Source organism: Lagopus leucura, unplaced genomic scaffold (genome assembly GCF_019238085.1).
Source record: "Lagopus leucura isolate 7727_CA_CO unplaced genomic scaffold, USGS_WTPT01 Super-Scaffold_810, whole genome shotgun sequence".
NCBI lineage: Eukaryota > Metazoa > Chordata > Aves > Galliformes > Phasianidae > Lagopus > Lagopus leucura.
In genome coordinates, this window is record NW_024962261.1 from 4131483 (window position 1) to 4203571 (window position 72089).

Consider the following 72089-nt stretch of genomic DNA (forward strand, 5'->3'; position numbering starts at 1 on the left):
ATATGTTGATCTGCTTGAACTAGAAAAAAATTATCTGCTCAAAACCCATACTTACTCCTTCTCTTAAAAAAAAAAAAAAAAAAAAAAAAAGAAAATTAAACTCTCATCTGTGACTTACTTTCAAAAAATATATTGATTTTACTTCCAAAGTTAACTCATGTTCCACTCAAAACACTTTTAAGGTTGGAAAAGATTTTACATTATTGGGACAAATACAAACTCTTGGAAGCATAAAACTTTAAATCTGAAGTACTTTTGATGTTACAGAATCTTGAGATATTTATATCTATTGTGAAAACAAAATAAATTATCATAATCATCTTTGGGATCCTGGAAATATCACAGGGTAACTGATAGATAACACATAGCAAATAAGTAAACCTGGAAGTTTACTTTTGCATTACTACAAAATTATATATATTGCTGTTTTGGATCAGTAAGCCTAAGAAAAAAGAACATGAAGGCAACTTAAAATACATGACTGAACATCATGATCTTGTAAAAATCCATCTGCACGTAGAAATACAGATTCCAAATAAGAGGAAATCTGAACAGCTACACAAGGTTGTCATAGATCAATCTGAGACCAAATGAGTATGCTCAATGCCACAAAGACATAGCAATTTGCTTGGGGCTCACTAAAGAACTGCTGAAGATGCTTCATAACCACAAAATAACAAACTGTTGAAATGTTGTTTTCATGAGTAAAGATTTTAAGTAGCAAACTGTACTTCCAGTGAGCCAGCTGTGTTTGAGTTGTTCATATTTTCCATCTATTTGCTTTCCTGTCAAATAAATAGTGTTGAGTAGTGCTCAGTAGTCAGCTCCATTACTTCTCTGGAGGGAACACACACAAGCAAGTAAAGACGTAGTTACTCTAGTAAATACAGCAAACTCAAAAGGACAGGAGCTTTATATCTAGTCAGCAGGAAGAAAGAAATGTGCTATTACTCCATAAGTCACAGAATAATGGGAGACAGATGGATGGAGTTTTAGAGCCCTGTCCAGAGGCAAAACAATGCACATTCTTATATAAAATTTAGCTAACTTAAGCTTCCTACACTTGTCACAAGTGGAAGCCTGCAGTTAGATAACACCCAGGATGATCTCTTCTTAGCAATCTTGTCAATTCCAAAACTGTGACAAAACAGAGGATTATGAGAGAAAGGCTGCAAAAAACAATCTGCACGGGAACGTACTACAACTGGAGTACTGTATTCTGTTTTGAGATTTCCAGAACAAGAGAGATGTGGGTGTATTGGAAAGCATTTAATAAAACCCCCATGAATGATGAAGAGATTGGAGCAGCTCCCATTGAGGAGAGGCTGAGCTGTGACTGTTCAGTCTGGAGAAGATGCTCAGGGGGATCTCATCAATGTCCATAAATCCCTGAAGAGAATGTGCACAGAGGACAGAGTCATGCTCTTCTCAGTGATGCCCAGTGCTAGGACAAAAGGCTAAGGCTATGGGCACAAACTGGACCACAGAAGGTTCCCTTTGACTATGAGGAAGCACTTCTGTGCTGAGCAGGTGACGGAGCAACAGCACAGGCTACCCTGACAGGCCACAGTGTCTCCTTGGAGATCTGCAAAAGTTGCCTGGATGTGGTCCTGGCATCTTGCTCTGCAAAGCAGAAATTTGTTATGTTCAGTTTCCTTAAACTGCTGCTGCCCCGCATTCACCCTTGCTAGTGTGGCAGCTCCGCATAAAATCAATTTCATACTCTGGTTCTACTATGTCTGCCTCCATAGAATCACAGAATTGCTAGTGTTGGAAATGATCTTACAGATCATCTCATTCCAAATCCCTACCAGGGGCAAGACACTTTCCAATAGACCAGGATGCCAAGGGCCTCATTCAGTCTGGCCCTGAACCTTGAGGGACATCACTCATTATAGGTCTCCACCTGGTCACTGAGCCATTGACCACAACTCCTTGGATGAAGCCATCCAGCCTATTCCTTACCCACCAAATTGCCTTCATGCTATCTGCATCTCTCCAACACAAAGATGTTGTGCAGGATTGTATCAACGATTCTGAACATCAGGGTAGATGATATCACTTGCTCTTCCCCTGTCTAACAACAATGCCACTCTTCTGTATATCTCAAGGAGAAAAGGAGGAGAAACAAAACAAACACCAACAAAAGAAACACACCTGCATAGTGAAACAAAGGTATGTAGGTGCTCTGTGCACTTGGATGAAGAAGATAGAAAATGGATTATGACATTTAAGACAAGGATGGACCATCACTCTTACAGACAGACAAAGAATAAATTTTCAAAAAGAAACCACAGCCGTGAGTTGGGGAAGCAGATTTCTCTGCGTAATTGTAATTGCCCCCATTGCAGTATCTCCCCTCTCTGAGAAACACTACTGGTAACAAGCATTACTGTTTCAGTGTCTATGTTTATGCATTGGAAGTACTCTCAGTAAAACATTATTTTATTTATCAGCAACACAACACTCCATAAAATATGCATACATTCCTTGTTTTTTTTGGATGAGTGTGAGGAGGATAACTTCTAAATCCATTGCTTTTCCTCCTCTTTTTTTCTACACGTAGCTAACAAAATAATTTCTTCCAGAATCTCTCTCACTAAAACACTAAATAAAATCCGAAAGCAACCTACTCTTATCACAAAGCAAAATATATATTGCAGAGGTTTTTTACACTTAATATAACAAATGAGAATGTCCAGAAATGTTAGTATCATATACTCTTGACCGAGAAAAAAGATCCAAAATAATGTGATGAAATATTAGAACAATCCCTCAAGTCAGTTGCTTTTCTCTCATCTTTAAGAACAGATATTTGTGTCATGGAGCCATTAAACTGACATACAAATGGTTTTGATGTCTTCAATTTAGCCCAAGGAATCCTTCCCTCATTATTTCCTCATTTTTATGCATTATGCCTTCTTCAAGTAAGAAGCTTCTTACTTTTTCATGCTGTGTCTGATCTCATTTTCTATTCTTTTGTTTATTTTTTGAGTCATTCAAACTTCATTTCCAGAAGCAAAAAGCTAGTGGAATGCACATTATCAATGTCATACTATGACACTAAAGCTGCCTATAAAAATAAAGACTTAAACATAGCGCTGATGTTGAAAATATTTAAACCATAAATAACAGCTTTTAAAAGTGTGTAAAGAAAAAATGGAGCATCATTCTAATGAATTAGTGAAAAGAACACATTGCAGTTATAAAATTGCAAAGCATAATTTGAATAACACAAAATCAGCTGGAAACACAAGATGTTTAAGTGCTTTATATCTTTCTCTGAAATCTGGTTTTATTAAAGCTAAATCTAGGTGGAAAAAAAAAAAAAGATAAAATAAGAATAACTGTTTGATATCTTTTTCCTTTGGCCTTGTAGTTAATTCAATATCCTCTGGCTAAAGAAAACATGCTGCAAATATCAATTCAGTCACACTTAATTTTGTTGAGAACTGTGAAATGCAAATGCAAAACAAACATTAAAAAAAAATCAAGCTATGAAGAATTTGGATATTTAAAGATAATGCCTTCTCTGTTACCTTTAACATTCACTTCTCTCTTCCAATATTTTTATTTGTAATAACTCTCACACCATGACAGTAACAGTTCTCCACCTTCTCATCCTTCCTTCACATGTAAAAGCTGGGATCCACGGGGCAATTAAAATAGGTTAAAGATGTTTTAGAAGGAGAAAGTTTAACTATTTTGTAGCTGAACATTTCAAACCATGATTTTTTTTATTTTTTTTTTTTCCTGGATAGTTCTATTACTGCAGATTGTTCTCTTAGCTAATTTAGATATCTCATGGAATAGAATCATGGTACCCTTAGAATTGGAAAGGACCATTGAAGGTCATATAGTCCAGCTCCCCTGCAATGAACAGAGACACCTACTGCTCGATCAGGTGCTCTGAGATCCATCCAGCCTGGCCTTGAGTATCTCCATAGACAGGACTTCTACTACATCTTTGGGCAACCAGTTTCAGAGCCTCATCACCTTCACTGTTAAAGACCTTTTCCTTTCATTCAACCTTAAACTCTCCCCGTTTTAGTTCGGAACCATTCCCCCTTGCTGTACCACCCCAGACCCTACTAAAGACTCTTCTTTCCATAGCTCCCCTTTAGATACTTAAAGGTAGATTCTGCCTTTCTTTTAGTCTGATAGAAATCTGTTCTTAACTCTTCATTAATCCTCAACCAACTAAAGACCTAACACTGAGAGCATCTATCACTTCAAGGTCAAAAATTTTACTACATATGCCTGCAATATTTTAATTTTACATTAAACTAAAGATGGAAAAGCACATAAACATCTAAGAAACAAAACAGTTAAGGTACCTAAGGAGCACACATTCATAATTTTAAAGCAATGTTTTGGAATACTTTTATAATTAAATAAATTTTCATAATTTATGTACATCCATATCATTTTACTACTGGAGAAAATCTCACATTACTTCAAATTGACTTTAGAAACACAGTTTTACATTTCCTTCCTCTCAACTATTTTTCACGAAGTGAGAAATTCTTAAAACACTTATTTTCAGAAATAGTCCTAAAGAATAAACAATTTAGCAAATGACCTATCAAGGCCTTGTGTCTGTTCCCCCTGAGCAGAAATGATAACAACGCAGCGAACAGCCCTCTGCGGTATGTAGTTCTTCTCTTCTGGACAGGTGCCCGGAACTGGAGCATTAACACTTTAACTTCCAGAGCACTACATGATGTTATGATGTGGAATACTGATAATCAAAAATCATAAAACCATGACAACAGGATAGTCAAGAGTGACAAAAAAATTAACAGCCGACAACCACCCACATGGCAGAACGCATCCTGAGGCATACTGTTTTGCATGTAAGAGAGCACCCGCATATATATTCAGCTTCCCAGCACTTAACTCTCTTGAACAAAAAACTGGTGGTACTTTTCTTTGGTTTTTTGTTGTATTTTTTTTTCCACCTACCCTGTTTCAGCAGAGAGTAAAGGCAGTAACAGGATTAGAGCTGGCTCATATGGTTGCTGAGCCACTCTCTATCATATTTCAAAAGTCGTGGCTCTCAAGCAAAGTACCTGGGGACTGGATAAAGGGAAACATCATTCCCATTTACAAGAAAAGGAGGAAGGAGGACCTAGGGAACTACAGTTCCTAAGTCATCCCCTCGCGTGCACTATCTGTACTGATGCATGTGGTCATTCCTTTGATTTTAAACTGCCAACTTAAAAATTTCCATCAGTAAAGTTGTTTCCCTACTGAACTTTTAAATTTAAATTATGTATATACACAGAAATGTATATTGTAATTATATATAATATATATTATATTATATATAATATATATATTATATTATATATATATTATAATATATAATATATATAATATAATATATATACATTATATATATAATATATATATAATATATAATATATAATATATATAATAATATTGTAATGTATATATGTTAAATATATGTATATACACAGAATTCCAAGACACCAAATTTTATCCCGGTATTGAATATTTCTCTAAGACTCAATAGAAAATTGTAAAATACAGAATTATAGCTGGTGATAAACAGGAGCCATTATGAATTCAACTCTTAATATGGTCACTATTGAATGCCTAAATGAGATGAAAATCAAAGTACTGTATATTGTATATATTTAATTATACAGATAGATAAAGCTGAAAATGTAGTAAAACATCATTGTGAGGGAAGGATACACAAAAACTTTCTCTTTTAAACCATCAAAGGGAGGTTCTAGTGAAATATCAGTAACTGACAAATACTGTTCCATTAAACAATAGATTCTGTCACTCATTTCTCTACAATCAAGTTTTTAACTCTGAACTATACATTATATATTCACAACTATATAATGTTGTGAATTCTCATTTGCTCTCTGACTTTCGTTTAAATAAAAAAAATCCTCTATAAATGTTATGTTCCAAAATGGCCGCAGATGAGATGTCCTAACGAATATATGGAAATTAGCTTAAGATAGGAATGAGATTTGTGAATATGCTTTTTCTATAAAGTTCTAGCTATTAAAAAAATTAATCTTTTTGTTTTAGCATACATAAATTCACAGATGTCCCACTGTTCATACGGATGCACTCTTTTTCATGCACAGAGCAATCCCTTAATGCCACAGAAACAAGAGAATGAAAGCATGCAGTTTCTTTCAAACTGATCTGTATTCAGAAACAAGGAGAAGGAAACAATACATAATAATTTATTTTTATGAATGTCAGGAATGACAGTGCACTTCAATTTTGTAGCCAGCTCAAATTATATCTGAGGCAAATATTTCATTTTAAGAGTCCTGTTAAATCTTTTCAAAGACCTTGTTTTATGTGTTCATGAAATAACTCACTATTTTTTATCTTTCAGGAATAGTAATTGTGGTAAATCTTATAAATTAGCACAAATAGTACCAGAAAGACACTGTTAAAACTTGTCTACATTGCTGCTGGAGTATTTATTAGGTAGTAAAATATTTAAAGGAAACCTACAACTACCACAATTCAAATTATGCTTTGCCTAAGAAAGACTTTCTTATAGCACTTCGTATTATTGTTTTGTCACCATATAGAAAAAAAAAAAAAAAATCTAATCTTATTCCTAATCTTGAGCAGAAATATTTCTTTTCATTAGATGACTGAATAAAATTACTGCATCCACTAGATATTCACTGCAGTATTTTATCAGTTTGTACAAGGAAATGGCACTGCTTATTGTAGTAATTGACATTTTCAACATTGGCACATACAATAGAAATGTTAACACTACTTGCAAGCTAGTTAGCTCTTGATAAATTAGTGACCTTCAGAGGTCCTTCAAAGAAATTTTTTTCTCTAGCTACTGCTGTAGCAGCTGGAGACATAATATCCCCCATTTCCTCATTATGGTCGCATATCTTCTAGTGCCCCTTCATGTCAGCATCTCCTAAGTTGTTCCAGCCCAAATGAGTTAGCAGATTCCTATCATTTCAATTTTTAACACTCACCCACCCCATTTGTCCCCTCCCCCACTCTTTTGCCTCCCTTAAAATTCATTTGTACTCTCTGCTTTAGCTGACAGTCACAGGCGTCAAAGGTTTCTGTCTGTACAGCAGCACCAGCTCTGGCATAGCACGGTATTAATGCATCTGCTTCTGAGGCTCAATTCACATTTGGAATACGTTAGCCTGAGCTGCTTGGAACATTACATATCCCATCACACTTAGCATCCATTATAAGCTCCTCCCCTAAGTAATTCAGCATAGTAGCAATCTGACAGCTTATCATCTTGCAAGTTTCTTTGCAGAAGAGACCATATAGCAGGTACTTCTTATATTAAAAGATATTACTACATAAAAATTAAATTCATTTACTGGATTTTTCTTTCTCTATGAGAAAGTAACCAGAAAACAAGAACTCTATATATGGATTTGACCTCCTCTGTTTGTTTTCCAAATAAATGTACAGTCTATGAAAAAAAAAAAAAAAATCTGGCATGCTGCAAGTAACAATCATTAAGCTAATAAATTAACCTGTGGCTCTAACTATACTCTGTATGGGACCAGAGAAAATAATGATAACTCAAGTGACAACTGCTCATCTCTAGTATGGATACTGTTTCAAATTTACCTCCCAAGAGACAGATTAACGGAACTCCTGCACCTTTCTCCTGAGGCAGGAATGTAAGATGCAAGCACTTTAGAAAGCAAACAATCAACATTCTACTAACATTATATTCCTGGAAGAAAAAAAAATATATATATATATATATAAATATAAATATAATATATATATTTAATTTTAATTATATTATATATAATTTTATTATTATTATTATTTTTTATATATTATATTTATATTATTTATATTTAATTTTTAATATTTATTTATATTTATATATTTTTTATTAATATTATTATATTATATATATATAATTTTAATTTAATTATATATAATTTTATATTATATAATATATATATATATATAAATATAAATAAAATATAAAAATAAAAATATTATATATATATATAAAATACAAAAATAAAATATATAAAAATAAATATTATATATATATATATATAATTATTTTTTAATTTTTAAGAGATATCATATATACTTTGCTTTTGTTTCAGGTATTTTAACTCCAAGCCAAACATTAAAATAAAAAAATTGAATTATTGGAAGGTTCTGAGGTTTTGGGGTTTTTTTTCAGATTTCTCTTCAATTTGATATCACTGATATAGGAACTATGAAATAAATATTAATGGATTATCTCATCTATCAGCAACTTATGAAGGTCACTCTAAAAATAATGTATTTATTTCCATGGAAACTACATCAGATACAACAAACAAAGTAACACTAGTTAATGGAGCAAATTTTCATTTACAAAATACTTTTTCTATATAGCCACCACCATTAGTTATGCAGTGATGACCTACAGGCTATGTACTGAGCTTGTAAAAATCTTCATGGCTGTCAGGGACCACCCACATCTATTGGATGGTATCCATAAATGTTCAGCAAGCAACAATGCATGTCAGTGCATACCATTTTTTCCACGTGGAGGAATTCAGTGACACACATTTGCTTCATCCACACTTCCATGTCAGACACTGTTTTGTCAGACCACACCTCTGCTGCCATCTGTCACAAAGCAACAAAATATAATGGAATACTGTAGGGAAGGTTCAACCTTTACTGTCACACCAACATCTGACTCTGATGTCACGAGCCAATAGTAAAACAGCAGGCATTAGTTTCAGAGCAACCCTTAGTAACCTCCTAAGGTGAATGCAGTTCAGCCTCTTGTACCTTCTTTTCTTGGATAAAACTGTTTGAGATTAAGATGTAGGGCAGAAGAAAGGTTTTTCATTCTATGAACTCTAGAATCTCTCTATTTACAGGTATTATGTGAACTGTCACAGGTCAATGTTTTATATTATTTTTCCTATTCTGTACTAGGTGTCTGTCTTTTTATCTTTTATGAAATAACTCTTCTATTGAATTGAGGCCCCCAGTAATTTTTTCCTTACATTGATTACATGCTTGCTAGATACTTCCTCAATTTTAATCTAATATCCCTAGAAATACAAGAATAATCACTGTCCTTCTTTTAGAAGTTAGTAATTATGGGGTAGGAGTTCCTATACACATCTCTGTGGGAACTATGGGTCCAGATGAAAGTCTTTCTTCTTTTTCTTTTGCTTCACACTGACAAGTGTCAAGAGTTTTGGTTTTTTTTCACAAGCTTTTAATTAGCTTATTTTGAATTAAAACTCAGACCTGACTATCAGTGAGAAAGAAATTGGTTGGATTATCACACTCAGAGGGCTTGTTCAATGGAACTTGTCCAGCTCGAGTCCACTCACGAGTGGGACTCTTTTGACAAAGGCTCCATCTTGGGACCATCGTTCTTCAACATGTTTATTGAGAACAGCCCTGCAGAGGTCATAGGGGGTCTGGTGGATGAAAAGCTTGACATGAGCCAGCATTCACGTGCCTGAAGCCTGGAAAGCCAGCAGAATAATGGGCTTCATCAAAAGAAGGACAGCCAGCAGGATGAAGGAGGTGATTGTCCCTTTCTACTCTGCCCTCATGAGTCCCAGTCTGAAGTACTGCATCTGGGCTCAAGATTCCCAATACAAAAAACGACGTGTTGCTGTTGGGGTGAGACCAGAGGAGGCTATTGAGTATGAACAGAAGCCTGGATCACCTCTCCTACTATGAAATGTTGAAGGAGCTGGGCTTGTTTACTTTGCTTACCTCGGAGAAGACTTCAGGAAGATTTTATAGTAGCCTTCTGTTTGAAGAGAGATTATGAAAGGGAGAGAGACCGACTGTTTTCATGGGCTGATAGTGATTAGATAAGGGAGAATGGCTTTAAATAAAAGAAGGGAAAATTCATTTTAGATGTTAGGAGGAAATTCTTTAACCAGAGCGTGGTGAGGCACTGACAAAGGCTGCCCAGAGCAGCTGTGATGTCCCATCACTGGAGACATTCAAGGTCAAGCTGGATAGAGCTCTGGGCAGCCTGATCTGGTAAGCAGCCAGCCCACCGCAAGAATGCCTAACTAAATATATTCCTGCCATCAAACATTCATTTTCAGTTTTTTGTTTCTATTTTTGTTTTTGTTTTTTTGCCTGGAAATGTAAAGTACAAACAAAGGATTTCACTTTTTCACCTTGTAATCTGTCAGAAATTACACCCTCTCTTTTCAGTCCAAAGAGACTCTTAGGGCTGTGTTTGAACCCTTCTTTGTTTTTTGGCTCAAAGATTGCTTTCTGAGGCATTTCTTGTGATAAGACTCTGACAGATCGAGAAGATGAGAGGTGGGTGCTGCTGTGTGGCAGTCAGCATCACTTTGTGGACAGTTTTACATTTAAAAGCATTTCTTTGGAACTGTTTGCCTTCAGAAGTGAATGTTTACTGACAGAAGATCTGGCTGGTGCAAAAAGATCCAGCTTGGCATGGGAGACTGGGAGGATAATACCACTGTAACCTGTGAAGGCAAGATACAAGTTGGCACCTTCCAGCTCCCTCTTATCTTCTGGAAAGGCCAGAAAGATAGGAACAAACGAGTTCCTGCTGAGATTAAAAAAAAAAAAAAAAAAAAAAAAAAAAAAAAGTTGTCACTCCAAAAGAGAGCTGACTCGACCACTTTGGACTTATAAATATGTTCATACTGCCATTGTAAAGGTCATCACCATTGTAGTCATCAACCGAACAAGAACCTTTAATGACCCATCACTACTGAAGATCAACGTCTCAACTACCAATCACACTGGATCCATGGTGGTGATCTCTCTCTTGCTTTCTATAAAGACTCCTTGCTTCTATTTCCTATTTTTTCTATCGTCTACCTTCCCTTCCCCATCTCCCTTAGTTACTAGGATTTGTAACAAAATGGTCAGCTAAGATGACCAGCTGTGTCCTAATCTCGCCGTTGGATATACAGACATTAAAAGAACCTTCTCTCCCTCCTAGCAATTGGAGCGAGACAGACAGCTTTTAGGAAATCATATGCATTATGAATTGTTTTTCATTAGGATTAAGAAGAAATAAATACTTTTTCGTCTTGAGAACTTCCTGACAATTTTATGCCTTTACAATTAAAAAAATTCTGAATCGCTCATTTCTAAACAAGGGTAGCTAAAGATTTAAAATTGTTCACTTAGTCTAAGATTTGGCAAGACTATCATCAAAGACCACATAAGTACAGACACATAAACACACAAAAACCAATAAGCTCATTTTTATGCAGGTCAAAGAGCATAAATCCATACAGACAGCAGCCGCTGTCTGAATGTCAGCTGACTCCTTCAAATCTAAATCACAGATTAAGGAGAAAACCGAATCTGGACTTTGTGTAATCAGCTCAACTGTTTTTTTGCTAGCCATAAATTCCAGCATAAAGTGAAAAAATGTTCCATATTTACACTTTACTCACCAGTAGTAGAATGAAAATGCTTCAGAATGAGAGACCTCTCAAGTCTGAGGCCACTATGGGACTTGTAAGCAAAATACTTCATACGTAATTTGAAGTTAAGTTCTAAGTAACCTTCAGATGATTGCTGGCTATTATCCAAAGCTTAATTCTGTGAGAATAGTTGCAAAATCACAGCTAAACTGCTGAAAATTTTGATAATTGTCGGAAGAAGCTATGGGAAAGCTCATAAACTAAAGCCATGAAACATGAGAAAGCTGGGACTACAGATAAAGGCAAGGTTACTGTTAAAAGAACGTCAGCGTAAGATTCCAAGAGGAAAACACGCATGAATATTCCTAGAAGTATAACAACAGAAGCAGATTCGTAACAGCAAGCACAGAATGCTAAAATAATACAGTAAGATAAAAAGAGCAAGTAGTTATTTCATCTCTGCTTTACTCTTAGAAATCTACAGAAGGAGAAAATCCTACATACTCACAGTAATTTTTAAATCGAAATAAAAATAATAATTCCTTTTCAACTGAAAAATTACTGATCTGTTTCGAAATAGAAGCACCTATACAGCCCAAAATTATGAATAATCAGGGATTTTAATTTTTTTTTCATATCGATATATATCAATATTTTCAGGAGAAAAGCTTATCCATAAGCTTATCATATGTTAAAACCGTTCTTACACATAATGGAGATGCTATCCACAGTATTAATGTAACACAGAACCTTCTACACTGTCAAAATTAAAAACTATTCAGTATCATAAACATATTTTATCTTAATCATGTGTATCATCAACTGAGGTACGCCTCCACACATTATGAAGGACATTGGTTTACTGATGAAATACTTAATTGAAAGAGTAACAGATGTGAAAAAAATATTTACATTCTCAACAAATATACCGTTCTCAGTGGGAGGCAAAAAATATGCACCAAAGCACAATAAAAAAATTAAACAAACAAATAAATAAATAAATAAAACCTGGAAGTGTTTATTGTAGTGTCACTTTACATTTCCGGGGTTTTAACAGTGTTTCCATATTACATTCACATGTCCTTTGGAGACTACTTTACAGAACTATCTACTACTACAATCTTATTTTTATTTAGCAAGCAATTCAGATACACACATAAACATAGGTTTGCCTACAAAAGGCCATTCACAGTTTGGAAAGCAGTTCAGCACACATTTGAGTAATATCATTCATCTGTGCACCAAATAACTTTGTTGAATCCAAGCTTGAATGGTAACACAAAACACAAGCTAAAGCTGTTGATATCATAAATGTGCAATACTCAATCCACTATAATTTACATAGCTTGTCTCTTCTCATCTGTTGCTCCCCATGTACATTTCTCTGACATATTTGCCTCCAGCTCTGCCTTCAGAGTTACCTCTGATTTCATCCTCCTACCTCTCTGCAACTACTATCCATGGGTCAGATACTCTTGACCTAGAACTGAATACTGCAATTTAAGCCTCTGGAACTTCTCCAGTTTTGAGTTATTTTCTTACAGGATCAACTTCTAACTGATGTGGTACTTTTATAGATTAAAAAGTAATTGTTAGGAGTTAGACAAGAAGCAAGTCATACTGCTACACAGAAAACAGCGTATTTCTTATTTTGCCTAGTGTTTCAGTCTACCTGTCAACACAAACAGATTCTTAACATATTCAAACATACGTACAGTATATTTACTAATCAGGTTAATTTTAAAGAGAAATTGATTTAAGAAAGGAGCAGCTGTGTAATGTTCTTTGGTTGTCTAATTTTAATAGCAAAGAACATTAGTTAGGTTGCATGTATGTATGCATACATACATAGATACATGCATACAAAAACTGGCAAAGAATTTTTCTAGAAAACAAGTCTACTAAAAGGCTCTTCCTTGGAGCAAAAAGAAGACAAAGACTATCCTGTGGTATGCAGTGACCCAACAAGAGACAACCGACACAGACTAAAATGCAGAACATTTCACTTAAGTGTAAGGAAAATATTTCTTTATTGTGAAGAAGACCGAATATTGGAAAGGACTAAGCAAAGAGGCTGTGGTATCTCCACTGTCAACAGTTTACGGGCTTGTTCAGCCCGGTTCCATGATCAGTGGGGTGGAGGGATCCGCGCCTTTGGAAAAGGGAAACAGGGGACCCCAAAATAATTGAAAACAGCGGCAACGATCTGAGGTGGAACAAACTGATTTACTAAACATAGTATCAGCAAAATATAATGAGAGGAGAGAGTGTGTCTGAAAGGTGGATAGGCCTCACCGCAACACTGAGGTGAGAAGTGCAGTCCAGTTGAGCCGATGAGGAAAAGCAGACGGAGAAGCACAGGCAAAGAAGAGCAGGCGAAGAAGAGAGCATCAGGTGACCTTGCACAGAGTTATATCTCCTTGCTGACCGCAAAGCCTCCTGAGGAAATGTAGTTCTTCTCCTCTGGACAGGCACCTGGAACTTGAGCATCAGTAGTCAAACCCCCAGTGTATTAAATGATGTTATGGTGTGGAATACTGATAACCAAAATCATAAAACCATGACATCCACCCACTGAAATACTCAAAACTCAGAAAGGTGTGGCCCTTAGCACCCTCCTATAGAGAAGTGGAACTGGAATGTATTGTCTTCAGAAATACACTTCAACTTCAGCTAGCCTCCAGATCTATGAAAAGCAGGGGACAACCAGTGATAGAACTCTATTAAAATTATTAACGGTATTCTAAAAGATAATATCCATTTTCTTTCTTATTCATCTTCGTAAAATAGTTTTCCAATCTCGTATTTCTGTAAATCTTTAAAGAAATAAAAATCATGAGATCTACTACATACTGGTGGCAAACTAAGTCTTGTGATCCACAGAAGGAAAACATGAAGCTATCACTCAGACCAACACAGGTAGAAGTTTCTGCCACAGCGGAATGGCCAACCTAAGAGACATAAAGAGTGTCCTTTCTGTAACACTCTTACTGCAAACACTGGAATTGAAGAATCCCCACTGGAATGCAGCTCCACCTGGACTGCCACAAGTCCATGAGACTGCATGGGATCCACTTGAGACTGCTGAGGGAGCCAGCAGAGGTGATCACCAAGCCACTTTCTGTTATCTGTCAGTGTTCCTGGACAACCAGAGAGGTTCTAGACGACTGGAAGCTTGCCAGTGTGATTCCCATCCACAAGAAGAGCAGTAAGGAAGATCTGGGGAGCTGCAGGCTGGTCAGCCTGACCTTGGTGCCAGGAAAGCTTATGGAGCAGATCATCTTGAGAGAGATCACATGGCATGTGTGGGACAACTGGAGGATCAGGATCAATCAGCATGGGTTCATGAAAGAATGGTCCTTCTTGATTAACCTTGCCTCCTATGACAGATGAAGGATGAGGGAAAGGCTGTTGATGTAGCTTCCAGAGTATTCTCCTATAGAAGCTGGCAGCCTATGGCTTGGACAGGTACACCCTTTGCTGGATAAAGAACTGGCTGTACGTCCAGGCCCAGAAAGTAGGGATGGAGTTAAATCCAGCTGGTGACTGGTCACAAGTGGTGTTCCCAGGAGTCAGTACTGGGGCCTGTCCTGTTTAAAATCTTTACTGATGACCAGGATGAGGGCATTGAACATACCCTCGGTAAGTCTGCAGATGACATCAAGTTGGCAGAAAGTGTTGATCTGCCTTAGGGCAGGAAGGCCCTACAGAATGAACTGGACAGGCTGGACAGCTGGGCTGAGGCTAGGATGAAGTTCAAGAAGATCAAGCTCTGGGTCCTACCTTTTGCCATGCAAACCCAGGCAATGCTACATGTTTGGGGCAGAGTAGCTGGAAGACTGTATAGAGGAAACAGACCTGGGGGCATTAGTCACTGCTCAGATGAACATGAGCCAGCAGTGTGCCCAGGCACACAAGAAGGCAAATGGCATCCTGGCTTGTATCAGAAATAGTGTTGCTAGCAGGAGCAGGGAAGTTATCACAGCCCTCTGTACTCAGCCCTGATGAAGATGCACCTCAAGCACACAACAAGAAAAACATCAAAGCCCTGAAACATGTTCAGCAATGAAACATGTGAGGGGTCTGGAGAACTAGCTTTATGATGACTGGTTGACAGAACTGGCATTGTTTAGTCTAGAGAAGAGGAGATGCAGGGGAGACCTTATCATTCTCTACAGCTACCTGAAGGGAAGTGTAGTTAACTGAATGGGCTGGGGCAGTCACCAGGGTCGACAGGGGCCCCTTGGCCCCTGGGAAACCATGGCAACAAATGACCTGAAGATAAGAGAGAAGTACAGGTTAGACCAAATAAGGAGGAAACAAGACATGCCACATGTCCATTGGTCAGAGATAATGGTAGTAGCCCTAAGGCATGGGGAAAGTTTTAAGAAGGGTGTGCTCCTTGCAATTAAGGCCATTTTGCCGCTTACCATATTGGTGTCATGAAAAGCGCGCGAAACTGGCCGGGGCTGTCAGAACACTTTCACAAGGAGACTTCAGCCAGGGTCGCCAAAACAAAGGCGACAGGGAAGTTGTGGTGAGGGGCAGGCAAGCATCTTCTCCCATGTAACTAGTGATAGGACTAGAGAGAATGGCCTCATGTTGCACCAGGGGAGATACAGGTTGGACATTAGGACATATGTGTTCTCCAAAAGAGTGGGCAGGTGCTGGAACAGGCTGCCCAGAGAGGTGATGAAGTCATCGACTCTTGAAGGTGCTCAAGAAATGTTTAGATATTGTACTGACAGACATGGTTTAGAGGGAAATACTGGTGATAGGTGGACAGCTGGACTAGATGATCTTGGAAGTCTTTTCCAACCTTAGTGATTCTATCATTCTATTCTATGATTAAGCCTTTGCTTTGTTTCTTCAGCTGAGTATGTTCTGATGCGTACTATAGAAAGAGTCACTGAGTCACTGGTATGGAACAGCTGCTTATGGGCACAGATAAACACAGAGATAAAACAGCTCCAAGGCGCTCCCAAGACAGCATTAAAAACAGCCTCTGGATTTGGGGAAAAAGATAAAAAACAGAATACATTTTAACTGTAGTCATGTGACTTGCAAATAGTTTTCACAGGAGCTAGGAGAGGAAATGCAGTGTAGAGGCAAGAACAGTTTTTGGCATCCACTCTCAATCTCAAGAGAAGCTTCTATATCTTATACTTCACATATAATTTAAAAGAAAGAGGTTCTGGTGTCAAAGAAATTAGGCATGAGAACTTAAGGTGACAGGCGACATTATACACAAAAGGAAAAAGCAACTGCAGGGAAACTGAGCTGCTCACGTATATATCTTTGCCCACTTTAGTACAAGTGGACAAATCTGTCTTCGAATTCTGACACAGAAATGCAGCTTTAGGCATCCATGCATCATTCAACAATATCTACTGAGAAATATAATTGGCTTTCCCAAAGCAAAAGCCAGCAAAATTCCCACTCTTAAAATTCACAACTAAACTTTCCTGTTCCCCATTCTGAGGAATCAGTAAGACAATCTGTTTAGCTCAAATAACAAGGCTAAATGCTACAAGAATAGTAAGAAATAAGTAAGTTTATTGGACTATCAATCTGCTTTGGATTATATAGTTTTAGATAAGAACGACATGCAATTCATCTCATATTCTGATCAAGACAGGGACTAAATAACATTTTATTCAATCTGACAATCAACAGAGAAAGAAAATTAGATTTTTCTGCTTCAGGTTTCCAAGATTTCAAGTTAGGCTATTTTTGTAGATAAGAACTACCTGCTCTATAGCAATGTGACACTGTTGAACTGGATTAAACACACAGTATTTCTGCAAAATTAGCCATTCTTACACTTGAGCAGTCAAAGTAAAATTACAAGTATCATACAACTCTAGTCAGGAGTCAAGTTTCCAACTGTGAAATGAAATTTCATGAAGCAGCTGAGTACATGCATTCAAAAAATCTTCACCACTACCCCTACGTGTAGTTTAATAATTCCCTTATATTGAATTGTCATTTACATAAAGGACTGTTATAAAGAAGAGAGTGTGATGCCAGCAACAAGCTGCTGAAACTGTCAAATCGTTCAGAAAAGATTTGCATAAATCTCAAGACACAGAATAAGACAAGGAAGAGATATAAAAAGGATAACTTTTAAAGCAATAGAAACTTGTAATGATATTTGACAAATACATCAAGCATCTGATAAAATTTAGAGCCACAGAGGACTAAAAATGACAGAAAGTCCACCTTAGTTGAATTCTAGGGTCTATTCCTGCAGATACTTAAGAGGATTTTTCTTTACATCTTGGAAACAAATATTAAGTTGATTTTAAAAATTAGAAAACTTGAACAAGTGAAGTTCTGAATACAGATTTTGGAATTCCTAGTTCTACACAGACTTCATGCAAGGTACTGGACACAATCTCAGTGCCTAATTTGGACATTAGAATTTTCATACATTCATGAATGCTCAGGCTTCACTTTCCACTTACAGCCAAATCTGCAATCCACTGGTTCACAGACGTGAGGGAGAGCTGACTGGCTTCTCCAAACTGGGAAAAGGGAGACACTGACTAGAACCATAACACTACTCTTACGTACAATCATGCTATCACACAAACAAGAGAAGAGCTAGGGAGAATCTCCATCCCTTGTTGGACGCTGAGGGCAACACAGTGACCAGGATAAAGCTGAGGAATTAATGCCTTCCTTGCCACAGCCTTTAATAGTAAGACCAGTTACTCTTTGGGCACACAGCCCCTTGCGCTGGTAGAAAGGGATGGGAAACCAAATAGGCCCTGCATAATCTACAATCAGATGGTTTTGGACCTACTCCGAATGCTGGACAATCACAAGTCCGTGGAGTCAGATGGCTTGCATCCTGGAGTGCAGAGGGAGTTGGCGTATGTTGTTGCCAAGCCACTCTCCATCATTCTTCAACAGTCCTGGCTCATCAAGATTGTCCCAGTGGACTGGAAATTGGCAAATGTGATGCCCACCTTCAAAAAGGGCTGGAAAAATGATCCTGGTAGCTACAGCCTTGGTGCCAAGGAAGTTCATGAAACAGATAATCTCAGCAGCCATCATGGATCAAATAAAGGTCAACCAGAGGATCGGGCCCAATAAGCAATGGGTTTACGAATGGTAGATCCTGTCTGACAAACCAGATTGCATTCTATGAAAAGGTGACCCGCTTAGTGGATGAAGGTAAGGCTGTCGATGTGGACTACCTGGACTTCAGTAAAGCCTTTGACACTGTCCCCCACAACATTCTCGTGGAGAAGCTGGCTGCCCACAGTTTGGATGGGTGTATACTCCACTGGGTGAAACACTGGCTGGATGGCAGGCCCAAAGATTTGTGGTCGTGGAGTTAAATCCAGTTGACAATTGCTCACAAGCAGTGTCCCCCAGGGTTTGGTACCGCGACCTCTTCTATTTAACATCATTATAAACCAGGGACCATGAGTGTTATTTCACATCAAGCCGTTCCAAAGGAATTCAGGAATCTTACCTGCACCCAGTCCCTACAGGTGGGATGCAGCACTCAGAAAAAAAGATATTCCCAAACTGACAATGGAAGATAAACCTGGAAAGCATCAGGAGAGTGCAGAAGAAAAGCAATAAGGGAACATTTCAAATGGCATTTCTGAAGCAAGAAGAGGAGAATGCCAAACGTAATTTCTACGAAACACATTAGTGAAAAATCCACAATTTACTACTGACAAAACAGAGGAAACACATGAACAATTAGAGTTGGTTTAATCAGAGAAAAAGAAAGGCCTGTGCATTAATGTCAAATGTCGAGCATAAAAGGTGGATGGGAATGAAGGGGAGGGTACAGCAAATAAGGAACAGGAAAAGGAGGTAATATCTGAAACACGGGTGGGTGCTGCGGGGGCAGACAGTCCATGGTGATGTCCCCGAGCAACAGGCTGTGACATCACCGGGTGACGGACTGTGACAGCTCTGCCCTCACAGCTCACAGTGGGGTGCCGGCAGAGCCTGGCTCAGTCTGGCTCGTTCCTGGACCGTGCTGAGCAGCTCTGCGAGGCTTGCAGGTCGAGCAAGGTTTTGGCTGTGCTGTGCTGGGTCGTGCCTGGGGCTGCTCGCAGCATCTCAGTGCCTGACCCCACAGTATCGCTTCTGTTCCCCCGGCCCTGCCTAGTGCAGGCAGCCGGGACCCTTCTGAGCGCACCCGCAGCAGCAGAGGTGAGTGGTGCCTCAGGGCAGCCGTGGGGAGCCTGGCCCTGTGCCAGCGGGGAGCACGAGAAGGCCCAGTCATGGGCTTGGGAGGGCTTTGTGCTGAGGACTCGCACACCCTGGCACAGCGAGTGACTGTGGCCTCCCTTCTTTTGCAGGGCAGACAGCACCTCTGCGGCTGCGCTGAAGGAGAACAGCTCGTCATCCTGAGTTCTCCCAGCCCCTGCAGCGAGAAGACCATGGCTGCAGAAGAGGCATGGACGTGTCCTGTGTGCCGCGACATGCGGCAGGACACGGCCTGTGTGATTCCCTGCAATCACACCTTCTGCCTTGGCTGCATCCAGCGGTGGGCGAGGCTGAGGGACAGCTGCCCGCTGTGCAGGACGGCCATGCAGACCATCTGGGTCTCTGTGCGGGGAGACAATCAGTTCGTGGATTGCATCGTCTCCCCGCCCGCAGTGCCGGTGCCCGCCGGCTTCGGCGCCACCACTGCCCCTGACCCTGACAGCGAGGAGGACCTTCTTCCACCCCTTCCACCGCCGTCCCCTGTGCCCATGGCCGAGGAGCCGGAGCGAGTGGGCGGCCTGCTGCCGGAGCAGTGGGCGGCACTTTTCAGGGACCGACGAGACATCCTGGACCCGGTGCTGCCCTGGCTGGAGCAGGAATTGCGGCGCAACGGGGAGCTCTGTTGGTGGAAGATCAACTGGCTCAAGAGCATGATCCTGGCATTCCTGTGCCAGGTGGGGCCGGACCGGGACGTCCTGGTGGAGTGCACAGAGCACGCCCTGGGACCCAGCTCCGCACCGCTCATCGACGGCCTCGTCACAACCATCGAGAGCCGGTGCGGCCCGGGGGCCCGGAGGCTGCTGGGCCTCCAAGATCCCAGCGCTGCCCAGGAGCAGCAGGACGGCCCCGCGGCCCCGTCCGGTCCCGCCGCCTCCCCGCAAGACGCCGTCGCACCCAGCGCCGTGCCCTCCGGCAGCTCCTCCGGTCCCGACGCAGAGGAGCGCCCCGGCACGTCCAGCGGGGCCCTCGGCACAGGTCCTGGCGAGGAGCCGGCTCCCGAGGCAGCCGGTCCCGCCGAGCAGCGCCGCAGCCGCGGCCCCTCCGCTCGCGGCCGGGGCAGGAAGCGCTCGGCTGGGGGGGCCCCGGCGCCCCACCAAGAGGAGGGCCGGCAGCGCCCAGCGCGCTCCTCCGCCCTGCAAGAGGCGGCGCCCCCGGCGCCCCTAGCGGGGCTTACATTTGCGGGATAAAGAAGGTCGTTGTATTGTTAATGAGGGATAATACTCAACAATAACTTGCGCCACACTTGTACACCCACGAGGCGCCTAACCCTTACATGTCACCAGTCTTGACTGCGCGGAAAAACTGTTGTGTTGCGCCGTTATAAAATGTGGTAAACACCTACAATAAAGGCTTTTGCTCTGCACCACCAGACGAATCCGCACCTCATTTGTCTCACCAGCAAGGGAGCCCGGGCGCCCTGCCACATCCACTCATTTCCATGAAAGATGAAGGCGCAGAAGCACGCCTTGTTCCCACTGTCCATCTCTCCACACGGTTCGCCCTTCACGCCCACACGCAGCACTGTGCCACACCACAGCCAGTGCTCCCACCTCCTTACGTAAATGTTTCACCACTAAATCCTTCTCTTGGTCCCTGCGCAGGGTGTGAGCTGCAGAACCACTCACTGTGAGTGCGATCCTCCGAGAGGCGGGCGAAGGCAGACAAAACACCAGCAAGGAGAGCTATTTTCATTAGCAGCCTATCCGTGCACTCAGGCAGAACACCTGTTAGTTCCCAGTTCGTGCGGCTTGCTTAACTGCAGCCAGTGCTTCACACTTGCAAGCTCTTTTCTCTAGACGCGTATCTGCGATGGAGTCAGCAAGCCCACTGGCCCAACCACCCAAAAAGAAGGGGAAAGGCAGAGAGGAAATAAAAGGAAACTAGAGGAAAAAGAACAGTGGCAACAATCTGAGGAGGAAAACAGACACAGTTCACTAATTACAGTAGTGGAAATGTGAGTTACTTGGGATTGAAACTAAAACATCAAGTATATGAGAGAGTTTCTGAAGATGAGGTTCTTACTCTGATCCGCCAGGGAGCAAAGAGAACAACCTTCCTGACTTCCAGTCAGTTCCATCCTTCACTCCAACCAGAAAACTGGATCCATGGGCCAAAGTAAACTGTAAACTGCATGAGTTTCAATTGCGCCAAGTGTCGGGTCCTGCATTTTGGTCACAACAACCCCAGGCAACCCTACAGGCTTGGGGAGGAGTGGCTGGAAAGCTGCCTGACAAAAAGGAACCTTGGTGTTCTGATGGACACTCAACTGAACATGAGCCAGCAGTGTGCCCAGGTGGCCAAGAAGGCCAAAGGCATCCTGGCTTGTATCAGGAATGGTGTGGTGAGCAGGACTAGGGAAGTCATCCTGCCCCTGTACTCAGCACTGGTGAGGCCTCACCTCGAGTACTGTGTTCAGTTTTGGGAACTTCTGTACAGAAAGGACACTGAGGCACTGGAGGAGGTCCAAAGAAGGGCAAGAAGGCTTGTGAAGGGTGTGGAGAATATGCCCTATGAGGAGAGACTGAAGGAACTGGGGCTGTTCAGTCTGGGAGAAAGGAAGCTGAGTGGAGACCTTACTGCTCTCTTCCAACATCTGAAAGGTGCTTACAGCAAGAGCGGGTTGGTCTCGTCTCACTGGTGACAGGTGACAGGATGTATGGGAACTGCTGTGATTATAACATCTTAATATTCACTGATTATACACTTGGCGAGCCAGGCAGACCAAATATACTAAAATTTACATCATGTCTTTTCTATGGAATTTCTATAAATGGGTAAAGGGGGAGAACAATACTCCTCTAGAGAAAATGATTCCAGGGCAGATCCCAGGATTTGTGGGATCCCCCTATTATGAGTTAGCAGTTATCATTGAAAAATGGGGTCCCTTATGCGTTATGGGCAATCTCTCCTCATATCGCATGGCGAATTACTTCCAGGGACTTAGCAAGGATGTTCTGATCACTAAAGAAAGACAACTGGCTGCCTCCATGGTGGCATGGCCACTATTAAGTGCCTTAAATCATGCGGATATAAGAAATAATACTTTAGAAAATGAAAATCAACTTCTAAAAGACCGTATTGAAAAACTAGAGCAAGAACTCAGCGTATTAACAGGAAAGAAGCCAATTCTACATTTTCCCATAGGCCAAGTTTGTAACATTTCAATAAAGAATGACCAGACTCCTGAATCAACAGACTCTGTTGATCAGGAAAATAAAAAATCCAAATTAGATTTCGAATATCCAATTGTGACCGATCCACTAGAAGTCTGTCCTGTCATAACCCAGAAAACAAAAAAAGTGCAGGACAGACCGGCAGGGGTGCCGCCTGATCAGTGGTCCCCTGTCCAGACTCATTTACATGTAACGGCCTGGCCATACACGGCAACAGAATTGGTGGACTTAGTACAGCAATTTCGGCAGAAGCCTAGAGAAAGTGTGCCAGCTTGGTTATTAAGACTGTGGGATTCTGGGGCAGAAAGTGTTTTGGTGAATGGCCTGGAAACAGCCAAGTTGGCCACCATGACTGTCCATCCTGCTCTCAGACAGAGGTTATATGCAGGTAATCAATATCGTGATGAGAACCATTCTAATGGTGGCCTGCCGTATGGTATGGCCAAATAAATCCAACATACCTTTACATACAGGCATGTGGTCCTCCATGGAGGACCTTCAAAATTATATCCGCGAACTGGGTGTAAGAGAGGCTATCTTTGAAGACACATTTGATGGCCCTGATATGGTTAAAATTTCAGCAGGGATGAGAGATTTAATTGTACAGCAAGCTCCCTCCCATCTCTATGGTACCTTAGTCTCTATATTAAATCCCCTTGTGGCCTCAGAAGCTGTAGTCCAACAGGCTGCCCAGTTAGTGGCTGACCCAGGCAAAACAGAACACCTATGGACTAGGCATGACATTTGGACATTGGAAGAAGCAGAGGTCCTGCCGGTAGCTAAAACCAACATGCCGGCTACTCGAGCTCCTCAACTGGGACCCATAAGGGTCTCCTAAAAACAAATGTTTGATGATTTAATTTGGGCTGGGGTCCAATTTGCTAAGATTGACCGCCAGCCCAACCATGTCCTTCTCTAGCTCTGGAGACAACTAGAGGACAATCAAAAATTCTAAAACTACCCTAAGAAATCAAGGGTGAGGGTTATAAAGAGGGTACCAATAACAACACGGAACCTAGAAGACTTTATTGTTCCAAATAGAAAAAAAAAGCCACCTCATGTGTCTTGGGCCACAATGCCTGAGCCACCAGAAGCAAAAGAATTGGCCATAGCACAATTCATGGTGTGACAAGGGATGTTAGTACCCGTAGGGCCTCCAGATGGGACCAGAGGCCCTATGTAGAATTAACGATTTATTGGTCCCGAAAAAATATTCAGAGTTATGGCGTTAGTGGACACCAGAGCAGAGACATCAGTTATCTATGGAGATCCGAGGAAATTTGATGGGGACAGAGTGATGATTGGTGGTTTTGGGGGACAGACTATTCCTGTCACCAAACATGGTTAAAACTGGGGGTTGGACGTCTCCCACCCCGGGAGTATAAGGTGTCTATTGCCCCAGTCCAATAATACATCCTATGCATAGATATTCTATGAGGTCTGGCTCTCCAGACAACTGTGGGAGAGTTCAGACTTCGACAGAGCTGTATCAGTATCCGGGCAGTGCAGGCAATACTAAGAGGCCATGTGAAACATGAGCCTGTTTGCCTGCCGAAACCACGCCGGATTACTAATGTAAGACAGTATAGACTCCTGGGTGGGCAAGATGAAATATTGAGAACGGTGCAGGAATTTGAAAAAGTGGGCATAAGACCTGCAAACAGCCCCTATAACTCCCCCTTATGGCCAGTGTGAAAGTTGGATGGCACGTGGAGAATGACAGTGGGTTACAGAGAATTAAATAAGGTCATGCCACCTATTCATGCAGCCGTACCCAATATTGCCTCCCTAATGGACACATTGAGTCGGGAGATAAAAACCTATCATTGTGTCCTAGATCTAGCAAATGCATTCTTCAGTATCCCAATTGCTAAGGAATCGCAAGATCAGTTTGTGTTTATGTGGGGAGGCAGGCAGTGGACCTTTCAGGTCCTGCCACAGGGGTACGTGCATTCACCAACGTATTGTCATATCTAGTGGCACGTGACCTGGCTGATTGGAGAAAACCTGATGATGTTAACCTATATCATTATATTGATGACCTCCTGCTGACATCTGACTCACTGGAGGCAGTAGGACAGGCGGCAAATTCATTAACCACCTATTTACAACAGAGGGGATGGGCTATAAATCCCCAAAAGGTGCAAGGTCCGGGCCTGTCCGTAAAATTCCTGGGGGTGGTTTGGTCAGGAAAGACCAAAGTGCTGCCCAGTGCTGTTACAGATAAAGTTCAGGTGTTCCCAGTCCCTACAGCATCAAAGCAGCTGCAAGAGTTTCTAGGTATATTGGGTTATTGGCGTTCCTTTATACCTCACCTAGCGCAGCTGCTAAGGTCACTATATAGACTCACAAAAAAGGGGCAGCTATAGGACTGGGGGAAAACCGAACAGGATGCTTTCCAACAAGCAAAACTGGCAGTTAAACAAGCTCAGGCATTGGGTATATTCGATCCTACCCTCCCAGCCGAGTTGGACGTTCATGTTACTCAAGACGGCTTCGGTTGGGGCCTGTGGCAACGCCAGAGCTCTGTTCGGACCCCCATTGGTTTCTGGTCTCAGGTTTGGCACGGAGCAGAAGAAAGATACAGTATGATTGAAAAACAGTTATTGGCTGCCTATTCGGCATTACAGGCAGCAGAGCCAATAACTCAAACAGCTGAAGTTATAGTCAAGACCACTCTGCCAATTCAGGGGTGGGTGAAAGATATGACCCACATTCCTAAGACAGGGGTGGCCCAAGCACAAACAGTGGCACGGTGGGTCGCCTATGTCAGCCAAAGGAGTAGTCTGTCTTCATCACCCTTGAAAGAAGAACTGCAGAAGATCCTAAGCCCAGTTACATATCACAGTGATGCACCAAAAGAAATACTGGTCGCTCCACCAGAGAAGAGTCCCGTTCAGGAGGGAAAATATCCTGTCCCTGAAGATGCCTGGTACACAGATGGGTCCAGCAAGGGCAACCTGAGCAAGTGGAGAGCAATAGCGTACCATCCTTCCACCGAGACAACCTGGTTTGATGAGGGGGATGGTCAGAGCAGCCAATGGGCAGAACTGCGAGCCGTGTGGATGGTTATAACCAAGGAACCTGGTGATGGTATCCTGAACATCTGCACAGATAGTTGGGCTGTGTACCAGGGGCTCACTCTCTGGATTGCACAGTGGGCCACTCAGGAATGGACTATCCACGCCCGACCGATCTGGGGCAAAGACATGGTTAGACATATGGAATACGGTCAAACACAGGACTGTACATGTCTACCATGTTTCTGGTCATCAGCCCCTACAGTCACTGGGAAACGATGAAGCCGACACACTGGCCCGAGTTCGATGGATTGAGAATTCACCATCTGAGAACATCGCCGGCTGGTTACATCAGAAGCTATGGCATGCTGGACAAAAGACAATGTGGGCAGCTGCTAAAGCATGGGGACTGCCCATACAACTATCTGATATCGTCCAGGCATGCCAGGATTGCGACGCTTGCTCCAAGATGAAACCGAGATCATTGCCCGAAACAACAGCCCATCTTGCTAGGGGACACAATCCTCTCCAGTGATGGCAGGTCAATTACGTCAGGCCCCTTCCTCGCTCCGAGGGAGCAAGATACACTCTGACCTGTGTCAACACTGCAAGTGGGCTACTGCAGGCCTATCCAGTACCGAAAGCAAACCAGGCATATACCATCAAGGCACTCACTAAACTGATATCTGCCTACGGCACACCTCAAGTCACAGAGAGTGACCAAGGGACTCATTTTACTGGTGCAACGATACAGCGCTGGGCAGAAGAAAATAACATCAAATAGTGATTCCACCTGCCATATAATCCAATGGGGGCAGGCCTCATCAAATGTTGTAACGGTATTCTTAAGGCTGCCCTGAAGACAGACTCCCAGTCCCTGCAGGGGTGGACGAAAAGACTGTATGAAACCCTGTGGGACCTGAATGAAAGACCTCAAGATGGCAGACCCAGTGCCCTGAGAATGTTGCAGACAACATGGGCCACCCCGCTTAGGATCCAAATTACGGGCACTGATCATCAGGTAAGACCCCAGATTGGTAACAAAAATAATCTTCTGCTCCCTGCCCCTGAGAATTTAGATCCGGGTACCCATAAAATAAAATGGCCATGGAAGGTGCCGGTAGGACCCAAGTGGTGTGGCCTACTTGCACTTTGGGGGAGATCATTGGTGGTGGGAGGCTCAGTAGTCCCTCCAGTAATAGGTACATGGCCTACTGATATTGTGGTCAACACTCCAATCTTTATTGCTAAAGGGACCCCCATCATGTCCCTATGGCAGATCAGGACACCTCCTTTGGTGCCTGATATCATTATGCAGCCGCAGATTCTGGCCAGAAGGTGTGGTACAGGCGGCCAGGACGTGCCTCCGTACAAGCAGGAGTGCTGACCCAGGATAGAAATATGGCCTGTATCTTGCCCTGGAGAGCAGACCTTCCCCTCTTGGTACCTCTGAAACATCAGTACTAGTCCCCGTGAGTCTGTGAGCCTTCAGGATCACCAGAAGGAACAAAATGCCATCATGCATTCCAGTGTTGCTGTCAGATCACATACAACACCCGCTGATGGTCTGCATGGGACTGATGGAACATAGAACGGACCTGCACCTCAGGATCTCATGCCTCCAGTTACATCATCAAGCACTGGCCCATAGAAGAATATGGACATTCACTGATCATCACTCGAATTGTACCAACATGCGTCGCAATAAAATTGTACAAGCGTCACGATATAGCGGATCTCTGTATTAGGGAAAGCTTACCCTTTTGCTAACCTGATCATTGGTTCACGCCGTGAAGGGGTGGAGTGTATGGGAACTGCTGAGTCAGGGCCTGAACCTCTGATTGATCACCTGAGGCGAGCCACGAGTCAACCACAGGAGCACAGGTGAAGGCAATTCTCCTGTGCTCCTAGACCTATTTAAGAGCTGGCTACCAGTAGGGAAGGATCTCTTCTGTAGATCTCCTCTTCTGGTGTTTCTTGTGGGTGAGCCTAGCATAAGGGTAAGCCTTCCATTTATTCTCTCTTGTTATTGTAGTCTACTTTGCCTAGCTCTCTTGTTCTTTTTTGTGATTATAGCATCTTAATATTCATTGACTATACACAGGACGAGGGGAAATGGCCTCAAGTTGTGCCAGAGGTTTGGGTTGGATTAGAAAAATCTTCTTTACAGAAGGGTTTGGTAAGCACTGGAGTAGGCTCCCCAAGGAGGTGGCTGAGTTTAAAATCCATTCGGATGTGGTACTCAGGGACATGATTTAGCGGAGGGTTGTTAGAGTTAGGGTAGTATGGTTAGATTGTGGTTGGACTCAATGATCTTCAAGGTCTTTTCCAACCTGAGCAATTCTATGATTTTATGATTCAGAATAAACAAATACATATTGTGTCATCATTCCCTTTTCTTGCTGGATTCACACTCTGTTTCACGTTCAAACTGTCCCAATCTCTCCTACAGTTAGTATTCTAACACTAAATCCATACTCTGGGAGATGCAAAATGCCTCTTGACAGTGGGAGAACCTTTACAGGCACTCTGTTAGGTGACTGATGATGAGCCAAGTGGATTTTACAGAGTGTTCAGTTTAAGTATTCCAAGAAAAGCAAATGCGCATTCTCGTAATACAGTGTGGCAATTTTAGGACCCAAGGTAGTGCAATCTCTAATAAGGACCACATTAAGTTAAATCAGAGAAACTGTCACAAACTTTTAACAATACGTAACTTCCTTAGAAGGAAAGTACTTCAGCAGAAGAGTCTTAAACCCTAAAGCCTTCTGAAAAACAATGTCTTTCAGACACTTGCAACATTAAAACATTTACTGACATCTAGACAACCAAACCAGTCTTGCAGCACAGGATACATGTTCAAGAGCCTGTTTTACAGAAGCCCCAAAGGACAACTCTTCTGATTGTTTTGCCTTCTACAACTTGACAAAGTTTGTGCAAAACTGCAAACATAGCTCAAGAGGTAAGTAACTGTTTTTTGTTTTCTTTTGTCTTTTTCCTAATGAGAATCTTAAGCACATTATTTGCCACAACTTGCAGCTGCAGATATGTTTCTGGTGCATTCAGAAGATTGCCTGGAAGGTAAGCTGGAATTTTATTCTAGATTGACCCTTACTATGGAATACACTGTGCACATTTTCCCCTCCACAGAAATAAGAAGTGTTTCTACTACAATGCAGTGTTTGCTTTGTTCAGCCTAAGGCACAAGGGGAAAAATACATCTTGTGTTGAGTTTACAAGGCAAGTTTTCAGTAGCGGGGAGCAGAAGAAGCTTCTGAGAAGCAAGGTACCAGTTCCAGCTGACTACTGCGGGGCTCTACAGACTGTTTGTAGCTTTGCACAAAGTTTACTGTGGAAACTGATGAAGCTACAGTTAGGCAGCAGTTGAAAACATATTGAAAACACTATTGTACTAAATAAATTAAGTGCAGCATTTTCTGTATTCCCACTATGAAACAAGATCACTGAAATACATCCTCCTTCCTCTGACCAACAACTGACTGCAGACCTTCTAGCAAACTGAACCCATTAGTTCTACTAATGAAGATGATGTGAATCATCTTCTTCATAGCTTCATTTGAAGTTAATATTCACTACTGCCTGAATTACACAGCAAATTCATAAGCAAGTCCAAAATTCAATTTGTCCCTTTACAATGCTGAGCAATCATAGCCAGTTCTTAATAAATAAGTTTAAAAAAAAAAAAAAAAACTGTTCTCTGGCAAATATCTCTTTGCTTGCTTCATAGTGATCTATAATTGGTGACACGTAGCATTAAGTAGAGGGCACCAGTGTACTTTGCATTCAATGTTTTAAGAAGTTAAGATTTCATGATAATGATTAAATATAGATGATGTATTCAATTTAGCCAGTATATTTAGTCTTAAAAATTTAAGTGTAGGAGAGAGATTAGAAGTGAACATGTCAGTGGAGGGACAGAATAGCTTACCAGTAAATAGGGCAGCTTGTCTGAACTGAGATGCTAGTAACTGAGTCAGAGTAAGATAAGAAATACACATAGTTTAAGGAGTGATATTTACAGGAGGAAGAAATAATGCCTCCAGAAAATAAAAAGAAAACTTCTGGGACTTCATGTTAAATGGTGACTTACTAGTAAGAGTCACATCAGCTTTGTCTTCTAAAGGACTTCCTCTAAAGTACACAGTAACAATAAGCGTGGAGCCCAAACAACATCATCACTACCCCAGGATCAGAATATTTCAACAAGTTGTCTGAAGAGCTCCACTTCCCCTATGAAAAGCTGACTGGTTCACTACTTCATCTTAAGACTGACAGTAGACAGACTAAACGTTACCCTCAAAAAATGCTGCAGATCCAAGAGAACATCTTTTACAAGTAAGTTTTGATGGAAGCTCCAGCTCTGAGCCTTGAGAACAAAGATATTAAAGACTTTTCAAGTCCTCAGTGTCAAAATTGAAATAACATAATTTTACCTTCTCTCAACAGTGACATATCTGCTTAAATTATCTCAAAATGCTTTTTAGAAACACCATCTACTATTCTTATATCAAAGTCCTGTTGTAAAACACAGTTAAAAGCTGTGTGAACAAACTGTCATGAGTGAATTTATAGTCTGACAACACATGAACAAGAAAAATGAGAGCAATATTTGCTTAACAGCTGAGCAACCTACTGCCATTAAAGAACATTAATAATACAAAGAGCTATTGGTTATGAGTATTTACAAGTTTCTGAACATGTCAGTTCAGAGAGTGTATGCTGAAAGTTCTTAAAACAGTAAATAGTGATGTAAGTGCTTTGGTCCAATGAAGTTTATCCCTTAAAGACATATATTTTTATAAAGAGTATAAAAAAGTTATTTCTTCCTCCACCATCACTTCCTTTTTTTTTTTTTTTTTTTTTTTAACCAGGTCTTTTCCCAAAATACTGACATTTAATCAACTTAAACACGAAGGGATAATGTGCCTGTGATCTGTGATCAACCAAGGTTTTCAGACTTCCCATTCAAATTAACAACCATCTGCCTTAATCTCTCCTCTCTAAGATATAACTTCATTCATGTCTAACAAAATCAGAGCTTTGCCTGCCTGCCAAGACTCAGCAACAGCAGAAGTAGTACTTAAAATACTATTATGAAGACTATCATATGTCAGATTCCTGAGTATTAGTGCTAGTTCAGCCTCCCAGGTTCAGTCTTTCCTGTGTCATCAGCACCAATACAGTACATGAGTGCTGAGTTCCCCCTCCATACATAAGCTACTTAGACATCTCATTAAGTGTACTTCCTTTGCAGCAGGCAAGCTTCCAAGCAGCCCTCACAGCTATCTGCCTAACATAGTTTCCAACTGCAACCACCTGCCCCCTCAAACCTTAAACAGTCCCAACTTATTCTCAGTGCAAGGGTATACTGGCATCTGCTGGAAGCTGAATAGTATCTAAAGGATTTGATCACTTCTCAGCAGGCCATGCTCTTTCCATAGGGCTTACATTCTCTTCACACTGTAAGGGTATTCACAATGAGGGCAGATATTGTAACATCCTTGCCAACCTTACCCATGAGTTTCTCCAATTCTTCACACAGTTCTAAATTCAGTTAGTTTCACTCCAGATCAATAAACATACTGCCTATTGCCAAAAGCACCTTTGATGATGTACACATAAAAAGCTGTGGCAGATGATTATTCCCGTCTCATACTCTGGAAAAAGCTCTGCAGCCAGCAAGATTTTGAGTAACAGTAATAATACTACACGTATTTTCAGAATTTTTAACAGCTTAGTCTCCTGCCTTTTCCTTCTCTGCTAGACAAAGTAAAAATCACAGAATCACTACTGTTGGAAATTACATCCAACTTCAGCAGGTCGCGTATGGCCCAGCACACCTGGCAATACTGACTCAAGTGATGGCACATAACTGTGTGCTTCTTGATATACTGCTAAACACAAGGCTCTAAAAAGCAATGAAAATGCAACTAATTCCATCCTTTGGATCATTTTTTGTGGCCCTCCTGAGGACAGGCTCCAACAGATCTATGTCCCTCATGTACTAAGGACTCCACATCTGAATGCAGTACTCCAGGTGAGGTCTCACCAGCACAGAGGAGCAGGATCACCTTCCTCAACCTGCTGGCCAGACTGTTTTGGATGCAGCCCAAGATGCAGCTTGTTTTCTGAGCTGCAAGGGTACACTCCTGGTTCATGTCCAGCATGCCATCCACTAGTACTTCAAAACTTCAAAAAAGTCCTTTTCAGCAGGGCTGTGCTTAATTCTTCCATCCCCCAGCTTGTACTGATAGGTTTGCCTCCACCCAGGTGCAAGTACCTCATACTTGGCTTTGTTGAACCTCATGAGATTCTCCTGGGACCACTCTTCAGCCTCTCTCTCTAATGGCATCCCATTCCTTGGGTGTGTCAACCACACTACACAGCTTAGAGTTTGAAGAGTGCCAATAAAAAAACTATCAATTTACATTTGCAAGACCATTTTCACTTGATATGAATACAAGACCTATAATTTTTTAAATGGAATGTATAGAGTTGCAATCAGACATTCAACTCAAAAATCTACTCTCATCTATTTACCAAACTTCCATATCCCTTTATTAGCAGAGAAAAATGCCTTTTGCTTCCCATTCACGCCTTATTCGCATCATTTTATGGCAGTAAACACATTTTGAACAACTTTTGTCAAGGATGAAGTAAAGGAGGAAGAGTAAAATTTCATCAGAAATCTCTGATAAACCTTCAGACTTCACTAAGAATTGCAATCTCTGCTATCAAACCAGACTGGTGTGTTAGTTTCATAAAAACAAAGTCAAATATCCCACTAGTTCTATGGCTGTGTTCCTCTCTCTCTCTCTATTTTTTAATGTTCTAAGAAAAATATTTAAAATGTTTTGTTACTTACATATTAACGATATTGTATATTTTGACAGGGCTGCTCTGAAAGTAAAGCCTCTTAGTTTATGATGTTGGACCACAATGTCAGAGGTGGATGTTGGTGGTACGGCAGCAGAGGCAACAATACTCCCTTACATTTTGTTGTCATGCAACAGATGGCAGTAAAGGAGCAGTTTGACAGACAGCATCTGACGTGGAAGTGTGCATGGAGAAGCGTGTCACTGAATTTCTCCATGTGGAAAAAATGGCACACATTGACATTCACCAACACTTGCTGAATGTCTTATGGAAACCAAACAGCAAATGTGAGCATAGTGAGGTGGCCCGTGGTGTATTTCAACACTGGTAATAGCGGGTCATGCAGGCTCTTGCTCATCATTGACAAAAATACATAGGTAACGGTGACTGATGGTAGTTGAAGAATAGTGTTTTGCAGCTGAGAATTTGCTCTATGAAATAGCATTACTGCAGTCTCGGTATCTATTATAGTTTCCATGGAAATAAAATAGGAAGCATTACTTTTGGAGCAACTTACATCTATTCAGCCCAAGACAATTTCTATTCACTAAACGTGACCCAGGCAAGCCAAAAGGTTGGACACCCATGATCTAGTGCAAACATTCAGCTACCACCAATATTTCCCCACTAAACCATGTCCCATAATACAACAACTAAACATTTCTTGAACAACTCCAGTTACAGTGACACCACGGCCACCCCGGGCAGCCCAAACCAGCACCTAACCACTCTTTTCAAGGAAAAAGAAAATCCTAATATCTAAACTGAACCTTCCCTGATTCAACTTGAGGCCACTCTTTTCTCCTCCTATTGCTACTTACACATAAGAAGAGGCTGACTTCCACCTCATCATATTCTCCTTTCAAGGAGTTATAGGGAGCAATGAGGTCTCCCCTGAGCCTCTCTTCTTTAGACTGAACAATCCCAGTTCCCTCAGCCACTCCTCATAATACCTGTGCTCCTTAACAAAATAAATAAACAGCACAGAATGAAGAGGTTACACTAATGATACTCTTCGTTCCTCCACAAACTCTCACTGTAAATTACTCCAATTTTCCCATTATTCCCAGAAGCCTGAGCGCAGCCAGTTCCCCTTGTTAGACTCAAAAGGATCACCTCATGTTCAAGGACAGCCTCATACACCCAATTAACTCCCCAGGTAATCACACAGAATACACAGTTACCACAACTTCAAACAACAACAGAAACCCTCATCAAAGTAGGCAAATGTTTCCAGTTTTTTTCTTTCTATGCATTGTCACCTCTTTTCTGGCAAATTACATGAATTTTGTAGCATCCCTTGTCAAGTATCTTTGAAAGTGGACAGAGGGTTCCAATTTCATCAAAGGCACACAAACATATATAATATTTAGTCTCACATAGGTGTTAAGCCAAGACAAAAGCCTGAATAAAGTGAAAAACTCAATAAGCTAGGTAAAATTATGGAAGTTGTTCTTAGGACCCACTCCCTTTTGGTACCAATATTTCACCGTCAAGTACTGAAGTAGCTACTTACAAGCTGGTGCATTTTTTTTAATTAAAGAATACGTATTGGAACAAGCTGTAATTTGCACACAAGTATATAAGCGTGGAAGTGAAATAGCTGAAATTATTCAGTGTGCTCAAAAGGAATATCTGCATTGATGCAGGACACCTCTTTCTGCCAGTAAGATCTGTATTCATACCACATATGTGGTATCATTTTAACACTTATAAAACAGTTTACTTTTCGTACACAGATGAGTTCTTTCTAATTCACCGACAATGCAGTAATTTAGTCTTCTAACTGCCCACAGAAAATAAAATAAAATAAAATAACCAGATAGGTTGAAGACCAGCTTCAAAACTCAACAGCATTTATGGATTCCAGCAGACTTTTCAATCAGCCCAGTGTATCAAAAATTTAAACTACTGTAATGAATATATACTGCCCTGTTACAATACTAGAGAAGCAAAGTAAGATTGCTTCAAATTAATCTGATGAAAAAAAGGAATTTCATCCAGAAATGCTCTGATACACTATGTAAAAAACGAGCACTAATAAGGCAGAAAAAGTAAAGACAATTTTGGTTATTACCAGCTATGTAAATTGACAATTACACCTGCAAGTAAGTTTAGGGTAAATATGCCAGGATTCCCAAAAATTCCTATCTCCAGAAACAGTTCTTCATTCACAGGTTTTATCTACAATGACGCTGTTCAAAGATAGTTCAAAATGCAAGCAATTACAATGGTTCTCAACTAATCATAAATTAATTTTGTGTTGTGGTATCTATGATAGCAAATAGGGAGTTTTACATTCTTAATTCTACAGATGCTACTGTCACTCATTTTTGCTTATGAAACACATTGCTGTGCATACTGGCACTTCAGCATGATTTAAGAATATGAATTATATTTTAACTGGGCTAATTCTCCCTACAATCCTAATAGTACATCAGAGCAAACAGATCAAATTTAGATGCAGATTCCCTCTCAGGTTTCAAACAAACAGAGAAACAGAATTATTTCAACTCACATTGAAAACAGTAATCTTAACTGCATATGTTAATTGTAAGATGTTGTTAACGTGCAGTTCTAAAGGAAAAAGTGAGCTGCATCTGTGAAGTAATGACTAATAAAAAAGAAAAAAAAGGCACATCATAGTGGAGAGTCAGGGAAACTTTTGCCTGTAGAGATATTGCAGTACAGAAAGAAATCCCTGTGATTTTATCCTCTTGCTTACAAGACCATAGAATCATAAGATACTACAATAAACTCAAATATACGAAATCACAAAATATTTTAACAACTACCACAGTAACATCTTCAGTGTCATCAAGGAAATGGAAAACTAAAATTTATAACTGCACTGGACATTAAAAATCTGGAACTCAATTAAAATAAAAAATTTGTGTACGTAATAGTTTTCATATGTCCTAATCCCAAATTACAGAATCACAGGATTGTAGGAGCTGGAAAGGACCTCCAGAGATAATCGTATTCAGCACCAAAACTAAAGTTTTTGCCAATTTAAACTCAAACATGCACAAATAAATGCACGAATTCCATCACCATCATTTCCAGTTTCTAATTTTTACAGATGTTCCACACCTTTCTGTAGGCCAACGTAAGATTCACTGGTACATAGTGAACTGATTCTGTGAAATTATTTACTCAAAAAACACCTGACAAAAAAAAAGGTTTTCTTTGAACTTTGTCTTACAAAAATTGTTTTGTCTGTGTGTGTCTTCAGAAGTTACTCCATCAGTTTCAGACCTGAAAGAGAACTTGTATTTCTGAAAGCTTAGCTACTTTTAAGAACTACGCCCATAACAAAACAATGGAAGATGCTACTCCTCCCAGTGACCTTCTCCCACAAAGATCCTTATATCACCAGTACCTACAACAGAATTGTAACCATTTCCACAAAATTCCAGTCACTACTCTACCTCGCTATCCAATGACCTATGTGTACTTTTAAGAAGAATAACTTCATAAAGAAATAATTTTTTAAAATATTCTCTCCTTTCACTCCTAGGTTTTCAAACTTTGATTGTGTAAAATTCAGGTGTTTCTGACACTTTGCATACTGTCACTTCAGCTTTCAGTTGACGATTCCCATGTTATTTTAATAGTACTATTCATTTTATATTTGATATATATTTTTCAATTTCAGAATATTCACTTTGCTAAGAAATAGGCCTGTTGCACATACATAAAACAAATTACTATAATCTACTAATTACTATATAAACTATACTCATACATGCCTTACACAACAGTTCATTTGTAATCTGAGATCTCCATCAGCGATACTGCTAAAAATTTGGGAATACATACTAACATGTTACAATGAAGGGCATACAGTTTAACCACATACAATTCCAGTACTGAACAAAATCTGTTTCCTTAACTCTTAAAACAAGACTGAAGAAAACATTACAACCTGTACCTTAGTGCTATCTCTATATCTGAATGCCATGATAAGCTTCTGTGCCTCGTTCTTCAAGATCACAAAAGCCAAGCACTCAAAATTATCTACTTCGGTTACCTGCTGTTTTTTTCTTACTTACATTTTTCCTTACAGTTCAAGAAAATAAATTTTTTTCAGTTGAAAAGTGAATAGCAGTAAGAAAGAATTACCTGAAATAATCTATCAGCAAATCATATTCAAAAGCAGAAATATGCAATACATTATTAAAGATAAAGATAACCCTAGAAATCTAAGCAATTATATTAATAGATTTCTTAAAAGAAGAAAAGAACTGTAGATATAGAAAGCTGGATAGGCATTGAAAGACTAGGTTTGGAGATTTGTAGATTTAAAAACCATCTGTAATCGTCTGTTCTGACTCTCACTCACAGTCCAGGAAATTTCACCCTGTAATTCCTTTTACAAGCCCTACCATTGTATGTGAGTTAGACAGTGTTTTTACAAAGACACCCAGTGGAGCATTAGCTACCTAGATAGTAATAATCCATTCTGCCACCTGATTATCCTCACTATAATTACTATCCATCATACTTCTAATAGTTTGAGAGGCAGATTCTTTCTTTCCTGTGCCAAAAAGGCAATTGAGTCTATTTCTCTAAACTCTACGTGCATGGTTTTCTCAAATCCTGGACTGAATAGCATGACTGTAGCCTTTTAGTGGGCTGAGGTACTTCATTTCTTAGTACGCATTTTGAAAGCATAGCGAGAGTTGTACAAATTTCTTCACCAGTTGTGAAATTCCTCTTGAAAATTCACATTGATTTATGCGTGCACAGAGAAGATCTGCAAGATACCAGCTCGAGGATTAAAGTAGTATTTCTAATAAAAGCCTATTAACTGTATCATTGTAGAAGTCATGTAGAAAATATCTGGAATATCTGAAAGTCAAGAAACTGAATCTTTTGTCCTTTCTAAAACAAATCTGTGTGGATATATCCAATATAAACCTTAAAGTAAACGACACCTAACTCTATCACAAACTTCTCAGAATTAAGTCAATCAAGAAAACATTGTAGTATCATAACTCAGTATACATACGAAAGATAGTGGCTAAACTCTGACAGTGATTAATATCTTCTACTGCAGACTGCTTAGTATCTATCCTTGAAACTAATAGCCTTACTGAGCAACACAAAACGCGTATGCTTGGGAGGTCAAAATACATTAACTGCGAAGTATCACTGAGTCACCCTACCAGCAGGACAACATTGTCTGCCCTATGCCAAAGAAAATAAATACATAAATAAATAAATAATTACAATAGCATTAGGACAAGAACTGCAACTGAACTGACTAAAATTATCCCTGAGTAGACTTGTGATGTTAAGCAGAGAATACATTTTCAAACAGTGCTAATGATGGCTTTCGTACATTTGCTGCCTAGGAAACAACAAGAAAAAAAGGAACTGTTTACCTGGTCCTGAGAGATATGAAGGATCTTGGCTCAGCTCAAAATCACATTGCTGAGGATCTGCTGTGCTATGCTGATCTTCACACCTTTACTCAGCAGCAACTCAGCAACAACAAACACTACGCATTGCCAGAAGAGAGCTGCCTAAAAAGAACAACATGTTAAAAAGGGAAAATACCAGGAATTGTATCCTCCTGTGGCGTGGTGACCACCGAGGGCAAGCAGACTACCATAAAAGAATTAAAGTACCATTGCAGAATTAATTACAATTAGGAATGTGTAAAAAGAGATTTGGTTGAGCTAAGCAGCAACGTAAGTTAGCAAAAAGAGGAAAGCATCTTCCAAAACACTTCAGAGTTAGCAAATGAAGAAAACAAAAAGAATTGCAACCTATTATACATAAAATTAAAAAAAAAACTAGACAGTGGGAAAAAAAAATCTGAAACATACCTAACTAAATAACAACTAAATCCACTACTAAATGGGAAAAATGTGCGCAAGAGATCTGTATTGCTAATTAATGGTCAAGGAGTAATGAAGCACTCAAAAAAGAAGAGGCCAGATTTAAATGAATCATTTGTGTTGTTACTCACAACCTCCTTAGGTTGAATGTCACTGTTGTTGATGCATGCAGCACAAGGGCTGTGTGGTCTTGTGACGAAAAGAACAGCCACAACCTGATAATACTCACAATCTATAAGAGAAATCAATGACCAAAAAAAAAAAAAAAAAAAATAACTATTAATTGGGCACACGACCCACTTAAGATTTCTTTGTATGTTTATTTTGTAGTGCCAGAATTCAAGTGTCACTTTCAAAGTAAAATATAGCAAAATATGCCAAAATATACCGGTAGCAGCCGGAAATACTAAACGTGCGTGCAACTGCCCCCAACTCAACCAACGGCGGGGCTCGCTCGCTCGCACCGCTCCGCCCACACCTAAGAGAACCACTTCATACCCTCCACCCTCCCCCATCCCACCCCACAGCGATAAAAATGGCGGTGGGGGAGGACGCGGGCGGCACAACCCCGCCTCCGAGGCCCGGAGCGCGTCCAATCGCAGGCTGCCGCTCAGGACCACGTGATTTTGTTGCGAATAACTACAGCTCCCATCATGCCCCTGAGTGCGCGGTAGCTTCTTCCGTGTCGTCACTTCCGCCAGTCCCAGAGGGCGCCGGGCGTGCTGCGGGAAGGTCGTACAGGGGAGAGGCCGCTGTGTTCCGTGTCGGTATCATGCTGGCTGCTGGCGTCCGTAGATTCACCACCTCCGTCCTCCGTAGGACCCACTACGAGGATGGGCCTGGGAAGGTACTGTGCGGGAAGGAGGTCTTAGTGCTGCGGGACGGTCTGATGATTGCGGGCAGGAATGGGCCTGGAGGGGAAGGAGAAAGCGGGGGGAAGGGAAGGAGGGAGATCGGGCAGATGTCGGTTGTAGTCTGAGGGAGAACAGGTAGGGAAGGAAGGCAGGAGACGGGAAAGACGCGGCGCTGGTGGCCCGCGGGCAGGCTTAGCAGGGTGTCTTGGCCTCGTCAATCAGGTGCCCTCAGTGCAGCATAGGGCGCGGTCCAGGCCTGGTATGGCCAGAAGCACAAGTGGGGTCAGGTGCAGGCCCGACCTGTGGCAGGTTTGCTGAAGGTGAGCGTGTCCCATCATCTACAGAGTTTTGTATGTAATTGGGCTTGCAGGCCTTGAATAGCCAAGTCGTAGTTATCCCATTGCCTGTTCTCTAGTGCAGTTGCTGTGCAGTTTCATTGTACTGCTGTTAATGAATGCAGCAAAGCAAGCTGCAGTGACTTCAGTGTCCTTCTTTGTAGCCTTCTATGGTACAGATGATGAGCTCTGCAGTATGAGTAGAAACGCTGATGCTGTAAACGCTTTCTGATGTGCCATTATGCTCCAAGGGTTCTCTTGAATTCTGTATCTAAAAACTAGATTTATACTTACCTTGAGAAATACAGTCTTTCTTACAAAGATGTTTAACTATTAAAGCAGGTTGCATGGAGATGCTGTGGGGCCTGTATAGTAAGCAATGGACTCTAGGACATTTACAGTTGATTGGACAAGGTTTTGAGCAGGCCAGTTTCCTTTGGCCTATGTATGATTGGAAGGGTGTTGGGCAAAACAACTTCCAGAGGTCATATCCATGCCACTGTAATGACTGACTGGGTCTTTAGACATGAAAAGAAGGGGGTAATGGTTGGGGGATTCATTTTTATTATCAGTTGTAGTTCTTGTGTTAGTGCTCTGGGCTTCTTACTATTGTCATGCAACTGAAGAAGTGATTAAGGTGTGTTATACTGATTGCAGAACAAACATTTATGTTTCTTTTCTAGAACCTTCCATTTTCTGTGGACAACAAATGGCGGTTGCTGGCAATGATGTGTGCATTCTTTGGAAGTGGATTTGCTGCTCCTTTCTTTATTGTCAGACATCAGCTTCTTAAGAAATGAAGGGGAAAAATTGTATGTACACTTAGTGGGTAAATGATTTTGGTGTTCTAGCACAGTAGAAACTGAACTAATCTGAGGAGTCTAATCTCATTTACAGCATCTCACAGTCTTCTTACTTATATCAGTTTGTGGTTTGCACTTCCATTTAAACTGAAATGATGCATGGGCTTCAGTTAGCTTTACTGGAATACTGAAGTCATTGATATGTGAATCTTAAATCCCCAAGTGTCAGCCTCCTTGATTATAGCCTTTATAGCCTGCAACTGGTCTAACTGGTAGTGAGCTTCACTGGTAGTGAAGTCCAGCTGATTTGGACAGTAACTGTAAAATAGCCATCTTTGACAAAACAAAGCTGTACATCACATAATATATAAAGATATCTGGCATATATGATGTGAATGAAGCAGTATGAGAATCTGTGATACTGTAAACGCTTTCTGATGTGCCAGATAAAACTCAGCAGAAAGCAAAATCTTCAGCTTCAGTTCAGCCATTTCAGAACAATCACAACATTGACATGGTGCAGAGTGCACTTAAAATAAGGAAATTAACATCAGGTGCTATGGTAACTGGTGCTTGCTAATGATACTGATAGACCAAACATGCTTCAGCCATTGTTTCTGTTCTGAAAGCATGCCACAGTGGAGGGCTGTTTTAGTTTATTTTAAATTTATTCCACTTTACAGAATTAATAGCACCAGTTATTTCTAATCTGAGAAATGTGGGTTTTTTGAGGAGCTGGGTTGGCTGAGCTAGTTTTTGGAAGGAAATAATTATCAGTGAAATCTCAATTGGAATAAGTTGCAAAGTCATTCATATCACCTGTGTAATTCTTTTGCCAGTCTTACGGTTTTATCAAAGTTAAATTATACTTTTATAAGTTTTACTAGATGCACATGTAATACAAAGTTCTTAAATTTGTTAATTCTTGTGTGTTTTCTTGCAGAGTTGAAGTCTTACAGCAGCTTAAGTGGAAAAAATATCTGCGGTTGTGTACCATGCTGGATATGTCTAAATAAAATTTAAATCTGAAATTCCTGGATGGTGTATTTTGTGAAACTGCTGAAGTGCTTTTTAAAACCAGTGTGTACTGAGAAACCCTTCAACTTGCAGTATGTTAACATTAAGCTAAATGCTAATTTTTTTAGTTCTTAAACTAGGGAGAAGAAAAAATCCAGTCTCAAAATTGAATTTGGGCTTAAAAATTTTAGTTGGCTGGATACAGAGCCAACACAGCCAAAGCTGTGTGGTCTTTGATAGTGTTCAAACTACACTTAAAATAATGACCTGTGTAGATCATAGCCATTAAGTGCGTCATCAAGTTTGATCATTACTATCACTGTAAATACATGTTGCAGAATTTCTATTTTCAGTATTTCAGACTGACAAGAATATTTGTTTCTATACTCACTCATTCTGGGGAGCTTGTGTTACTGTATTTCATTAGTATGTGGCACTGTCTTGAGCAGGAACACAAGCGTTGCCCTGCACATTTCATTTGTCTTTAGGCTCAGGTTGGGACGTAGCTATGACACAGTTAGCAGCAGTAATTACAACACCAACTAGAAAATGCATCGATAATAAAAATTGCATAACTTATCAAAACTTTAATAGGATAGTACTTCAAATTGGTAGGTGTTGGAAAGAATTGATAACTGCAAGACTGCATTTGTATTCTCAGCATGCAAGATCCTTCCTAACATCGGGCTTCTGTAACCAAAAGCAATGTTAAGTGCTGATTAGCAAGATTAAGAAACTTCTTGCAACAGGAAGGAGTACAATGTATAAACTACCAGTTTTGTCAGCATGGGAAGGAAGTCATTCTCCTGCATGCTTTTTTTGTGACTACTTCGTTGGCTAAATACAATGTCTGAAAGGCACTAGCATTACCCAGTAATGGTTACCTGACTTTTGCAAATAATGTTTTTAACTGGTAAGTATTATGAGTTGCTTTCCTTGAGTGATGTTTATTTTCCTCTATAAAACCCTTCTACTTGTAGTACAGTATACAATTTAGGTTGTAATATCTGTCAGTCACTGAACTGAGAGGTTGCTTTGCTCAAATTGTACTAATATTAATTTCATCAAATACCATAAGCAGAAAAGTATATGTGAACAATAAAACATTAGTTGTAACTGTAATATTTGGGTACTACATTCTTGTTCCTACTGATGCCAGTCAACAGCATTTTAAAGGCACTTGAAGAGACTAAGCTGGGAAGAGTAGAAAATAGTCTGTTTTACCAAATCTGTCAGTAAAGTTAAAAGGAACCTTTCTGCAACATGGTAATTTAAATAAATGTTGGAGAGAAGTGACTGAAGAAAAGATTCTGAGGAAAGATGCTAAGCTGTGAAGGATTCAGTTGGCAAAAATTTATCATGGTGATATACATATATGCACAATTTGTTCCTTGCTAAGTGTGCCATTGCATTTCAAAGAGTGTGTGTTTGTGGTGGGAATGTAGTGATGTGACTAGGAATGTAAAAAGGTGGCCATGTCTTGGTCATGGTGTTGGGACTTCTTTCAGGAGATGTTGAAGGAAACCTGGATGAACCTTATTAAGCAAAAGTCAAAATGAAGCTTCTAGATTCCAAAGTGTTGCCTCCTATTGCAGATCAGCAAGCTGAATGTGCTTATAGCAGCAGTTTCCATAGTGAAACTGTTCTTGCACAAGGCAAGCCTAATAGAAGCCAGTTACAGAATCATGTGTCTCTTAGCAATACAAATACAACTTAAAGAGTATGTTTACATACAGCTGTCTCATCAAGTCTGCTTGAAAGTAACTTGCTTTGTCTTTTTCCTCTTAACTCCCAAGTCCTTGATGTATTAGAGTAAGCATATTCTGTGAAGTTTTATCTCATGAGCTGGGCAAGCCAGTGCATTTAATCTGTTTAATTTTAGGTCTTCTTTTTTTCACCTTCTCTGTACTTTTTTACATTTTTGATCAGGGTGGTTAAACAGTTATTTTAGATGAAACTTTAGAGTCTCCTTTCATTATGGATTCTAAAACTGATGATATTTCTTTCACAGTGGTATTACATTGATGGATCATAATCATTTAGAAAAAAAAAAGGTCCTGGGGCTACTAGTTAATGAGTTGGAAATTATGATTCTGCTTCCATCCCTGCTACCAGCTTATAAAAATTACCACTATGAATCACAGTAGCCATAAACTTACATTTTCTTCCATTTTACTTAATTTATGTAAGGAATACTCTGAGGTAACAGTCCGAGCTTCTACTGTGCTGGTGGCTGTCGCCTACTTTTACCTGTTTCTAGCCTTCTGTACTGATATAAACTACATCTTCCTTTTTTCAAATAAGCTAGCTTACTAAATGTAGCATATTAGCAATATGCTCTCATCCAATAAATTATCATTTGATAAAATCCTACATCCCTTTATTAAGAAAATTTAGTAGAACCTTGTAAATTTTTAAATCTTCCCACTTGTGTAGGAGGTACTGGTGGCCATCCAGAGATACATGGCTCCTGTTAATATCAGTATGTGGCTCAATTTAGAGCTAGATTTACTGATTGCATTTGCTTTTCTGCTGTTACTGGAATGCATTTGCTTATAATGTAAATTCATTCACCTTCCCTCTAGAATTTTTTTTTTCCCATACTGTATTTTTCAGTGATTCTGGCCTTAGTCTTTTTTGCTTTACCTATTCTGCTTTTTCCTGAATCTTTCTATTCTTGCTAATTGATTACTGAATGGTTGAGCCAGACAAACTTGTTTGGACTTTTAAATGTATGTACCACTAACCATTTTTTGTTGCATGCTCCCTTCTATTCCTATCTTCTCAGGGTGGGAAACTCCATCACAGCAAAAAGCTGGAGCCCTGCTCTGGAGACAAATCTTGGCAAAAACATTGCTTAATTTGAAGTAGTAATGCCTGGCTTGAACAGGTGTTTGCTGAATGGTTAGGTCTTGTCTTTATGTCATGTAGAAGAGAGTAGGCCAGTTCCACAGCCTGGCAGCATTTACCTTGTACCATAGCAGAAGTTCGGGGATATTTGAAGTAAAGTTGTGAATCAATAATTTTTGCTGACTTCAGAGGAGCCAGAATCTCATCCAGGAATGACTACTCTATACAAATTCACATCACAGATAGTTACCTAACCCTGAGTGATTCCAGAGATGGAAGTGACAGTCATTATACATATGTATGAACAAACTAATACTTAGTAGCAATAATTGTTATCAGATTCATTAAACAAGAGCTCTAGAAATAAGTTTTGAAAAACATAGGGTAGATTTCATCATAATTATACAGTAGTTTGAGTATACATAAGATGAAGTACTTATTTTTAAAATAATCCTTTGTGTTCCTTTTAGGACATCTTCAATTGATAGAAGGTAAATCAGTTGAGAAAGTGGAGTAGAAAGGTAAAGCTTGTACAGGCTTCATGCAGCAGGCAAAAAGCAGTACGTAAATGGTGCTTCAGTATCATTAGAATTATTCACAAGAAGCAAGGCAGCAGTAAAAGTCATCTTTGTGAATGATAAAATAGTTTGCTTGCTGGATGTCAATCAAAAGGATAACTTTTCATGGTCCCTGATCCCAGATTACTTTTTTTTTTTTTTTTTCTTTTTATAATTTCTCTTTACAAAGTCTGTTCTGGCTCAAACCTAAGGCTTTCACTTTGTTTCCATAGGGGCTCATACTTCAATATGTTTCAGCTAGATATCAGGAAGAAGTTCTTTTCTGTGAGAGAAGTGAGACACTGGAACAGGTTGTCCAGTGAGGTTGTGGATGCCCCCTCCCTTGGACACTGAGTGAATCAGGATGGGGCTGTGAGCAACCTGGTCTAGAGGGAGGTGTTCCTGCCTATAGCAGGGGCTTGGAACTAGATGATCTTAAAGGTCTGTTCCAACCCAAACCATTCTGTGATTCCATGTTAATGATGTTAGTTAATGATCCTCTTCCAGCACTTTTTAACCTAAGTCTATGAAGGCACAATTTAGAAGGCATTCTTCTGTTTAATATCTGAACTTTTTTTTCCAATTTGAGGATCTCTCTGGCCTACTCTGGAACATTAATTTTTCTCTTTCCCATTGAGAAGCTAGATGTTCACAATGTTTTATTAAGAGTGTTCCGAATCAGCTAAATAAAATATTTGGATGGAGAGAGGAAGAACGAATCAAGAGGCTGGGATAGGATGGCAAAGCAGCACTCCAAATACATTTGCCTGATGAGTTTATATATCTGTCAGGTGTACAGGGTAGCCAATTCTTAAGCAATGTGATAGCAGATGAGATTCAGTTTTGATGACTAAAAGGTGATAACGGGGTGGTTTAAAGTTCCTGTGGAGGTGATGCCTTCTGAATGAATTGTGATTACACTGGCATGAAAACAGCTGCTGTGTGCAGCAGCAATCAAAAAGGCAGGGAGAGTGTTAGCCTCTTATAAAGAAAGGAATGGAAAAAATAATTGCAAATATCACAAAGACATCGTGCACGTAAGTCGCATGCCATTCTTTGAACACTGTATGCAACTGTCTAATTCCATTCAGGTAGCATATTGATGGATGCAAAATAAAAAGAAATATCTTAATTTCAGACACGGAAAGTTTTAGCATGAAGAAAAAGAAAATTATTGAAACTCATTAAGAAAAGGAGAGGAAAAATATATTCTCTCATACCTGTTTGCATTTGAAAAATATTACTACTTCCAATAACAGTAATTCACTATTCACACTTCCAATCTGTGACTCCTGAAGTGTGACAGGGATATAAAAATATTTTCTTTATTTTTAAAGAGCAAAGGGGGAAGATGGAGCTTTTTGACTTTGAGCTACAGTATCAATAAGCTATACACTCCCCTGCAATAATGGAACCTAGTTTTGAGTGGGAGGGAGGATAAAAGACTTGTGTTCTGTTACATAAAATGGGATAAATACGATTTAATGGGGGAAAAAAAAAAAGAAGAAAAACATATTGGATTTCCAGAAATCATGCTGGATTTCTGGTTCAGCAACTACCTTTGTTATAATGTGCCCTTTTCAGATCCAATTTCCTAAGAATGAGTATTAGATGGAGAACAGAAGTGCCAGGTTTTGTCCAATTGTGAAGCACCTGGTGTTAGCCCACACTGAAGGCAGGATAATGGATTTGATGAACCACATCTTTGAACTGTTGTGAGCAGTCCTTATATACAGAGCTGTACAATAGTACAAGGGAAACCTACACTAAGGCTACTTTCTTCTGCTTTAAAACTTAGAATTTGAAAAGTTATTGATAGTCATTCGAAGTGATACATTGTCCCATACAATAATTGCAGTATGAATTATAAAACATAAAAAATATATATTTTTATTTCTAATTAGGTAGTTTAGTAAAGATTCAGAATGTTTTCTATTGTAAGTTGCTGCTCTTTTACTTAATTTGTTTCTTCTTTGGCTGGCCAGAAATTTGTGTTTCTTTTGTGAGGTTAACATAGCGACATGAAACAACTTTGAGCTTTATAAACAAATTGAGCTTGAGGGAGAAAATAGGGTAGCAAGAGTTGTGGTTGCTGTGACAACCAAATTAGCAGCCATTCTTGTAGAATGTAAGCAATGGATGATGCTTGAACAGCGCTGCCAACTCCTGAGAATCATTTTTATTCTTCAAAGACAAAGGTCGTGTATACGGTGTATTTCACTACCTTGGCTGAATTCCAGAGTTTTGGTGCAGTGATATAATATTATTTAAAAAGAAAGAAAGAATGAGGTCACTGATTTTGTTGCCACCACCTGAAAGAAAGTGATCTTTGACAATTTGATGACCAAGAAGATTCAGGCATAGAGGGGTCAGATGATTCACCTACTGGGTCACAGCAGGGCTGGGGTATGACACAGCCCATCCAGTGCAGTTCCAACCTGCTCCCACCTCACTGGGTTATGTTAAATAGCTGCAAGTATCACATACAAGCATGATATTTGTGCATCAGAATATTTAAGATTAAGTGAAAACGCTTAATTCTCTTCCTTGCTTAACCTGAAATTGCAGTAGGTATCAGAAGAACATGATTATGCATTAGTTTATTATTTCTAAATTGGATTTATGTCTCCAATTATCACAGAAAAAGAAAAGAGAAGAAAAGAAAAAAACATAGGTAGCAAAACACAAATCTGCAGCTTCAGGGGGTATATGAATTTGGAAATATCCCTTAGGGCAGCACTGACTCATTCTTGGGAGATCCAGAATATACTTATGAAGGAACCCTAAGACCTTTTGTGAAGATGGAAATGCATGCAATTAAACACTTTTCCAATTAAATACAGCACCAAGATAGAACTGCTCCTCCTCTGGGGTATGCATAGGCTTCATCAGAGGCAGCTGATGTTAATGGCCTGGTCCTGCAAACTGGAAATGCCGCCCTCTGACTGACTGCATACCTGAGCCTGTTTGCTCTGATTATAGCAAGAAGATAAATGTTAGTTACTCTCTAGCATGATGTGCTCAGTAAGTTTGACTTGCATTTAAATGAGTTTAAAAATAATAGTATTTGCTGAAATTAATGTGATCCACTGCTTCGTTTTCTCTTTCAGCATCCCATGAATAATATTAAGTTCTTTTCTGCTGTTGTGCCACCTTTTTCATTAGCTATGTAGAGCATGCAGCTCTTTGAAAAATGTCAGTGTATAAATAGTGCTGCTGAGTGCCTAATTAAACCTCTAAGAGCCAGCAACAAAATGTGGAAATGTACCTTGTCAGTGAAAATAAAATGTGTGTAAAAATTGCGACAGGTGGCGGAGGGAGGTGAAAGTGTGATCTGAGGTTCTGGTTGTTTTTTTTTTTCCCTGCAATTTTGTGTGCATGATTAGAATTCAGAATCGTTCAAAAGTTCCTTAGACTAAGCATCACAGCAAAACTGCTCCATAATTCTAGGCTAAATGTACTTTCACAACAACAAAAGGGAAGATCTCATCCTTGGGGAAGGAAAACCTGGTAACTGTTAGTCTGCTGCATCAGTCATTGTTGATATTTGCCTAAATTGAGCTTTGCAGCCAAAAAAAACTATTATATCTTGCCCGAAGCAGCTGCACGATAGGAAGAAAAATAAGCAAACATCTATATACAGGTCATTAATATGAATGAGCAATTCTCTTTGCATGTGTTCATGAACCATCCACATAATTGAAAGTGAAAGCTAAAGATCTGTCTCACGGAAGAAGATCCATCTCACTTAGCCCCTGCCTGATGAAGCTTCCTCATGGCAGCCTGCGGCACCGCTGCCTTAGGAGGAGGGCAGCCAACCGGGAGCTCCCGGGGGCACATATGTCCCCACATCATACTGCTCCCCTCTTCCCATATCTTTCCCTGTCTCTGCTTTACTCTGACATTGTAAAGAACTCTTTACAGCCAAGCAGCAACAGTTTTGCTATTAACTCGCTACATTCAGGAGGTGTATACACCTCTCAGAGCTGGGCCCCTTTTCAAAAGGCAGCACAAACAGGAAGGATATAGGCAAGCATCATTTAGCTCGTCATTGGCGTCACCCCCTGTATTGGTTCAGTGTAAATACACTTCTGAAGTCAATGGACGTAAACCAGTTTGCCAGTTACACTTAATTCTATCAGAAAACATAGCAAATAAGCAAAAAAAAAAAAAAAAAAAAAAGTATATACATATATGAGTCTCATTTCATCTAGTTCATATATTAAAGAGTTAATTCAAATTATTTTTCCAGTTATTTGCAAAGAAGGCAACAGGAAGAGCGGGATTTTTTCACAGTAAGAGTGGTAGGGCGCTGGCACAGGTTTCCCAGAGAGGTGGTGGAAGCCCGGAGGTGATGTCCCTGGAGACATTCAAGGTCAGGTTGGACAGGGCTCTGAGCAACATAAACTAAACATAATCTGAAAACTGAATTTGGGCTCTTATACTCTGCACAGTAGCTGCCCTGTGTGGGGAGGTGATTTCATACTGCTGCTTTCTCCTGGTAATTGTGGACTTCAACAGCCATGCAAACACCCTCTAAGTCACATCATGCAGGTAAGAAAATAGCTGCAGATTCTACTTCAAAAATGACAATACTTTCAAATACAAATTCTAGAAGGATTTGTGAAATTGTAGAAGAAAAATATGTTACTAGAGACTGAAAACATTCATTTATTAAACTTCTTCAGAAGTTTTCAGTTCAGATTATTACATAAAACCTTTGCTCTTCCTTAGAAATCGATGACTTTGAAAAATTATTGACCGAACTAGTGTAAAACAGCTCAAGGTGAGTTTATTAACTACAGATGGAAAAGAAAAACTAAAAGAACCGAAACCATCACACTAAAGATGAGAAAGTGGAGGGCACTGCTGGATGAGAGGTACTAAGTTAAGACTGGAAAGGCTGACACTAGTGAAAAAATCAGCTACCAGGTGAAGAAAAGGTAAAAATAAATAAATAAATAAATAAATAAATAAATAAATAAATAAATAAAAGGGAAAGATTTGGGTCTAATTTGGTCCCAGGTGTTTCTATTCAATGCCCCATTCCTTAGCACCAGAACATGAATCTCTGTTGTGCTGTTTGTTTGATCTGAAGCACTGTAAGGCACACTGGTATTTGTGGGAAAGAGGAGCAGTGCTACAGGCTCTCTGCTTGGATTTCAGTGGCATGAAGGAACTGCTGTGAAGAAGACTGGAGCAGGGGAAATGTTGCTGGAATTCCTCCCAGCTTTGCTATCTGGGTCATGAAGGTTTTTGTACCTGGAATAGTTTTTATTTTTCCTGAAGAAACAGAACTTGATTCCTATCTACAGTTCAGCTGCTACTACTTTAACTGGTACTGAATTAGGTCACCTATAATTATGTGAGAAATGCAAAAACAAAGCAGCTGCAGTGCATCTCCTTGTTTCTGGCTTGTATTTTCTAAAATACTGGTGATGCAAAGTATTCATTTTGAATTGTCTATGTAAAGTTGTTCAGACAGGCCCATCTTTCAGAAAAAGCTGACCAACCCACTTCAGGAACACCAATCTAAGCAGAGATGTCTCCTCAAAACTGGAAGCAATGATACTGAAAATCATTTAGGGGCAAAGAAAAAAAGAAGAAAAAAAAAAAGGCCTATTAAAAACAGTTGTTTTGCTGCTTACACTCAATCCTCCAGTTTTTATTTCACAAGAATCTGTGTCATCTCACAGGCCATTTCAATAATACATGAAAACTAAGGTTTCTCCATTTCTTGCAGTGCTCTTCTCATGAAACTCTTTTTGACACTTTTCCCATTTGATGCTCTCTGATTGGTTGATTGGCTCCCATTCAACTGCTGATACTTACAGTTTTTCCAGTCCTTCTGTAGAACTCAATAGTCAGAAGCACTTTAGGAGGCAGTATGCCACCTGGCCTTGCAATGTCTCTGCTACTCGCACAGGATATCAAAATTCACCACTCTCTTCCCATCCATCATTCTCTTCTGCAGGTTTTTCTGACACATTATGCTTCTTTTCATCTTAAAAAGATGAAATTTAGCAAGCAAGGAAGCCACATCCAGATTCACAGGGATGGTATAGTGCTGCAGTTTGAATCTACAGGGACAAATGAGAAAAGCCGAAGTCCCACTTGAGCTTACACTGTACACTGTGGCACCAGACAACAAATTAGACATTTTTTAATTATGTCAACAGTAAGAGTGTCATGGTTTTGTGATTTTTGGTTTTCGGTATTCCACATCATAACATCATGCGGGGCACTGGGACTTTAACTGTCAATGCTCAAGTCCTGGGTACCTGCCCTGAAGAGAAGAAGAACTACATTCCCCAGGGGACCTTGCGGTCAGGGAGAGGAGGTTTAACTCCTGGCAAGGTCACCTGATGTGCTCTTTCTCGCCTGCCCTTCGTCGTGGGCGCTGCTCCCGTCTCCCTGCTGCTCAACCGGACTGCGCATCTCACCTCAGCGTTGTGGTGAGGCCTGTCCACCTATTGGACATTCTCTCTCTCATTATATTTGATTTATTAGCTTCTATTCTGATTATATTGTATTATAGTGTGTTATCTTGCATTCCTAAATTAGTTTGTTTCTCCTCAGATCGTTGCCGCTGTTTTAATTATTTTGGGGTCCCCTGTTTCTTTTTTTTCCAGAGGCGTGGATCCGTGGATCCCTCCACCCCGCTTGTCACGGAACCGGGCCGAACCAGCCCGTAAACCGTTGACAAAGAGGACGTCAAAGGAAAGCACTGGACTGATACTTGGAGTAAATGGTCAGCTAACAAGAAAGGAGAAGGAAAAGACAGAGTACACAGTGTTATTTTTGCTACATTACTTGACAGCCAGATCTCAGCCTTCTCAGATCTCAGAGTAGGAAGACCATGACTGAACAAGCAGTGGCTTTCCATCTGTGATCACCAAAATTGTAAGGAAATGGTTGTATCAGCTCAACCTTCATAAATCCATTGGGCCTGACAGGATTCAACCTTGCTCTGGATTTGAGCAATGATACCATCCCTCACAGAATCCTTCTGGATAAATTGTGTACCTGTAAGATGAAAAGGACCACACAGTGTTGAGTGATAAAGTGGCTTGACAATAGAGCTCGCAGGACTGCAGCGAATGAAGGTATACCTGGCTGGTGGCCCATTACTGATGGTGTTCTGTAGGGCTCAGTTCTAGGGCCAGTTCTGTTCCAAATTTTTGCCAACGATGGATGCATCCTTGACATTCGTGTTGATGACAGTAAGTGGGGAGATGCTGTTGACTCCCTTTGAGGGTAGGGGGCGGGGTGGGTGAGAAGCCTTGTAAAGGGATCTAGATAGGTTAGAGCACTGGACAGTCGTTAGTGACATGATGTTCAGCAGTGGAAAAGGCCAGATGCTAAACCTGGGACAACGCAGTGTCAGATACAGGCACAGATGGGAAACAGGCGGCTGGAGGGCAGCTCACTAGGAAGAGATCTGGGGGTACTGGTAACAGAGACTAAGCATGAGCAGTGTGCCCTGGCAGCCAGGAGACCAAAATGCATTTTGGGGTGCAATAAGCACAGCACAGCCAGGTAAAATATGTGATTCTCCTGCTATATTTAGCACTGGCGGAGCCTCATCTTGAGCACTGTGTGCCATTCCATCCCCCATAGTATAAAAAGGCCCTTGAAAGCATCCAGAGGAAGCACCAGACCTGATGATAGCACTGCATCAAGAGGATGAGGACACTCAGGTTGCCCGGTCTGGAAGAGAGAAAGCCCAGAGATGACCTCACTGCTCTCTGCAGCTCTCTGAAGAGGGAAGCAGACGGAGATGCCAGGCTCTGCTCCTGGGCACCAATGGCTGGACAGGAATAACACAGAGCTGCTCCAAGGCAGGGTCGAAGTGGGCACTGGGAAACACTTCTGTACCTTGAGGGTAGTCAGACTTTGACACAGGCTTCCTAGTACGGTGGTGGAAGCCTCATGCCTGTCAAGTGTTGAGGCACTGCAATAATGTTCTCAGTAATATGCTCTCGCTTTTGGTTAGCTCTGAAGTGGTCAGGAAGTTGGACTTGATGATGTTTGAACTATCCTACTCTACTCTACTCTACTGTATTCTACTCTACTCTACTCTACTCTACTCTACTCTACTCTACTCTACTATCGTACTCTAAAGCATTCAAAATCTGAAAAAGGACCAAAGCTCTTTGTTCTTATTCCTCTGTGATATTGTCATGCTGCAAAGTAAATGTAATTTTAAGCTGGAAAGGATGACACTGCTGAAGTCATGTAAAGCAGATTTTTAGAGCAGAACATAAGTAACTTAGGAATGATCATGCTTTTCTTGCCAAGTATTTTCAGACTTAGGAGAAGATAATTGCATTTCTTGAAATGTATGCTGTACTGAGTCTGACAGGAGTTGGCTTCCCAGGAAGCATCTGGACATCACCTGCTGATGTGAAGTAGAGAATAAATCTTCTTCACTTTGTTTCTGCATATGACCTTTGTTGAGTTTTTGGGTTTTTTTTCTACAAACAGCCTTTGTCCTGACCCATGAGGTTTTTCCATTATATTTCTTTCCTCTGTCTAGCTTAGGAGTCAGTGGGAGGGAGCGGCTGGGTGGGCATCTGTTGGTCAGATGTAGTCAATCCACCACATATGCATATTCTTTTAAAAATGCTGAGTTCCTTAAAAAGTGTGGTAAAAAAAAAAAAAAAAGTTTCTTTTTAGCTATAAAATGACCATTAGATATAAGGACAACTAGATAAGAAATACCTTTGGGTTCTTAAGGGACTTTAAAACATTTGTACATGGGGAAAAAAAACAAACAAACTATGTCACTGTTTTATGACACCATTTTATTTACTTCTATTTGATGAATATTTTCTAGTAAACAATTTTCTTTCTATAGTTTGGGTATGTTGTTGTAAGGACAACAATTTACAAAAGTATCTGAAGTGCATGGATTTGCTTTCTGTTTCAGATAAATAGTATTTATTGGGTGGGAATTAATATATTTAGAATGAAGAAATTAAAATTATTTGTAAAAATTTCCTGTTAATATTTTCACTTATTCTGCATTGGCTACTCACAAAATCGCACTTTCATACAGCTTCCTTCTCTGCACAAAATGGCCACATACTTAGTGCTACAAAATTCAAATAAATATTTTCTAATTCTTACTCAATTTCACTGCTCACTCCAAGTAGTTTTATATACAAGTCCAAGGGATTACAGTCATCCTCACACCTCTTATTTTCAAAATACAATGTTTTAACATCACTGTACTGCTATAAGAAAACTTATAAGAAGAAAATTGATCTACATTCCCAAACGTGTGAAAAAAAAAAATAGATTTATTGGACAAATGCCAAAGTAAAGGGAAAGAAATCCCAATAAACTATCCAGCAGACACAAATCAGCAATTCAAAGAGCAGTCAGATGAGCAGAGCACTCCTTCATTTGGTGAAGCTCAGAATTTGAGGACTTTTTGTGGAGGTTTCTGTGATTGCTTGATCCCTCTGTAATGTCTCAAAAATTGTTATATGTCTGGCTTCCCTAATACACTGCTAGTACACTGTATTAGTGCTTGAAATGCCAGGAAAAAATGACCTTTCTACCAAGAATACAACTGCTACTTACGCCTTTTTAAACGCTGACAAACTTACATGAGACAACCAATAGCACCAAACCAAACAAATAAATCAAACAGTATATGTGCGCCATCAGATAACTTCACAGCCTCTGATGAATAAACAATTGAAGTCATAACTGTTTGTGCAATCCTGCAAATGTCAACCAAATCAAACATCTGTCACACCAGATAAGGAAACGTGACTCATTTAACATCCTTAGCACTCTACTCAGCCTTGAAAAGGTCACTCAGATTTTAACAAGCAGTGCTTAGTTTGCTGGCTTCTAGTAAATGATCATGTAGTGGCAATAGAGCAATGACCAAATTTGGTTCCCCTTCAAATGACATATTTGATTAAGATAACACATCATATTCAGCACAGTCTGTTTCATGTTTTTTGGATATGGCCTAATTCTTTCAATTACAACCGACTTTAAAATAAAAATATTTTTACCAAAGCAATCCTCTTAATTCCCTGTCTCCTACTAGCACAATATGCAGAGCAATCCGGAATGGCTGCCTTGGAAGCCACCAATTGACAACAACAAACAGCATACAAAAGCAGCATTTATTCTTCTGCTGCCTTCAGTGGTAACAAACAAAATCCATACACAATTCAATCATGGCTTCAAGCCACCAGCTACAAGCAGGTATTGCTCATTTGCCAAGAGCACGAAGACTAACCACCCTTTTGATTGCATTTTGGCTTTCTGCACCAGGTTCCTTGATTCAGTCCTGAATCCTGTCAGAAATGACTCATGGCAAGTACTGCTTATTATCCTCACTGACCTACACCGAAAGGCTGTCAAGACAGCCCAGAGAGACCCTTTGCACAGAGCTATTTAGCTGAAAACTAATCTTTTGAAACCATTCTCAATTACCTGCATTATTCTCCTGTTGGCCTGTACCCAAAATAATTACTGATTTCAGGGAGGGAGAGACATTTGGGGTGAACACAGAGCAGTACAGAGGAGAGGATCATTCCTGTTTCAGCAGATGGTGCTAAGGCATGGGCTGCAGCCCTGTGATGGTTCAGTCAGCTTTTTGTTTTATGCCTATTGTAATCTAATGCAGTAATGTAACACATTGGTTCTATTTGACCATTAAAAGCCTTACAAAGTTTTAATATTTCTGCTACTGGTTAGCTGGTTCCTTCTTCTTACAAAAAGGAAACTCATCCTGAAACGTACTATTTTATAGGGGATCAAAATAATCAACATGTTTTGCAAACTGGTTGGCAGGATAAAGTTAACACAGATACACAAATTGGTTAATTGTGTCTCTGGACATCTGGTGGGACTTGGCCCCAAGTCCTTCCGCTGTTCTCCCAAGTATTTGCCTCTTGAGCCAACTCTGTCTCTAGAAAATCATTTATAATGTATGGGGATGATGTGAGAGGATAAAACAGTATTCTTAGGAGGTATGAGCTTTGTGTAAAGGTGAATTTGGGGTGCTTTGGATGTCTAAATTATAGAAGGAATTTTACAAATCTTATCCACACTATACAGTCAGACAGTGGAGTCACCAGCGCCACTGAGATTGATGCTACTTACAGAATGATTTTTCATCCCAAAAGAATTACAAACCACTTCATTAAGTCTCAGTTTATTTCACACCTGCCAGTAAATGGGAAATGTAGATTACAGCCCACTGTGCTGTGTTGATAACTGCTCCCTTGGGGGAGGACAAGCAGGTCTGCGTATCCAGTTCATTCTTGACAGGCTTCCTTGGAGAAAAGAGGTTGAATTTTGGCTGTTACTTAGCTAACAGAATAGCCAAGGCTTGCACTGGATTGCTAACAGCTTCTCTCATTGCCTTTTCCTCTTGTTTTTGTGTTTGAGCTGGCCTTGACCTTTTCTACTGTTAACACATAACACACAAGGAGAAGTTAAATCCAATGCAGAAACTGGCATCACTGTGAGGAGCTGGCCCACAGAGTCTGGAACTGCCCATTCACATGATTAGCTCATAAGATACATATTTGTTTTGCATGACACCCTTCATAGAGAGCCATTTTGCACAATGCAGTTGCAGAGATAAGTGACAGCACAAGTGATCAATTCATTCAAAATTACAGCTTAGGAAGAAATGACCCCTTTAGAAATCTGAATGAATGGTCAACTGGAATCTAAAATTATTTCAGTAAGAGGAGTAAAGATACATACCTTCAGAACAGATCAGATTAAATCTAGAGTTTTTCTTCAAAATCCATCCACATTATATGTGCAGAACAGTACAATTGCAGAAGCACAGATGGTGCATTTTTCCCCACGCACGGGGGAAAGTACAGTTGGTGAGGAAGGCTGTGGGTGAGAAAGACATAACTGATGACTTGAACCCAGACTAGCGGTTAAAATACAGATACAATATTTTAAAAATTGAAAAACTCGGTCCGTGTGGAATTCCATTTAGCAGCAAAACTAACACTTTTTACCAGGAAACTGGATAACTGGAAGAGCAATATACACCATCTATAACACACAAGGACAGTGCAGCCCACAACTTCTGTCTCATGGCAAACATGATCATTGAGATACAGTCAGTCTCAGTACAGCCAGGCAACATCTGTTGACCAGAAACTAAATAGTTACTACTTCCTAATACCATGATTCAAACCCTATACAAGCATATAGAAATTCTTTCTTTTCTTTTGTTTTGTTTTGGGTGGGGTTTTATTTTTTTGGTTTTGGCCTTTTAGTTTTTTTGGGTTTTTTTTGGCAGATTGTGAAATTCTACTGCAGAAGACATTGTATAGAAAATGTGGAAGAGTTAGCAAAACGTTTAAACAAAATCAGAGACATCAGGTCCATCAATACAAATTAAATATGATGGCTAAAATTCAGTGCAAACTCTTGGCCATAAAGAAGCTCATGTAGAAGTATCCCAAGAGAAGATCTCTTCATAATTCTGCTGCTGGTTGACCTATGACAGAGGACACCGAATTAAGATGACCTGGGTCTGAGCCGGTAAGGGTGTTCTTCAGCAAGCTGGTTTGAACATTGAATCTTAAACCACCAGCCTCTTTATATGCACCTTTAAAAATCTAATTCTGCTTTAGATCTGGCAAGTGCATGATTAATCTTGATCAGGAAGATATATTTCTCTTTGTTTAATATTTTTAATCTTAATTAAGGTCATTTGCTACTCCGGGCCATATTGCTATTTCATTTACTTAGCTGTAATGATTAAATCTAATTTGCTACTCTGTGAAATCTTAATCCTACTGAAGACTAATGGCTACAGTACACAGTTCAGTTAAGAAATAGATTCACCACATAACCTCCATTAAGTAATTCCATTTATTTCAATAAAACTAGTTGGCACATGAAAGAAAGAATCTATGGTGTTCTTCAGTTTCCAGAAATCATAAAAATTTTAATACAAGCACTCAAGAGATGTTTTGACCTCTTCCTGAACATACGATTTCTCACAGCCAGAAGTCATGAGAAAAATTTCAAAACAAATCCAACTCGTAAAATCCGTACTCTGGAAAAAAAAAAAAAAAGTGAACTACATAATGTGCTTGATCTTTTTTTACAACTACAGAGTTCTCCCCTCCAAATATATGAAATGTCAGGTTGAAAGTACAGGGAAAAGTGTCCCCATATCCACAGCGAACATGATTTCTTGGAAAAAATAATGAAAGAAAAGCCTATTACTAATAAAGTATTCTCACTATAATCACATTTCCTTCATTACCTCCATATTTTAGGTGATATAAAAGGAGGAACAATTATTACCTTGTTCACCTTGATTTATTTGGCTCAGTACCTCCTTACTTAGGTAATGTAAAATAAACTGTGCTACATGGGTCATTTATGATGTGATTTAATAAGATGCATTTTATTTCTCGCCCTCAGGGAAACATATTTGTTTGTAAGCATCTGGCCAGAAACATTTCTTTTGTTGATTTTCTTCTTTCATTCAGCAGACTTCAACCCACATAGCAATTTAAAGCCACAATACACAGGTTGTCATAATGGCAATCCACTAAAACAAGACTTCAAGTCCCTCAGAAGGAAGTAGTGCTTAGATGCCAAAAGAAGGAAGGTCATTACTACAAGGTTGACCTAAATTCCTAAATTCCCATGGATATGCCCTTGTAAATTAAGATATGTTCTTTTCCATTGCCTGAAACTGTTAATATTTTTTATTAACAGTACATGCTATTTACAAGCAATATGTATATATATTTATATAAAACAAGGAACATGAGACAGACCTTGAAGTAAAATGCTAGGAAATTGCTTTTCTGAAAAACATGGACAAATTTACTGGTCTTAAACTTACAAAGTCATTGTGAGGATACAGGTCTTGATTCTGAGGCTTTTAGGCTTTTTAAGTAAGTGCTCGTTTTCATCCATATAGTGGGAATAACATTTAGCTAAACTTCCTTGATGGCATGAGATTAAAGGAGCTGATATTTTACATGAGAATATTCCATATATTGTCATGCTGATTACAGGATGCTAATGTGTTGTACCTCAGGATCCATCCCTGCATTCACCTAAAGCCTGTACAGCTCTGTGTGTGACCAAACAACAGGTGTTCTAGTGGAGCTGATTGCAGCCCAAGGAGCTCAGGCAGGCCCTCTGCCAGCAGGGTCTGCATGCAGGGGGTGCTGCACATACCTACACCTGCTGGGAAAGTCCTTCACAAATACTCTGTAAATATGTCCCTAATGCTACAGCCACATTAACCTGCTCTGAAATAGCAGGAAACCTGCACTTTCATATTCAAGAGAATGTTTACTTGATTTTTCTAATGTATATTACACTAATTGAGAATATTTCTAAACAATCATTTGTCTTTGAAAGTTTGTATTAATCAAAATGTCCAGCAGAAACATAATTTATGTTTTTTATTTGTTTACATGATTGTTTATATTTGTTTGCAAAGTTCTCCAAGTTTCAGATTCACACAAACAAGTATACAGGTAAAGTATTTACTAATTTACTAATTTCCAGCTAATTTTGTTTCTTCAGGAGGCAAGGCTATGGAGGCAATTTTTGTTTCTTCTGCTGCAATGATAATATCTGATGCTATTCCCTGGCAGTGTTTACGAAAGTCAAGTAAGAACACACTAAAGCACTTAAACAATAGGATATGTAATTAGTACATCAGTACAGTCACATAATCCATAAACATTTCCCTTTCATAAGCTCTTATCACATTATCACTGATTATTTAGAAAAATCATTAGTGTTATGTGACATTCTTCCTATTTTATTTTTAGCCTTAAGTGCAGTTAAAATATGCTGAGGATCAGGGATATATGATGGGGAGCAATTTGAGGCAAGAGTGGTAATGGAGTAATTGGACCCACTTCAAAGACTTACAAGTTGCAACATCATTTCACAACCTGCAGCCTGCACACATCTGGCCCAGGGCTGAGTGGGAAGGAACCACTGCAGTGTGCCAGGATCTGGGTTTGCCCATCGAGCCAATTTGCTGTACTGAAGAGATAAAGCAGGATGGTTCACTTACTTGACGGGCAGTGTGAACAAAATCATGTTGAAAAATATACATGCTAGAATGTTCTTGTGAAAACAGAGGTGCTGAATGTGCATGTAAGACACAAGAAAAGCTTTGTATTGATGCAAAACATTGAAAATTCTTCACTACAAACATCTCTTGATACAGTTCACCAGCAATCACACCAATTCCTCTGTAAAACTCCATTACTCACTGAAATTAGCAAAATGAATTCTTGTAACTCCAAGGGGAAAAGCAGCACCAAGTGGATGCATTGATGCTGCTCTCTTACACAGGCAACAAAAGACTATGTTTTTTTAGTCTGCTACAGCAAACCTGACTGCAGTAACAAGTTCAAGGGAACTAAGACAAATGCTTATAAGTGATTATTTATGGCTCGATTTTATTTAATCTCCCTTGAGCCTGCTGCAGTGGGTTTACTTCAATAAAATAATAGGAAGTTGTCCTATTGTCTGGCTCAAAGTTAGTACTGCACTTTCAGAAAAGCTAATCTTATCTTGGGTTCCCTGCTGAGCTATGTTAACTGCTAACATTTCATTCTGTGCCTTTTAAAAGACATGTCATGCCACATGCATTTCTCTGAAGTTGGCAGGGCAGATTGGCTGCTGTGATGGCACAGGACATGGGGCAGCCACAGCACGGTCTGGGCTGGGCCTCATGTGGCTTATCAGCTGTGGGGTGGACATGGCTGGCCTAGGCATTAGTCAAGGAAAGAGAAATACAACATGATCACAGACTTGTGCTGCTAGGCCTGATGCTGCGCTGGAAGATTGATGAAATCAGAAGACTACTGTCATCACAAGCCCTTCTTTCCAAAGCCTGCAGAAGCAGGTCATAAAAAGCTGGTCCACATTAGACAAGCAAGGCTGTTCAACCTCTGCCAAGGTTTCCCCAGCCCAACACTGTGAGGCTCCAACACTGCTCATCCCTTCAGGTCAGTGGCTGGCAGCGCTGCTCTCTTCATTAACAGCTGAGGGTAACACTAACAGCTAGAGCTAATTAATCCTGGCCTAGTGGCGACAGGAGATGGCTTCTGAAGGCCTCCTTCCATTTCTTACCTGTGACAGTGGCTTAGTTCTGTGACCAAAGCGTCACGATTGCTTACAGCAGAGGTAGGAGATGTAAAAGGTCCTTTAGATATTATGGGCAGCTTAGGACGCGCTTAAGTAGAAGCCAGTGAAAACTTGCTATACTCAGAACCAGTCCATTGTTACAGAAAATGAATAAAGCAGAAATAAATAGGAGACTGCATTACTAAAGCTGAAGTTGAATTCTGACAGAGCAAAATCTTGCAAGCATTATTCTGTCTTTCTTTCTCCCTGTGTCCTTACTTCTGGCAGAGCAAGACAAATTAACAACATGAAAGGTTTCATGTTGGAGGAAACAGCAAAGCAGCCTTGCTTTTTTCAAATGTACATGATCTTATTTGCCACCACTGTACATTTAGGGTCTTTTATTTCACTGTTTAAAAATGAATTACCATACTGTTGTGCCATTTCTATATTTATGCCATTCCTAGTGTCTAAATGATCTTATGTCTTCTAAAAACATTCTCAAATGCAGACACGCTGTAATTTAACAAGTCAGTACATAAGAATTTTTTATTGCTTTTTGCAAAATTCAGAAAGGAAACGCTTTCCACTTGGAGGCATAGCACCTTATTTCCCTTGTAATGACCCAACACGCTTCCCAGTCACTCTGATTTTTTTTATTTTTATTTTTTATTTTTTATGTGAATAAAATCACCAGAAAACTTCATGTGAAGAGGGCCATGTAAGAGTTTATTACCTTCACATGACACACAGCAAAGAAGGAATTGGTAAATGTGTGCAGCAGACATCTGTGGTTGATGGAGCAGGATTGGAAGAGTGATAGTAAATGTTGGGAAAGCACAGGGATTACATATTATTCTCTAATAATACAGTGGTGTGATTTTTTTCCTGGCTTCTTTTCCTCAGCTGACAAATTTTTTACTGTTAAGATCATGAAAGAAATAATATGAGCAATGTTGGTGGCAGCTCTCACCACATTGTCCGAAGAAGGGAGAACCTCCAGCTCCATGCAGAGCTTGGAAAACCAACCAGGTACGGTGCCAACCCAGTCCCTCTGCAGCCTCCATGCTTCCAGAGACTGAAGCAAGTGGCATGTGTCTTGTAGGCCTAGCACCTCTCAATGCATTTTTATGGCTGCTATGCAGGATGTATGTTTACTGGAATAATATATTTTTGGCACCAGCATGGAATTGGTTGGTGAGGTTTGACTTTGTCACTTGGATCAATATTCTGATTTTCCTGATTAATGTAATAGAACAGACAGTCTGCTTCAGTCTTCAGACTATAATCAAATCTAATCCCCAGAGTTTATTAGCAATAGTCAAAGATCTCAACAATGTAACCGGAGGTAGGAATAAAAGTTCCTTTCAAACTAACATTCATAAAATTGATGATTGCACATTCCCCCACTTTTTTTTTTGGTCAAGCAAAGAGCCACCACGAGGCTGCTAGGAGCAGCTCCCACTGGCAGGCTGGCATAGTTTGTATTGCTGCCACCTATACCCACAGAGCTGGAAGAGAAAACTATGTCTCTGCCCTGTCAGTGTGCATGGGTGAGTGTGCTGAGCTACTAAATGCCTGACACTGGTTGCTATCACAGTCGTGCTGCTTTCCTCAGAAAGAAAACAGGGGAAGCTTTTCCTGAAACTCGCTACAGATGAGTGAGAATTTAGCATAAGCATATACTGAGCAGAAGTGATTTGTCCTTTCTTTGGTACACTAAGTGTTCTGCAAGTCTCATAAATAATTTTTAAAGCTACCTACTGTGATAAAATATGCAGTCAGACTCTGGCTGAAATACTGTGATGTACTGATATTGAAAACTCCACGTCTCAGATCATATTTTCATTCTTTTACCTGATATCTTCCTACCTCCCTTTTAATTCCCATGAAAACTCTGAATTTGTTTATTGTGCAACATCCATCAGAGAGTTTACAATATGTAGATTATTACCAGCAGGATGGCTGCGTTTAAATTAACATACAAAGCACCCTGTGTACAGACAGAGAGTGATACATTCATCTTCTCTGAAGACATTAAAATGGTGAACTTGAACATCTTATCTTGTTCAGTCATTTTATTAACTTTTTTTTGTGTGTGTGTGGAAAATACTGTACAATATTAGTCTCTGCAAGATTATATCTCGACTCTACTTCATTTTCCAGTGATTTATTACACAGCAGAATAAATTCAAACCATAGAAAATGCCTGTCTCGACATAACATTTTGTCAGAGTATCGTTTCGGTAAATACTGTTTGGTTTTTATTCAGGAAAAAAAAAAAAAAGAAGAAGAAGAAGAAGAAAGAAAAGGAATATGCATTATGCTGAGAAAAATTCAGACTGCAGGTATTTCCGGATCTATGAATTTGGTGGAGAAGGAACTGAATCCATACTTCATACCTGATTAAAATGAGTAACAAAACAGACGACCAAAGTGCCCGGTGTGATCTTTAAGCATTGCCCTTGCGCTTGCTTGGATTTTCTTGGCAAATGGTGCCCTCTGCAGCCTGCCGTCTGCATCTGCAGGATCCTGAGCGCAGTGCGCTCCTCAGACCTTAACGCACCGCTGGTGAGAGACGCCGTGCCAAAGATATATTGCACTTATACTGTGTCTTTCAGACAGTACTTTAATTATTTTTAATAACTTTTAGTAATTTAAGTAACTATTAACTGTTATTCATGTGGGATCCCCATGTGTCACGATAAACACTCTTAAAACCTTTAAATTACTGAGTTTTTTTCATTGTTCTTTTACTTTAGTGGGGATTTTTCATTAAATCTCAGTGTGTACTGTAGTACTTACTTTTTGTTTTTCTATTAAATCCTAAGTTATTTTAACGAAGACCTTTCAGTTACGATAATGGAGTCTAGTTCAGTTATTCATATTTTTTTTTTTTTTTCTGAAACAATCCCTCATCTAATGTACATGATTTGTTGTACAATGTACAGCCTCTGATTTAAAGAGAACTTTTGATCTCTTACTGAGACTTGATAGCATCTGATTCATAACAGAATAAGTTCAGGCAAACAGTAGAGACTTGCTGGGATCAGAAAGCTAGGAGCTGTTGGACAAACATCCGTCAGGAACAGCTCAGCTGTAGCTGAGGCCAGAGCATTGACTCATGAGGTTGCCTTTACTTTCCAGTCTCTTTTTTTATTGTTCAATGAAACACTTTGACAAAACCTCCTTGCTACTGTTTCATACTGGTACGGCAAAGATCAACATGAATTCCCATACTCAAGAGCCGTGATTATATGAGAACTGCTCCAAAAGTAATGCCTCTTTTTTTTTTTGGGGGGGGGGGGGGGGAGAGGCATGAGGTCAGAAGCAGATGTTGGCAGGAGAGGCTGTACCTTCCCATCAGTATCTCATTACATGTTGTTGCTGTGTAACAGATTTTAGCAGAGGGGTCTTCTGACACAACAGTATCTGACATGGAAGTGCAGATGGAGTAAAGATGTGTCACTGAATTCCTCTGTGTGCAAGAAAATGACACCCATTGGCATTCACTGATGCTTGCTGAACATTTGTGGAGATCAAACAGTGGATATGAGCAGAGTGTGGTATTTCAGGAATGGTGACAGAGAAAGTGGACCACCTCCACTGGTGCAGATTTTTATGAGCACAATACACAGGCTCCTGCAGATGAAAATGCACAGCTAATGGCATTTTGCAGCTGGGAACTTGTTCTATCAATAGTGTTATTGGGGTCTTTGTACCTGTCATAATTTCCAAGGAAAAATTAGGAGGCATTTTCAGGGTGAACTATGTACATACAGAAAGGGTGTGTTGTTGAGGCCTTCACCTAGATACGGACTTCACCTAAAAAGCACTCTGGATCAGATGACATTGCTGCCCAATCTTGATAGACTGCTGATAACTTATTTAATTCTGTCTTGGCTATCTCCAAATTTGATATCTCAGACATCATACTAAGATATTAGATCTAGAGGCAGGACTTCAACTCTAGGCACACTTGTTTCAGCAATAACAAGTGTACAAGTTTTCTTTCCCCTGTGTGCTTCAGTACATGTAAGAGGAGGTGCAGCTAAACATTTAACTTGTATTTTGTATTTGGGGTAAATTTAATCCAACTCTTAGCTTCAAATGCATCACAGCACTTTGGTATTTCCCTATTCATTTCATGCACAGATAAGAAGTCTGCTAAGTCTGTGACCTTTTTACAAATTTGTAGAAAAGAAGCAGTGATGGATCTACTGAGGAAGGCATTCCCAGCTGAATGTGGTTCTCCAGAGCAGAAAAGGAAACCTGATTTTCCTCTCTAACTCTTCAGAGGAAGCCAGAATAGGGTGTGTCAGCCCAAGGACAGGACTGATCTCAACAGAGATGGACAAATGCTGAATTAATGGGCAGTCACAGAGCAGAAAGCCTGACCTCCCTCTCAGCACAGCCTGATATGTTAACATATCACCTGTAATGGACTAGCTCAGGTACAGACACTGCTTCCAATGCAGTGTGCAGCCTGGAGGAATTTGTGATGGACTCTTTTCACTGCCTGTCACTCTGAATGCAAGAAGTCCAAGTCCCTATAAATCCCTATAGCTAAACAAGTTTTTCTTGACCAGAAAAAAATCAAATTATTTTAACTTACAGGATTGGACCAAATGTTTTCTGATCAGTTTAATAATTTGTTCACTTCCAAACAGTTCACTATGAGACTGACAACAACTGTAACATGAAGAAGTGGCTGATTTATTCATCCATCTCTTGCTATCAGAAGCATCTTCCATGTACTGGCACTTCAAAGTAGGAGCAGCTATTACAGCAAAACTATCGAAAGCCAGTGATGCTCCAGAGTGTCTGATTCTGTAATTCACGAGAAGATATTTTCATCTTGAATTTTCAGCCATGAATGTATGTGCATACAAACACACATTACAGAAAAAGAAAGCCTCCTCTGGTATGTACAGAAAATCAGATTAGCACACATGGTGCAGTATCTGGAATGTATTTAATGCCAGTTAAACAATGTGAGAGAGACAGGACTAGCACTGAATGAACACTGTTATTCAGAGTGTTCCTGCTTCATCCTTCCCTTCTCAGGTTAAACTGCAGACTAGAACTAAAAAGAGAATAATAAAATTTAAAAAATATTTAAATGAATGAATAAATACATAAATGAATAAATACTTTTTCAGATTATCTCCACAGTACTTACTTTTTTGTGAATTTTCATTTTCTTTAAGTATTTTTTAAGAAATTTTTGTCTATTGAGATGACTGAGTTCTATTTTTCCTAACATAACCATGCTACAATGTTCTTGCTTAGATTCTTAACCATCTGATTCAGTCTGAATGTACTCACATTAAGCAAGGAACTAAAAAAATATAAGACAAACAAACAAAAACAACAACAGCAAATCCTGCATGTATGTTAGTTAGCAGATACGGAATAATGGTCTCCTCCAACAACATATGTGACATTCAGGTCTGATCTTCATGCCACACTTTGTGTAGATTTCATCACAGGTGAAGTCTTAAAAGCACACATCTGACCTTAATGTATGCATTGGGGAGCAGAGTTCTTATTTGTTCTCCATAGCCATATTTCCAAGGGAATGCTTTGGACTGGCCTCTTCGTAAGGGAAACTGTACGGACACCAGCTGCAAGGGAATACAGATATATAACTGAAGCTGCTGTAAAACATCACAGCTGGTCTGTAGCCTGAAGAAGGTGGATCAACAGTAACACTTTTGCCAGGAACATCAGATTGTTGTTGCTGATCCGCAGACGCCCTGCCAAGCTGAGGGAACAAGATGAACAGAGATGAAACAAAAGGCTGGCAGCAGACGCTAGGCTAAGCAACAAAGGCAAGGCAGCCCTGAGCCCGGAATCTGTGCAGCTGCTCCAAACTCCCGGGCCAGAAAAAACGCACTGGGCTAAGAGCGTTGAAGGGCTGCTGGGGTCTCAAGCAGTTATGCAGGCCTCTTTTAAAACTGCTTAGAGCAGAAATATGAAGCTAGGAGAAAGCTAAAGGATCACATGATGCAAATCTGTCAGAAATGTAGCTGTAGGGGAGAAGTTGGTTTTAACCTGTAGTTTTAATCAATCAAAAATATTCCTATGAAAATGAACAAGAGGGAAAAACAATAAAAGAAATGTTAAACATGTTGCATTTTTGAATCAGGGCTTTTTTTTTTTTTTTTAATGTCCTGAGGGATAAATATGTTTTATGCAGTTGCTACCTGAGAAGTCATGGGTTCACTGAACCTTCCTGAATAACCATCATTCCCAGATGAGTTTTTTTTCTGCCTGTAATTAATGGCAACTAAAAAAAAAACTAAGAAAATTGATTGATTTCATGCATGTTTTTCTCAATTAGCCCAAGGAACTCTTTAAGATTCCCAAGCTTTAGAAGAGTTATGTTGTCCTACTGTATGATCAGGCATGCTCAGCTGAACCACTTTGTCATCTGTGCAATGAGGCCAAGACCTTTCAGAGTATTAAGCAGCTTGTATGCCCATTCATTCTTCGTTAGAACTGTTTTAGAAGATAAAAAAAAACAACTTGTATCATATTGGGTCCAGAGATATCACATTACTTGGAAGTTTACTTCACTGGACCAGCAATGAATTAGTGTTTTTCGTAGACAGCACCTCTACACTCAGGCTTGAGGGGAGATGAATAAGATGCACGGAGCAGTGATGGAAAAGTAGGCCTTACTAGGTGGAAGTTCACCAAGCAAATTAAAGAAAGTAAGTTAGGTTAAAAGTTATTTGCTTTCATGAGGTTTTGAATCAGCAGCTGCAGATCTAACATTGCTAAGCCAGGTTCTCACTGCTGATAACAGATGCTTTTCTATAAGCTTAGACAATTAGTGCAGACAGCGAGTCTCCTGTTTTTTCCAAACAACATTGTTAGCTATCCTATCTCTGGAATGCAAGGTAGCAGGCTTGAACAGTAAAACCACAAATTAATGAAGAAGCAGCAGATTGGTGAACAGAGTTGTTGCTGATGAGACAACCAACCAGAGCCAGCCAAGCATCCTCTATCCTAATCCAAGTCCAAGAAAAAGATATGATGGCCTTCATCAGAAAGACCACAGAGAGATACACATGTGTAAAAGAGCTGAGACTTGGGGTCAGGGGGGGATGTCAATCACATTGGGCACTTACTGTAATAACCCAAACTTTTCTTGGACATCTAATGCATATGCAAGCAGCTTGTTCTTTAAGCACATGCCTTTCTTGCCCACTGGTATTCAGGCTAGGTGGGAACATCTGCCCTGCATCCGGTGTGTGCACAGCACTGCTTTATAACTACTCTGTGGTTATAGAGTCTGATTTCCACACGTCTCAATGACAGTGCATCAGTGTTTGCATCTGAGTCCTTAACTTTCTGCATCTCTCTGGACAGAAGAAATTTCAGCAGTAAGCAATGGTGAACCAGTAACTATAACTCAGACCACTTTGCCCTATCACCAGTGAATTAGTGAAGGGCAGAAATGGAACAGAGTAAAGAGCAAATTGATGCTGTGCAGAGCATATTTGGGGTTTTACAGTGTTTATCTGAGGTGGATAAAATGGAAACTAAAATGAAAAAATTTGAGTCACACAAAAATGTGTTTTAATGACATCATTTGACTACAACACTTTCACCCACCATAACTCGTATTAGAAACTTTGATCACTTACAGAAAAAGCTGAATAAATTCTGTAGTTCTCTGAGTTTATTGTAATAGTGTAACCATTGTATTAATGCCCTTAATAAGTCTGTATCTAGGTGATCTTCATTAATGCTTAATATTTGAGGATTTAATAAAAGTGTCCCACTTAATGGTTCAACCTTAGTAAAGCATGATTTTATGGGGATGGTATATGGTTTCATCTATCAATCTCTTCACGTGGACTTGTGAGTAATAAAAGAATATGTATTAGAATTCATCTTTAATAAGAGCCATTTATTTAACCAGGGCTGGATTATAGGAGAGAACAAGTTCATTTACAGATTTCAAAGGAATCTATAAAAAAACCTATTCATCTGCCTTAATTATATCAATGCTGGGACTTGAATTTACTCCATCTTCATAAATATTACTTACAGTTTAATTTCAGGTTCAACCTGGAGTACACTTGAAAATTAAAGTTCACAGAACTTAGAGTTTCCAATCAGACCACTCTTGTAAGTTCCTGCATTAAAAACTTTTGGAGTCCTGATAAAGAGACTGAGAGACTCTTTCTATATTAAAGCATCATGAGAACAATAATGGGTAAGAGAGCATGAAGAACTTTAAGTCTTTTGGAGAGTCCTGTTGATATGTCTTTAACGTGGATTATTATTATGGCAGTGTTATAAGCTCTGCTAAGCTTTATATCCTTTTTTTGCCTTCATTTCAATTTTAAAGCTCACCCACACATTCAACTTATTCAGCATCCAGAAATAAATATGCAGTGGTGTCAGAAAAAAAGAGAGGCAACAGAGATAATGGAGTTGTTATCAAGACTGAAAAGGGACTTTGCCACTTCAGTGTCTGTAGCATATGTGTAAATTAAAAATACCCTTCTGGGATCACATAAAAATATTTGAGATATAGGGGTGGGAGAAGGTGGAAAGGGATAAAACTGAGTCTGAATTTCATACTCTGAAAATAAGTGTGATCTGCCTCCATTCACATAAGGCCAGCAGATTACAGTACACTTTTTTTTTTTCTTTTTAGGATAGTCAAAATGAAAAGACTATCCTGATTTACAATTTGTCCTGGTCCTACATGGAACAGTTTGTCAAGCAGATTTACTGCTACCCAGAGAAAGGCTACCAAACATAAAACCAGCATCTCAGCAAGAGCCCTGGTTCATGTCAGCAATTCTTAGAGCTTCATCCTTGCCTACAAATGAGATATTTTTCTTTTGGGACTCTTTAAACAGGTGAACTGCAAGTGCCATCCTCTATTTGGCTCCACTGTGCATTTCTTCCTTAGTCTCTGATAGGATTTCCTTGTGTCTTTCTGCGAAAGAGATAGAAGATGCAAGGCTCTGTTCATGTTTGTGTGTCTCCTTATCATCAAGACAGAAGTTCCTTTAGTTCATGGGGGGTATCATGATCACCACACAGAAAGCTTTGAAATCAAAGACTGCACTGGCAACTCATATACACAGGCCTGGGGATCCTTCTGTCTTCCTTGCCTGGGTGACTGCACTAGCGTCACAGGCTGCAGCTAGGCACTCCTCTTCCAGTGGCATGAGACTCCTCACTGTGTCCTTACACTGGAACGGGGCTGGGAGGACTGCCTAATCCTCTCCAGGGATTAGGCAACTGCAAGTAGCACAGGGACAGTGGATGGAAAATAGATGGGAAATAGTTTTCTCCAACCTATTTGAGCCTTTTTTCCTTTTGTTGCTGGCTGGCAATTTCTACTTCGAGTTTACAGAGGTCGTAGAGTAACTCTGCTATGGTTATGGCTGGAGAAATGTCTTTTCATCACATGGTGGAAAAGTGTCCTGAGAAATCTTAGAATTTCCATATTAACAACTCTTTTTCTTACTATTGCTTTAGTATGGTAAGAGACAAGCTTTTATTTTCACTTCCTAACAGACATCAATTCACTCATTTGGTGGTTGTTTAAGTTGGTTAAGCTGGGAAGAAAATGCATTTCTCAGAATCTAAAAACATAATGTCAGTGTGACTGCTTTTATTTCCTGTTGGAATTTATTTTTTTATTTTTTAATGACTGTTTTTAAGGTTGTTCATTATTGCAATTATTTCTATTACTACTACTAATTTTGTTTGGAGTTTTTTGTTTATTTGTTTGTAAACATGTTTATACACAAAGCTAATTTTGCTTAGAAGAATGTTCTCAGATTAGAGCCCACTAATCAATAACTGAATTTATCAACGCCTAAACACAGCTCTCTTTCTTTTGATGATCACAAAGATTAAAGGATGGAGAAAAAAAAGCTTTGGATATTAAGAAGTTTGCAAAGGGCAAGTATTTCTAGCACTCACAAGCTGAAAAGTAATGCACTTAATCAGCTGAAGATATACTGTTATACTTGCCTTGCTTTGGTAAACCACTAAACCTGCTTGAAAATGCATCATGACAGTAAGAATACATTCAAGAAGATTCTCGTTGATGCTCATTGTTATGAAGTTAGGCATTAAGCTTCAAACAATTTAATTTTCATTTTTACACTTTCTGAAATCAAATTGCTTCTCCCAGTTCAGAGCATGAGTAAACAACGTACTTCAAGAAGGAAAAGTTCTGAAGCCACAGAACTGATATTTTTTTCAGAGCAACCAGAAAATAAATTAAAAGATAATAAAAATAAAAATTAAAATAAAATAAAATAAAATAAAGAAATATACAGAGAGACAAGTTGTCTTCAAGCTGTGTCTTTCCATCTTGCCCCAACCCAAGTGCAACAACTTGCATTTGGCCTCACTGAATTTCAGTAGGTTTATGAGGGCTTATTTTTCAATCTTCTTCAAGTCCTTTTGGATGACATTTCTTCCTCTTCCATCAACTGCACCACTGAGGGTGATGTCATCAGCAACCTTGCTGAGGGTGCTTTCAATCCCACTGTTTACATCACTGATAAAGACCATGCATCTTTTAAATACTTGCAGGGATGGTGACTCAAATGCTTGCTTGGGTGACCCATTTCAGTATTTCAAAACCCTCTCTGTGAAGAATCTTTCCCTGGAAAAATTGTTATAATGGAAGGTGTCCCTGCCCATTGAAGGATAACCTCTATGAAAGGGGTCACTTCAACCCAAGCCATTCTATGATTCTATGAAGGCTGGAAAGTCTCAGAGACACATACTGGTTTTTAATCTGCCAACTTCGAAGTACAGGAAGCTGTGCTAAAAAGACACTGATAAACATAAACATGCTAACACTTCAGTTTCAAATCTTTCAAAGATTTTCCTTTCATTCACAGCTATCTCTGTGGAAATTGCACTCTGCTTTTTTCATTCT

At 39.9% G+C, this 72089-nt stretch overlaps 1 protein-coding gene and 2 non-coding genes across 3 annotated transcripts; all 3 read left to right on the forward strand.

Annotated features, from left to right (window-relative positions):
• The first annotated feature begins 39291 nt into the window (after window positions 1-39291).
• LOC122177116 (cytochrome c oxidase subunit 7C, mitochondrial) lies at window positions 39292-41626 on the forward strand. The gene is made up of 3 exons (XM_042866236.1): window positions 39292-39450; window positions 40476-40604; window positions 41539-41626. The coding sequence occupies exons 1-2, from the start codon at window positions 39376-39378 to the stop codon at window positions 40590-40592; spliced, it is 192 nt and encodes a 63-aa protein (XP_042722170.1). The 5' UTR covers window positions 39292-39375; the 3' UTR covers window positions 40593-40604; window positions 41539-41626.
• Window positions 39966-40028, forward strand: LOC122177194. The gene has a single exon (XR_006177975.1). It is a non-coding gene; the product is annotated as a small nucleolar RNA Z39 (small nucleolar RNA).
• On the forward strand, window positions 40976-41037 carry LOC122177193. The gene has a single exon (XR_006177974.1). It is a non-coding gene; the product is annotated as a small nucleolar RNA Z39 (small nucleolar RNA).
• Window positions 41627-72089: the final 30463 nt, after the last annotated feature.

Coding starts and splice junctions, on each gene's coding strand:
- LOC122177116 (XM_042866236.1), top strand. CDS start 39,376: ATGCTGGCTGCTGGCGTCCGTAGATTCACCACCTCCGTCCTCCGTAGG. Junction 39,451..40,475: donor ACGAGGATGGGCCTGGGAAG/GTACTGTGCGGG, acceptor TTTCTTTTCTAG/AACCTTCCATTTTCTGTGGA.